The sequence below is a fragment of the Diceros bicornis genome, chromosome 14 (genome assembly GCF_020826845.1).
Source record: "Diceros bicornis minor isolate mBicDic1 chromosome 14, mDicBic1.mat.cur, whole genome shotgun sequence".
Classification (NCBI taxonomy): Eukaryota; Metazoa; Chordata; class Mammalia; order Perissodactyla; family Rhinocerotidae; genus Diceros; species Diceros bicornis.
The window spans coordinates 38,020,526-38,092,614 of NC_080753.1; the positions used below are offsets into that span (position 1 = coordinate 38,020,526).

General features: G+C 39.3%; 12 non-coding genes across 12 annotated transcripts; 6 read left to right on the forward strand and 6 right to left on the reverse strand.

Annotated features, from left to right (window-relative positions):
* The first annotated feature begins 392 nt into the window (after positions 1 to 392).
* On the forward strand, positions 393 to 465 carry TRNAF-GAA (transfer RNA phenylalanine (anticodon GAA)). Its single transcript has one exon. It is a non-coding gene; the product is annotated as a tRNA-Phe (tRNA).
* Positions 466 to 3,873: 3,408 nt separating this feature from the next.
* Positions 3,874 to 3,945, forward strand: TRNAA-UGC (transfer RNA alanine (anticodon UGC)). The gene has a single exon. It is a non-coding gene; the product is annotated as a tRNA-Ala (tRNA).
* Positions 3,946 to 18,449: 14,504 nt separating this feature from the next.
* TRNAK-UUU (transfer RNA lysine (anticodon UUU)) lies at positions 18,450 to 18,522 on the reverse strand. Its single transcript has one exon. It is a non-coding gene; the product is annotated as a tRNA-Lys (tRNA).
* Positions 18,523 to 22,126: 3,604 nt separating this feature from the next.
* TRNAR-CCG (transfer RNA arginine (anticodon CCG)) lies at positions 22,127 to 22,199 on the forward strand. Its single transcript has one exon. It is a non-coding gene; the product is annotated as a tRNA-Arg (tRNA).
* Positions 22,200 to 28,957: 6,758 nt separating this feature from the next.
* On the forward strand, positions 28,958 to 29,029 carry TRNAA-AGC (transfer RNA alanine (anticodon AGC)). The gene has a single exon. It is a non-coding gene; the product is annotated as a tRNA-Ala (tRNA).
* Positions 29,030 to 32,908: 3,879 nt separating this feature from the next.
* TRNAA-CGC (transfer RNA alanine (anticodon CGC)) lies at positions 32,909 to 32,980 on the reverse strand. The gene has a single exon. It is a non-coding gene; the product is annotated as a tRNA-Ala (tRNA).
* Positions 32,981 to 39,553: 6,573 nt separating this feature from the next.
* Positions 39,554 to 39,625, reverse strand: TRNAA-UGC (transfer RNA alanine (anticodon UGC)). Its single transcript has one exon. It is a non-coding gene; the product is annotated as a tRNA-Ala (tRNA).
* A 5,622-nt stretch (positions 39,626 to 45,247) lies between these two features.
* Positions 45,248 to 45,320, forward strand: TRNAF-GAA (transfer RNA phenylalanine (anticodon GAA)). Its single transcript has one exon. It is a non-coding gene; the product is annotated as a tRNA-Phe (tRNA).
* A 991-nt stretch (positions 45,321 to 46,311) lies between these two features.
* Positions 46,312 to 46,385, reverse strand: TRNAT-AGU (transfer RNA threonine (anticodon AGU)). The gene has a single exon. It is a non-coding gene; the product is annotated as a tRNA-Thr (tRNA).
* A 6,807-nt stretch (positions 46,386 to 53,192) lies between these two features.
* Positions 53,193 to 53,264, forward strand: TRNAA-AGC (transfer RNA alanine (anticodon AGC)). The gene has a single exon. It is a non-coding gene; the product is annotated as a tRNA-Ala (tRNA).
* A 529-nt stretch (positions 53,265 to 53,793) lies between these two features.
* On the reverse strand, positions 53,794 to 53,865 carry TRNAA-AGC (transfer RNA alanine (anticodon AGC)). The gene has a single exon. It is a non-coding gene; the product is annotated as a tRNA-Ala (tRNA).
* Positions 53,866 to 69,777: 15,912 nt separating this feature from the next.
* TRNAF-GAA (transfer RNA phenylalanine (anticodon GAA)) lies at positions 69,778 to 69,850 on the reverse strand. Its single transcript has one exon. It is a non-coding gene; the product is annotated as a tRNA-Phe (tRNA).
* Positions 69,851 to 72,089: the final 2,239 nt, after the last annotated feature.

The window sequence follows — 72,089 nt, forward strand, 5'->3', positions numbered from 1 at the left end:
TCACGTGTAGCTGACATTTTAATTTCCACATCGCTTTCTAATTTCTTTCCCGTCTCATATTCTCGGCTCAGCCTTTCTCCAGCATTGGCTGAGGCTTGGTCTGGTGGGGGCGAGATGCACGGCTGGGGTTAACGGTGAGTACATGCATGTTGTTTCCTGCGCGGGGAAGAAAGAATCCGTAGAAGAATCTAAACTATTTTTGGAGGGAATCATCCAAAAACTTACATCCTATTTTCAGATATAGATTTCAGTGGAGCCGATGTCTTCTTGTCTGAATGAATGGGTGATGTTGAACAAAATAAGACTAGACATTGAAGAATACACTACCCCTCGCCTTCCACCTATGAAAACTTTAATGAAAGAATGGCTAAAAAAAAACGTACTGACGGTCAGCCGAAATAGCTCAGTTGGGAGAGCGTTAGACTGAAGATCTAAAGGTCCCTGGTTCAATCCCGGGTTTCGGCAGTTTTCGTCTCGCTTCGGAGTAATTGTCATCTGTTTGTACAACAGTTGCACCCCAATCCGGAAAGTGTATATATAACTACAGCTTCTACTGCTTTTGGCAAATCCGATCAAGGAGTGTACACACATATATAAATAGATTTATTTATTACCCTCTCTTCTGGTTGCATATTCCACTGTCTTCCACAGTGTTAACTGACATAGGGCATATTTTTTAAAGTTTTATAAGCTATGAAATTATTTTCCTAGCGGATAAGAAATTCCAATATGCTAAATGCTGTTGCACTTACGATTCATTTCTGCTTTGATGTTATGTGTGTGTGACATTTTTAATCATAAGAATTGTGGGGGGAAAACTGTAGAAAAAGAGCTACTACACTGTGTAAGTGTATATATGTGGGTGTGGTATATGCAAGGAAAACTTTCTGAAAAGAAAATATGGGTTTGTATCTTGACTTTATTCCATTATTGAACTGCAGGAACAAGGAGCATTGTTGAACATCACTGAACTTTTAAACAATTACAAGAACATCCTGAGTTTTCTTGTTGACAAGACATTACTTCAGGCTTGCATGCCTGTCTAGAATTCGCACATCTTGAGTTCTTTCTGTTTCGGTGTACAGGAAAGAATGAAAATAAGCATTTCTATAAGAATTATTCGTTGAACAGTCACAAGGTGACCTAAAATACTGAAAAATGAAAGTAAATGAATAGTAAAGTCATCAAAACTCAGGTACAAATACCCCTTTTTCTCCTTTAACTTCAACTTCTTTCTTAGGGATAATAGGTCATTCTTGTGTCATTTTGAACTGTTTTCTTCTGTTCCAATTACTGTTTCAGTTTTACAGTGTCTGTTTTCCACTGACAACTCCTGGACACTGTATCAGGAGGAAATAATCTGATACTTCAACATCAGAATTGCATCAAGTTACCAATAGAAAATTGGTACAAAATGAGAAGCAACATCAAGGTAGGGACATTGACTGTACAGGAACTTGGAATTAGACACTTTATCCATTAGCCACCTAGTCTTTCTCAACTCAGGAGCTTGTATTTTATTTCATTATGGAATATTTGATTGGACAAACAGCATTGTTGAGTGTTTTATTGCCTAATACAGCAATGATTCCTTTACAGGCTAATGAGGTGGGAGGTCTAGAGTAATTTCCAAACATAATTAGTCTCCCATTCAATATCTAAAAAATGAGGCCAATGACATCTATGTAAAAAGGGATACTGGAAATATCGAAGGAGATCATGCATATGAATGCATTCTGTCAAGTCCGTGCATGCAAAGAAACTGGCAGACTGTGCTCCATATACTCTGGCTCTGGGAGTCTTCCAGAATAGCACCTAAACAGATAACGTCTTCTGTAGCCAGAGCTGCCCAATAGCAATAAGCCATAAATGAGTCACCTTTGTAATCTTACATTTTCTACTAGTCACATTAAAAAATAAAAATAAAGTGGTATTAATTTAAAAAATATATTTAAATAACTTGGTATATCCAAAACATCATTTCAACAAGTGATCAATATTAAAGTTACTAGTGATATATTTTACCTTTTAGATACCATAATAAGTCTTTGAGATCTGATATATATTCTACACTTAGAGCACATCTCAATTTTTCAAGTGTTCAGTACTCAATGTGGCTAGTGGCTACCATTTTGGACAGTGCAGGGTTAAACACATACTTTATATGTTTTCAGATTTTCTGAATTGAGTGTATACAGCATATGTGTGTTCTTCTCTAAATTTAGATGTTTAATTCTTCAGAAGAATTCTGTATTAAACGAATCCATAATCTGAAGATAGCTATAGATATTTAATTTTTACAAAATTCCCACTTTGTTCATGGGACAAACAGAAAAAAAAGCATACCTTCTTATTATGAATTCCTGAAAATCCAATAGACATCCATTTTTCTCCTGGTGCAACACGACATTATGATCAAGCAGTGTTTCTGCACACTTTCCTAAAATTGGGCAGTATCATAAACCTAATATTTTACAGCATCAAACAGTCAAGAGAATCGTCAGTATTTACATACACATTCAAGCAAACACACACACACCAGTTTTGAGCATTACCCTTCTGTAGTCCCTTCTTCAGTGAAACCTCTCACTGATTGTTTCCTATTGTATTCTAAAAATTTCATGAGCCAACTGAAAGAACAAGTCTGCCAGACAAATCACATTTTCCTAATTTCAAAAGGGATTCAATGTTATTTTATGAATATTGGCAAAAGCTCATATATGGGCAAACTGGAATAAGAAAGAGTAAACCACTAGAAATCTGGTGCCAGGATATTGGTTTGCCTGCAGTCTTCTTATGTAGTTCAAAGAACACAGTCTTAACCAAGATAAATCCCAGGGTTCAAGAAATGTCTAGGAGTAAACTTATTTTCCTATGAATTTCTTTAATGAGCACACTTTTCAGTCTTTATCCACCCACACACATACTTGTGTCTACTGATTACTCACAAATCCAAGGCTGGAGACGAAGGTAATTGTCTGAGTTCACTGTGTATATATCCTTACAAGTGTGCTCCACATATATCCTGAATTTAACACGAGCTCATCTCCATCTTCCTATCTTCCTCCCGTTTCCAAAAAAAATTCAAAAAGCTCCCCTTTTTCTGCACTTCCTTCTGTTTGGTAACCGCATGGCTTGTTTTTTTCCCTCTCTGAGTAAATGAATGAATGAAGGAACCAACGAACGAAGAAACAAACAAATAAATAAAAATTTTCTTTATTCCTTAAATCTTGTGGTTATTTATCTTTGGTCTCACTCTTATAATTCAACACTTCTCTCCGTCCCTGAAGCTGTTGTTTCATTCGTGCTTTAAGAAAAAGAGATTTTGGACTATTAGAGGGGTCTCCTAAGCTACCTCGGTGCCTAGATTAGAAAAAATCCTTACAATGCAATGCTGAATGCATCGCTCTAGGGTTTTCTTCTAGTCGTGGCTTTTCTCCATCAAATCTGGCCCTTAATATTCCGATGGAACAAACAATAAATATCATGAAGCGTTTTAGGCAGGAAAAAGCTGAAATTCAATAGCCTTGTCTCTCAAGTTAAGACATCTGAAGGAAATCAGAAGAGCCGAAAACTGAGACTTGATTGATCCCTTACCCAGCATAACAGAAGGAGATCCTAAACGCGTTTTAAAGCCAGGATGGAAACTTCTGGTGGTTAATATATGACACATGTTTCCAATCTTTTATCTTCCATTTCAAGTCCTATACTTTACAGAATCTGCATCCTTCTTTGGTTCCTGAGGGTCTCCTGCCCAAAGCAGCTGCTGATGCCCCTTAACGCGGAAGACTACTACCACGACGTTCCGAGATCAAGAGCATCAGAAAGTAAAATTTATTTCCAGATAAGCATTAGCAGGGAGGTTGTCACAGTGGGGGTGTAGCTCAGTGGTAGAGCGCATGCTTTGCATGTATGAGGCCCCGGGTTCGATCCCCGGCACCTCCAGGTACTACGTCTTTTTTAAACTCTGACCGAACACTCTTCAAACTTGTTCCTCAAGGAATACAGATTTAGCTCTACCAACCTTTTTCTGTTCTATTACTGTACATATAGAAAGTAAGGATATAACCTAGTGGATTACCTTGAATTCTCTCTCATCTCTTGCTGTAAGCCTCGACCTCACCAAAGACAACTGCAACAGACGAAGGAAGACAAAAAGGGATTTCCAATAAGATCGAACAAAAACGTGCTCATTAACAAGTGGTTCACTTTGGCTCCCATTTTGTACTATTATTAAAGAGACGGAAAGAGGAGGACGATGGAGTAGTAGCAGCAGCAGCGCCCTACGTACATTTTCCTTTAGTTCTTTTTGTTTTCTGGGCCAAAGTGAAAGCATCCACTGATTTCTCTATCAGTATCCCACAACGACGTGCGCAGATACCGCCGCCAAAAGTTGGTCCAATAATGGGATATGGAGCCATGTGGATCTCGAGTCTTTTTAGGTGAGCGAGTGGCAGGATGCTGGACAGCAGAAGGAAGACTGTCAGGGAATTAGAGGCCTTCCAAACACAAAACGAATAAATATGGATCAACACATTCCCAATTGGTATTCCATAATATCTACTTCCCTATATTTTCCCACTCATCCCGTTTTCCCTGTTGTTTTAAATATTTACATAAAACATTGCCTGGAAACCTCAGTTAACATCAAATGAAGGTCCTCATATGAAGAAGTAGGAAAAGATCCTTTTCTGTCACAATGGAAAAGTGATGCAAAGTAAAAGGTGAAGAGAACACAGGTGTGTTGGACTCTTCTACCGGTAAAGGACAGCCGCTTCCTCTGTGCTTTGTAGGTCAATCCGATCACATCTGTTTTGTATGACCAGGGAACTCCCAGGAATTTTGATCCACTGATGGCGTCTGTTTAGGCTGCTAGGGCTGTCATAACAGAATACCACAGACTGGGTGGCTTAAACAACAGAAATTTATTTTCTCACAGTTCTGGAAGCTAGAAGTCCAAGATCAAGACACCAGCAGTGTTGGTTTCTGGTAAGACCTCTCCTCCTGGCTTCCAGACAGCCACCTTCTCCCTGCTTGCTGTATTCTCACATGACTCTTCCTTTGTGTGCACACTCCTGGTGTCTCTTCCTCTTCTTATAAGGAGGGCCCCACCCTTATGACCTCATTTAACCTTAATTACCTCCTTAAAGGCCCTATCTTCAAATAGTCACATTGGGGGTTAGGGCATCAACATATGGATTTTGGGGGTTGGGTGGGGAAACACACATAATTAGTCCATAAGAGCACCTTTTAAGGAATTCCAGTGCTTCATGGTTTCAAAACTGCTGCTATCTGTGTAGTTATTTCCTGTTAAATCAAAGCGTCTTTCGTAGGTAATGAAATTTGTTTCCAACTCACCACTCTAACACTCTTTATCCGGTGGAGATGTCCTTATTTCTTGATTCTCTTCTCCAACCAAATATCTATAGCAAGCACTCAGGAGAGAGACTGGCTTCAGAAATCTGCTTGGCTGCTGATTGATCGTGTGCCCTGGGGCCAATTATTTGTTTTAGAATGCATTTTTTTTTTGAGGGAGGTAATGTGGTCATCCCATGTATTTTTTATTATCTACTTGCTTTCTCTAGGCACTTAAGGAAACAGTGAGTGGCACTGAACAGGAGACCATGGTAGGGAGGGGAGAATAAGAGTGCTGTGAGCAGACTTCCAAATTCAAGGTCCAACCCCAGATCAATATTTTACACAACTTTGGAGGTCACACAGAAGAGCCCCTGATTTTTCTGTGGATGAACACAAAATGGGCGTCAGGAGACTTATTATACCAAAATACCTGTGGTCCTATCAAGCTATTTGGGTCTTTCAATTAAATCCACACTTGGAAGTCTCCAACCCTATGACAAAGGCTGTACCATTCTCTCCACCTTCATAGTCTGGACGCTTTGACCTCAGCTGCCTCTCCAGCACTACCAATTTGGCCTATTCTCTGGTCTAGGATCAAGTTGTTAAAACCTATAATATGCATAAATTGTAATTAAAATATCTTCTCAGGTTAAGTCAGGCTCGTGCTGCTGCCAGAGACTTCTTTGTTGCCAGCAGACGGACTCTCCCTCTCCTTGGAAGAAATCTCGCGTCTCCCCTATTTCTCCTGCTCTCACATTTGTAGCCTCCTCTCCAAGCCTAAGCCACTGCTTTATTTCCCCTTAACTCTTACGAGCGCCTTCTACTGTATGGTAATCTTGGCTTTTCCCGCTTTTCATGCTGCCAAGAATCGGATGTGGGCAATATAGGAGCCCACTGCAAAAGTGCTCATGAAATTCTCCGGAAAAAACCCTGAATTTCAGAGGCTTGCTTATATTGGAGAAAGTCTGATATTACAGCTCACATAAAGTCTCAAGCTCTTGGCTTTTAAGATTGAAGTCCTGACACGCTACACACTAAACTATTTAGAGACAAGGTTAACTGCATTTCTGAAAACCACTTCAAGTTACAATTTTCAGTTACTGCCTTACCTTTGCTATTTTTCATGTCGCCTATTCCAAGCTCAATTGGCTAAAAACCACTCGCTCCTGCCTATACCTGAGGTGCTGACGCCCAAAGACGCAGGTGGATCTTGTTTCCACCTTGAACGCTTCTCCTACCGCAACCACGTGGGGATCGGAACAATGTGGCTGCCCCGTGGCTCCCTCGGAAGCCATCAATAACACCCGAAGGCACCGAAACAGAAACTCAACCACACGCGTTCTCTCAAGCGACAGAAAGAGCAGCGAGGGGCTCTGAAAGCCGCGACAGTCTTGGGCAAAACTAAGGGGATCTTCCTGCCGGAAAGCGCTTTCAGCTCACTTCGGTTACCGGGAACCGCCCTTCTTGCTTCCCGCTGACGCAGAGGAAGCGCCGCAGGGATGGGCAGCCGGGATGCTCACCGCCTCTCTGCCCATCCAAACCTTACGCCAGCCTTAAGCACTGGTTCATTATCTTTCTCCTCGACTTCTCGGGGCCGCTACAGCCGCGCACCCCACTGCGTCTCAGCCTCTGTTTTCTTATCACGTCCTGCCTCACGCTCCCATTCGTTCCTCTTTCCCCACGAACTCTCTCCTCGTATTAACTTTCCCAAGTAGCTCAGCTCTTGCCTTGGAGTCTCTGAGGCCAAGGGATGCCAAATCTGGTTGATTTGCAGAAGTAACGGGGGGTATCTCTTACCTATCAGAGGTGATTTAGGATTTCCTCCTAACCTAGTACCTGAGTGGACTGTTGCACCGAATTTTGGCTGAAGGCGGGAAGCGCCTGCTGTTCCCTCAGGGACAATGGGATCTGAAGAACCGACTGGGCAAACAGCGAGTTCGTTTTGCGGGTCAGGCCCGGCCGCTGAAACACCTCTCTGGTGTTCTCGCTCAGAAGACGATTCCGTATATACCAAGAGGCTCCATAACCGATGCAGCATCCTCCTCTCTGTTCTCTTCCCCATCTTGGTCCCTGTGCGTCTCATAACCAGAGCCGGAGGGACCCCGAAACGAAACCAACGCCGAATTTCCTGACCACGGTGCTGGCCTAGGCGTTGGCGAGGGTAGTGACCATCAGTGACCCACACTTATGGGCCTTCATTTAGCGCCAAGTACTGTGAATTCCGTTCTTTCTCATTTCTTCAGCTGGAGCAAAATTCCAGCACTCACGCAGCACTTAGGCTTCTATTTTTGTATTCACCCGCACTACTTTTGTATGGTCCTGACAGCCTTTGTGGGCACAGGGAAAGGAAGTTGTAAGATGAGAGAATTAAATTAAAAAAAAAAAAAACTTTTAAATTTGAAATTATTTTAAGCCTGTAGAAAAGTTGCAAAAATAGTACAAAGAACTGCTATACATACATAATCCAGATTTATCAATTGAAAACCAGCCATTTGTGACAACATGGATGGACATTTCGGGTATTATGCAAAGCGAAATAAGTCAGAGGGAGAAGGTCAAATACCGTATGATTTCCTTCATTAAGTAGTAGATAATAACAACAATAAACAAACACATAGGGACAGAGATTGGATTGGTAGTTACCAGAGGGGAAGGGGGGAGGGTGGAGGGCGAAAGGGATAATTCGGCACATGTGTGTGGTGATGGGTTGTAATTAGTATTTGGGTGGTGAACATGATGTAATCTGTGCAGAAATAGAAGTATAATGATGTACACCTGAAATTTAACCAATGTTACTGCAATAAATAAAAAATTTTAAAAAATTTCAAATGTTTTGCCACATTTGTTTTCCTTTCTCTCTCCAAACATAAATGCACACAAATTATTATTTTTTCTAACCAATTTCAGAGTAACTTGCATACTGTTAAAATCAAATACAAATGGAGACCAGATTTGAAAATTTCCTGAGCAAACAAAACCAGTTAGTCACACAACCAAAGCTAAATTTAGCTTGTTTTGCAAGACAAGCAATACTAACTTGGCCTGGGTCACTTGTTGATTATGCCTCTGAAAATGACAAGCAAAACTTAAACTGTCCCGGAAAATGATATGAGGTACCCACTAGTCAACTTCCTGCCATTCAAGAAAATTCTAATATTGTAACCAATCACTGTGAAGAATAAACAGTGCCTGCCTCTTCACTATGTAAGCTACTTTATAACAATCTACCCCTGAGCCTCATTCTGTGGTCGGTTTGAGTGATCCTGGCTCACGAACTGTCTTTTTGGTGTGTGCACAATAAACTTTCTCTAATTACTACTTTGCTGATTCAGTGCTTTTACTTCTGCTATTTCTGAACTTTTGACAATACCATCATGTCTTACCTCTAATAGTTCAGTGTGTACTTCTTAAGAGAAAGGACATTCTGTTATGAACCACAGAACAATTTTTGAATTCTGAAATTGTATCATTAATAGTATACAATTACCTAATATACAGTCCATATTCAAATTTCACCAATCATTCAAATAATGTCGTTCAGAGTAACTTTTTTCCAACCCGGGATCTAGTATGAGTATACCCATTGCATTTGTCTTTCTCGTTTCTTTAGTGCTCTTTAATCTGGAATGGTTTCTCAACCTTTTATGACATTGATAGATTTTGAAGAATTCAAGTCAGTTGTTGAGTAGAATGCCATTAAATTTGGATTTATCTGATGTTTCTTTGTGATTAGATTGAGGTTATGCACTTTTGGCAAAAATACAACATAAGTGATGTTGTGTTCTCAGTGTATCGCATAAGGTTTTTTCCTTTATTGGTGGTGTTAAATAAATGTAAGTTTCCCCTCATTCAATTAGTTTGTAATCTGTGGGGAAATATTTAAGGCCATACAAATATCTCATTCCTCACCAAAATTTTACCCATAGTTTTAGAATTGATTGAGGAATTTTTCCTCAATCAATTATTCCCATGATAGTGGAACAATGGTGTTGTTTTAAATCTATTCTTTAAATTCTTTAAATCTTTTCTTTCACATTTATTAGTTGGTATACTACTGTTAAAGAAAAACCAAAATGGAGGCTACAGTTTAAATATACCCCTAGACCAAACACTCACAGTCATGTAACCAAAACTTAAAACTGTCTTGATTTCTCCAAAATGCTGACTCTGAACTTAAATAAAACTTAAGCTTTCTTTATGTCAGTGTGACCTTATACCTCCTAGCCAATCGATTATAAGTAAGTTTTGTGGTGATACTGTCCTGAAAGGAATGTAAGTTTCTAGAAACTGATCACAATAGAAAAAATGTACTTCCTCATTCATGCTTATATACTGAGCTGTCACTGCTGAGAGCCAAGCTTCTACCACTTTTGGTTTTGAAGTCTTCTTGTTTGCAAACAGTTTGTTTCTTGCCCAATTCATATCAAGTAAAGATCTTTGAATTTTCTTTTGAGGCTGCTGTAAATTAAAGTGTTCCCTCTTCTACTTATTTACTTACTTGCAATTGGTATGACATCAAAGAATCTTATTTTATTCAATGAGATAAATCCTTTTTTCATTATTAATTTAAATACTCAGTATGTCCCAGATTTTGCTAGAGAGAGCCCATTTAGGCTGGCTCATGTGTCCATTTAAGACATGACCACATCTTTTGATCATTTACTTATCTTCTGGCGCAGCAAGATATTCCAGACTCACCTTGTACTTTCGCTAGCTCACCCCTGGAACCAATGATAACTCCAAAAAGCTCTAATTCCTTTTAGTGAAAAATCATACTAAGAAATCAAGATACAGGACTAACGTTGCTCATTGCAACTGGGATATCATTGCTTCTAGGAAAAAATGGCAAAAATGACAATTTCATATTTTTTAATCATGAATTTATACTGATACTTCTAATCGGTATGTTTCAGACTAGATGAGGTTAACTCCTTACTGCTGTGTTGCTGTCAGTTCATACATCCATGTGACGGGCATAAAATGTAAAAAAAAAAAAAATTCTAACACATCTTTTTAATTATGATGAAAATCTAGTGAAATCAAATGATTTAAATGATAATTCTTTGGCTAAAGTGGTAAGAGCCTGACAGAGTGAATCTCCACGTCCACCAAAACACAATCAAAATCAGAATCTGGTAGCTAGTTACCCAGCTTGGGTATGCCTAGAACTGAAAAAGTTTTAGGGGATAATTAAATAGCAAGACTTGGAGATCGGCCCATTGGAGTTTGAGCTCTTAGTCAATTCTTGCAGATTTTCATGGAAAGCAATAATACCAGGGACAAATGATGGCCATATTTCTCCCTTGCCCCCAATTTATACTTCTTATTTCTTTCTTTTGTCTCACTGCTGTCATTCCTTGGGTAATTTTAGGTAAAGGAGAGGTGATCTTTACCAAAGAAATGAGCTATTTCTTTGTTTTCTTGCCTTTTCTTCCTCTAGTCCTAAAATGTTAAGAAGTGGATGTTCATGGTTAAATTTGAGCTGAGGATGCTGTAGCAACTCTCAGGCTGGTGCACATTCACCTCAAAGATGTGCTGCTCTGTCCTTTTTCTTATTCATTGGGCATGGACTCTAAACCAATAGAAGCAATTGGAGCACCCAGCAACTTCTTTGTTCTATTTGTCCTGAACTCAGTCTCTGGTTGCTCCTAGGTATCCCTCTACAATAATTACTCCCAGGAGGGAGTAAAGGTTACCAGGAGCTCTGATAAAAGTTCAGTCTCTTAGTTTCAGAGTTCCTCTCCTGTTGTGCAGCCCAATGCATGTGAAAGTAAATATATGGGCCTCCTATTTTGCCTTGTGGGAATTGAGCATGAGGAAACAACACAAAGTATTTCTCTGATTGCTGCTTTTTGCTGTCAGTAATACACCATCTGTGAGTCTTGTATTCTTCGGTTATTATATAAAACTGTGGTAGGCAAACTTGTTAGCTTTCCAGTAGGAAAGCTTTCTGACTTAATAGGGAAATACAGCAATTCCTAAAACGTAAATGAACCATCTTTTCCAAATGCACAAATTAGGCCAAAACTGACTATTTAAAATGGTGTGTTGCAAAGATCAAATGAAATAGTCAGATCAATACATTTCGAAAACTCCAGAGCATAACATAAAAGCTAATTACTGACAAACCATGACCCAAACATTCTGGCTCTGAGAATTCTTTCAAAACAACACCTAACCAGATACTATCGTTCTCAGATTCTAGAAAGGTTAAACATACAATTGATATATCTGCAGGTTTTCTGAATTAAGAATAATAGGGCATGAGTGTGTTCTGTATCTTGGGTATAATGTTCAAATCCTGAAAATATTCTATATTGAAAAGCTATCCGATACCTTCTACACGAATGGATATTCCAATAGTGCTGTAGGTGGACAGACTAGCTATTGTCTGAGACAGTTAATAAACAATTTCTGTGGTGTTCATGAGAAAAACAGGAGAAAAAAATCCAACTACTTAATATGAATGTCCATGAATCCAACAGATACCCAGATTCTTTCAGGTATAATATAAAGAAATGTCACCCAGTGACTCCGGAATCTTTCCTCATTGTGCTTTTACATGATCAAACAGCTAAGTACGTTTTTCCTCCACCCATCATCATTTTTACACACATACCAATACATTAGAACTTGAAAGTCTTTGTGTTTGATATTTTTCCAGTCTCTCCTTCAGTGAAGCCCATCCCTTCTTTCTTATTATCCCATTCTACAAATCCTATAAATCAACTGAGATAAATTCTGCCAGACTAATCAGTTTCTGTCATTTTCAAAATAGACTCAATGGTGTTTTTACAAATATAGATAAGAGCTCACAGTTAGGCAAAGTAGGATGAAAAAGGACAAACAGCCACTAGAAATGTGGTACCATGAAACGAAACTTCTCTTGGTCTTCTTCAGAAGTTCCAAGGAGCATAAGATTAAATAGTATAAACACCAGGGCTCAAGGATAGTCTAGCCATGAGCTCATTTCTTTATTTTCCACAAGTATCATTAATGAGTTAACCCCCAAACTTGAAAGGATACTTGAATTCCTCACTCCCTCCTCTTCCTATAAGCATATGCCTACTGATCACGCACTAATCCAAGTCTCCAGGCCAGCATACTCCACTGAGTTCATTGTGTCAGTGTTTACCAGACACGTGCAAGGTGTTCCACAAATATCTTGAATTGAACGTGTCCAAAACCAAACTCATCTATTCTCCCCCACCCCCAAAAGATATAAATATATTACCTTTCAGCTTCTCCTGTTTGCTAAATAACATTATTGTACTTTGTTTCTCCAAATTTCACTTTTTTTCTTCCTAACTATGTGTCTGTTTACCTTCTGGCTCATTCTCACAATTCTCCTATTCTCTGGATCTTTCAGGCTGCTGTTAAGTTCATGTCTTAAGCATTCATCCTCTAGACTAATGACAGAGCTGCCTAAATTGCCTCTGTGCTTAGAGTGGAACAAGAATACCCTCTTTAGTAAAATGCTAAATGAATTGTTCTCTTTCTGTCCTGACTCCAGCTGTCTGCACAAGTCCTGCTCTATTCTTGTTGAGCAAACAGGAACTTTTTCCTATGTTAGCCAGGGAAATGCTTAATTTCAATATCCTTTCATCTTAGGGTAAGACATTTCTGGAAGAAATCAGAAAATTTGCAAACCAAGACTTGATTCTTACCAACCACAAGAGAAGATTGAAGCTTTTGAAACACAATTGAATTCTGAATTGAAGCACAATTCAGCTGCTTAGAATTGTGAGGTAAACTGCAAGCAGCTATTATCTGATGCTTATTGCCAATACTTTTCCTCCATTGCAAGCCCTACACACTAAAGAATGATATCCCATTCACCCACTCCCTCCTCCAATTCCTGAACTCCTCTTGTCCAAAGCAACCATAGATTGATCTTTTGTAGTTAACACTACTAACAAAACATGCAGGAATCAAGAGCTTCAGAAAATTAGAGATATGTTAGAGAAGAGTAAGGGGGTATAGCACAGTGGTTATCAAGTGTTTACAGTTGCCTATTTCTTGCTCTCTGCTTCGTCCTGAACAAACTTTTGTCAGGCTTCTCTTTTCCCTACTGCTTCTGACTGTTTGCCTCCAAGCCTGAGAGCAAGCACTGAAAAGCAGAACATGCCCACTTATCAGATTTGCTGATTATAGAGAGACACTTTTGCTGTCAGACCCTGCTGGTCATTGCCACTTACTTGCCCAATTTCTCTTGAAAGATCCTGCTAAAGCTTTGTCTACTCTACCGCACTCCCCCCCCCCAAAAGAAAAGTATTCTCTGTTTGATTTTGAGGTACTTAAAGATTTCTGAGATTGGAGCATTGTCCCTATTGCAATAGTCTTATTTTTGAATAAAGTTTCTCCTTATTTAGGTCCAGATTCATTTTTATTTGACAATTAGAACTTGCGTTTTGCATGTTTCAGGTCCTGGGCTCAACTCCCTATACTTTAAGTTTTTCCTTTTCTCTGACCCAACACTGCTCAAACCTACTTCTCAAGGAACTTAGAAGGTAGGCCTTCCTACTCTCTTTCTTATTCTCTTTTTTTCCTTTTCCTTTCCTTTCCTTTCCCATTTCTCTCTCTCTTCCTTTCTATGCCCTCATTTCCTGATGACACTAAAAGTAAAAACATGACCCGATGAATTGCCTTTAACGTTCTCCTGTTTCTTTTTCTATTCTGTAAGACTCAAAATCACTCAAGGCAACTGAAGCAGCAGGAAAGGGAAGGGAGGAAAGAAGAATGGGCTTTCACAGGATCTCTGGGTCATGTTTCAGTGTCAATTCTAAAAATTCTTTGTCTAGCCCTAGATCCCAAAGATTTTCCCTTACGTTCTTTTTCTGAAAGTTTTACAGCTTTACATTTATATCCATGATCCATTTTGAGTTAATTTTTGTATAAGTTATGAGATTAGGTTGAGATTATTTTTATTTATTTTTTGCCTATAGATGGCCAATTGCTCCAGCACCATTTGCTGAAAAATCTATTTTTCCTCTATTGAATTACTTCTGCAACTTTGTCAAAAAACAGCTGGGAACATTTGTTTGGGTGTATTTATTTATTCTACTCTATTAACCTATGTGTCTATCGCTCCACCCATACCACACAGTCTTAACTACTATAGTTATACAGTAATTTTGAAATCAGGTAGACTGATTCTTTCTCCTCTATTTTTATTTTTTAAGATTGTTTTAGGTATTCTAATTTCTTTGACTTTGCATATAAATTTTAAAATAATCGTGTCTATATTTACAAAAAATCTTGCTGTGATTTTGATAGGAATTTCATTAAATCTGTTATCAATTTGGAGACAATTGGCATCTTTACCATGTTGAATCTTGTAAACCATGAATACAGTATGTCTCTCCATTTATTTAGTTTCTTTGACTTCCTTTACTATCATTGTGTAGTGTTCAGCATACAAGTCCTGTACAGGTTTTGTTAGATTTACATCTAAGTATTTCTTTTTTATCAGAGATTATATATGTACTGTATTTTTTCCTCCCAAACACAGAAAAAATACATTCTGGACAGGTATTGTATTTTTAACTTCACTGTCCACATTTTCATTGCCAATATGTAGAAATTCAATTTGTTTTTGTACATTTTTCTTTTACCTTGTGACCTTGTCCAATAAATTTTTAATTCTAAGAGGGGTTCTGTCCACCCTCCCCACCCCACCATGGATTCCTTAGATTTTCTGTAGATTAATATGTCATTTGCAGATAGGGCAGTTTTATTTTTTCTTTTCCTATCTATATGCTTTTAAATTTCCTTTTCCTGCCTTATTGCACTGGCTAGAACTTCCAGCACTATGCTCAATACGAGTAATGAGAGTGGACAACCTAGCATTTTTCCCTCTTTTAGGGAGAAAACATTCTGCCTTTCACCATTAAGGCTAATGGTGAAAGTAGGGTTATCTGTAGGGTTTCTTTTTTTTTTTTTTGTATATGTCCTTAATCAAATTGAGGAAGTTCCTCTCTATTCCTATTTTTTTTTTGAGAGTTTTTATCATGAATGGGTGTAGAATTTTGTCAAGTGCTTTTTCTACTTCAGTTGATATAATGTGATTTTTTTTCTTTAGCTTGTTAATATGATGGATTACACTGATTGATTTAAAATATTTACCCAACCTTTCACCCCTAGAATAAACCCTACTTGGTCATGGTGTATAATTATTTTTATATATTGATGAATTCTATTTGCTAACATTTTGTTAAGGATTTTTTCATATATATTCATTTTTTTGCACTATCTTTGCCTGGTTTTGGTATCAGAATAATACCAGTTTCATAAAATGAATTGGGAAGTGTTTCTTCCTCTTCTGTTTTCTAGAAGAGATTGTGTCGAGTTTGTGTTAACTTTTTAAACATTTGTTAGAATTCTCCAGTGAAACCTTCTTGGACCTGGAAATTCCAGTTTGGAGAGTTTTTAAATTACAACTTTAATTTCATTAATAGTTACAGGGCTATATAATAATATGTTTCATATTGGCTAAGTTGTGGTAGTTTGTGTTTTTCAAGGAATTAGTCCATTTCACATAAGTTGTCACATATTTTTTTTTTTTGGTAAGGAAGATTAGCCCTGAGCTAACATCTGTTGCCGATCCTCTTCTTTTTGCTGAGGAAAAGTGGCCCTGGGATAACATTCGTGCCCATCTTCCTCTGCTTTATATGGGATGCCACCACAGCATGGCTTGACAAGCAGTGCGGCCGTGCATGCCCGGGATCTGAACCCCGGGCCACCGCGCCACTGAAGAGGAGTGCGTGCACTTAACCGCTATGCCACCGGGTGGCCCCCTAAGTTGTCACATTTATATGTGTAGAGCTATTCATAGTACTCCTTTATTATCTTTTTGATGTTTGCAACGTGTATAGTGGTGTCCTCTTTCCATTCCTGATATTGGTAATTTGTGTCTTTTCTCTCTTTGTGAGTCTTGCTAGAGGTTTTATTTTATTAATCTTAAAGAACTAGCTTTTTGCTTCATTGATTTTTTTCTATTTTTTTGGTTTTCAATTTCATTCATTTCTGCTCTTATTTTTATTATTTTCTTCCTTTTGCTTATCTTGGGTTTCTTTTGCTCTTTTTTCCCTAGGTTCTTCAAGCGAAAACTTAGGTGATTGATTTGAGACTTTGTTCTTTTCTTGTACGCATTGAGTGTTGTAAATTTCCTTCTCAGTGCTGTTTTAGTGTGTATCAGAAATTTTGACACATTGTATCTTCATTTTTATTCAATTCTATTTATATTTTAATTTCCATTGAGACTTCCTTTTTGTTCCGTGGATTATTTAGAACTGTGTTGTTTAGCCTCCAAGTGTTTGAATATTTTCCTGTTATCTTTCTGTGACTGATTTTTATTTTGATTTCATTGTGTTCAGAGAATACACTGTATGAATCAATTCTTTTAAATTTGTTGAGGTTTGTTTTATGGCCCAGGGTATGTTCTATCGTGGTATGTGTTCCAGTGGATTTGAAAAGAATGTGTATTCTGCTTTTGGTGAACTGTTCTATGTTGATTGGATTCTGTTGGCTGGTGGTATTTTTTGTATCCCTGATCATTTTCCATTTAGTTGTTCTATCAATTATTCTGAGAGAGGTGTTGAAGTTTCCAGCTGTAATTGTGGATTTGCCTATTTTTCCTTTGTTTTTTTTTCTTGACATATTTTGCAGCTGTATTGTTTGGTGAGTACATATTTTGGTTTGCTATGGTTTCTTGGTGGATGGACACTTTTATCATTATATAATGTCCTTCTCTGTCTTAATTTTCTTTGTTCTGAAGTTTACTTTACCCAATATTAATATAGCTACTCCTGCTTTATTTTGAGTAATGTTTGCATCACTTACCTTTTTTTTTATCCTCAATTTTAGCCTGCCTACATAGTTATATTTGAAGTGAGTTTTTCGTAGACAGCATATAGTTATGTCATGTTTTCTAGTCCCCCCTGTCGATATCTTTTAATTGGTGCACTTAGACTATTCACATATAATGTAATTGTTGGTATGTTAAGGTTTAAGTCTGGCATTTTATTTTTTGTTTTTTGTTTGTTCTCTATTGTTTTCATTTTTTGTTCTCTTCTTGCTTTTTTATGGACTACTTGTACATTTTTTAGAATTCTGTATTCAATTATCTATAGCATTTTTTACTATATCTCTTTGTATAGATTTTTTAGTGGTTGCTCTGGGAATTACATTATATGTATTTAACTTATCACAGTGTACTGTTGTGATCATTTTACCAGTTCAAGTGAAGTATAGCAACCTTACCTCCATTTATGTCACTTACTCTTTCTCATTTGTAATACAATCGTCTTAACTATTTCTTTTACATACATTTAGAACCACATCAGACAGTGTTATACTTTTTGCTTCAACTGTCAAACATAACACAGAATGTTCAAGAGAAGGAAAGTTTATTGTATTTACTGTCTTTTTTGCTTACTGTGTCCTTTCTTCCTTCCTGATGTCTGAGATTGCTTCTTTTATAATTTCCTTTCTGTTTGGAGAACTTAGCCATTCTTTCAGGGTAGTTCTGCTGGCAGCAAATTATCTTAGTTTTTCTTCATCTGAGAATATCTTGATTTCCTCTTTATTCCTGAAGGATATTTTCTCTGGATATAGTATTCTGGATTGACAATTCTTTTCTTTCAGCATGTGAAAAAATGTTGTGCTACTCTTTCTGACCTCTATGGTTTCTGATGAGCTAGCCACTGTCATTTGAATTGTTTTTCTATAATATAGGTAAAGTGTCATATCTTTCTGGTTTCAAGATTTTTTCTTTATTTTTAGAGTTCAGAAGTATTGGTTGGGTTTTTTCCCCCAACTAGTGAAAGAGACTTGTCTCTAAAACCGCATAAAACCCAAATCTCTACATCAGCAATCTCTGTAGAGTTCCAGCCATTGGTATTTCTGTGTTTGGGAAACAACTTCACAAAACTGTCCCTTAGGGTTGGTAAATTTATCTTATAATCATTGCACACCTGTAAAGCAAAGCGTAAACAAAGTTTCCATCAATGTACAAGCAGAACTGTACTATCCCAATCTCTTCCTGTGCTTACTCAGAGGATATTATCCAGAATGAAAACAGAAGGGCCGAGCGCCTGAACAGGGACTTGAACCCTGGACCCTCAGATTAAAAGTCTGATGCTCTGCCAACTGAGCTATCCAGGCTCTCGTATCCTTATTTTCAATGAGTATCTAATCTAGGTTTGCACCTTTGGCCAATTCATTTTATGTTTCACGGTTTGGTTCTCAAGTCATATCCCTTGAATTCTCACTGTGAAGAAGATTCTGTTTGAGAGGGATGTTATAATCCCTGGGAGCATTTTCCTTCCTTCTCTCTTCTTTGTTTTCCTCCTTTAGGTTTCCAGAACTAGGGATGCAGCATCCCCCAGACAAAGCACTTCGAGGTTTCAGACAGTATTGTTAGACACATGGGTTTTGATATCTTGCCAAGTACCTGCACTTAAGTTTCTCAAGGCAACATTCACACTACTTCTGTTCATGTCCCTCTGCATTGTCTGGTACATGTTTCTTGGAGCCTTTGGAGGCACAGGGGAAGAGAGCTGACAGAGGAAGAATTTGAAGACACAAGAGAATGTTCCTTAATGGGCCCCTTTCTATTGGTGGATGGAACTACCCGCAAGCATTTCTTTGGCAAATGAGATCTCAGAGCTGACTGAGGGAAGGGACAGAACCACACAGACTAGTGTTTTTTGGTCTAGTATTCAATACCACTTCTCCTGGAGTAGTCTCAGTCTACGTGTTTTAGAAATAGCAGTGCTAAACACAGCAAGCCTTGTTCTGCCAACTATTCGTTCTCCAAACACCTACAGACAAAGGCGATAATTAATCACTGAGGTTTTGTTAATATCTAAGTGTCCAAGCGGGTATACCTGAGTAGAAGAGAGTATTTAGCATGCAGAAGGGCCAAGGTTTAATTTTCTGCATCTACATGCTTTTCCTTCAAGCTTTCTTCCACATTTTCCCTCATGTCTGAGCCATTTCTCCTTCCTTTAATACCCTTCCTTCCTTCCGCCTCCTCCTTCCAAATTCACCTTCTCTTCCTTCTCCTCCTCCTCCGTGTCTTTATTCACTGTTGGCTGCTTGGATCCAAAGGAAAAGTGTTTTTAATATGCAACCATTTCGATTCCATGGGCCTTGATATCACTCAACATGATTATGCCAGCATAAGGAATATTAGATTGAGTGAGACAACAAAGACGTAGTTTACTCAAGACCTCTCCAACCAGAGGCAATAAACATGCCAACTCCATATTAACCAGGACATGCTCCTTTGGTTCCATTCACAGTACTGTTAAGGAGCAAGAAAGAAAAAATGACAAAAGGAAACAACAGAAAGATGACTACAGATCATTTCCTGTCTCTATTTTCTCAGCTGTGCCTGTATCAATGAGCAAGTAGGCAGTAGGTTGAGTAGAAAATCTACACCCACTGATTTTTCTGTATTCCTTGTTTCCATTGTAGCCCCATCCACACACACACAAGTTGGGTCGATAATCAGACCCTGAGACCTGCAGATGTCAGTTATTTCTTCATAAGTAAGTGAATTGTTCATTGCACAACAGAATCACACCTCACAGGAAACACTGTGCTTTCCAAATCCCAAAGAAATTATTAGGGTTGTGGATTATGGGTTTTTGTAGGGTGGCTGAAATAACAAAATTGGGAGATTCTTAGTCTGAAGATCTAAAGCATTCTTCAATTTGATCCAGGGTTTGGCAGATCATCTGATTTAGTAAAAAAAAAAAAAAATAATAACAACAAAAAAATCCAAACACCTTTTTTTGAAGCTCAAGTACAGAAGCCTTCTAACTATGGACATCCTCCTCCATCTGTTTCCTAAAGTGAAATATCTATACAGATTGATGTAGTGAGCATAAGAATTCCATGCTTTCAAATCTTCCTTAGATTCTCCACAAAATACTTCAGTTCACAATATATAAAAATTTAAAAAATTTTAAAATCTGGAGCACATCAGATAAAAATCCCAGAGAAGGCACCAGAGAAAGAAGCACTGAATGGCTTTGGAGGGAAATAGTACCATCCATATAAACAAAAGTTTATATGCTTTTCGAAAGCTATTTAGTATCATTTTTCAAATTTCTGTGGCAACCTTTCCTGTAGTGCCATAGCATACTCTGGAAGAAATTTTGATGGCTTTGCTCAGTCTGCCAACCTTATTCTGCTGCCGATGTCGGCTGGTGAATCCCCCCCCACCCCGACAGAACGAAAAATATCAGTTTTTAAAAATTTGGTGGTATTTTGTGGTTTTCGTCTGCTACTCTTTGGGCACAAAATCCACAAGTGAGGAGATTGTGGGCAGAAAATCCACAAGTGAGGAGATTGTGAGGCAACTGAGAAGAATCTCAAAACATTTCAATGAGCCTGAGAGTCCGTTGGAACTTCTGAGCTGGCTGGGCATCCTGCCCAATGGGTGTGGAAATTCCATTCTTCAGCTTCTACTGGCGCCAATAGCCTCCCCAAACAGGGATACAACAAGGGAATGCTATCCAATCTAACGTTTCTCATTGAACTCATTTTGAGAAAGAAAGGGATTTAACTAAATCAATTTCATAAGAAACAACAGAAGACATTTCCTTGGTCTAACCAGACCCATTTATGTCCAGGCCCTAGCACTTAGCCTCTGCTGCTTTCAAAAATGGATAATTATCATGGTAAATTAGTGTACATGAGGACATATTATCCAGAATATGACCTAAAATAGTTCTTCAGTTTTAACCTAAATCTGTACATGGGATCTAGCCACAAACAGAGAAGTTTGGAGGTGAGGGAAATACTAATCTCTCTAGGGAGAAAAGACAGTGCTGGGCACAGGAAAAGAGAAGTATTTGTTTCTTCCAAATAACTCCACACTTCCAGGAAACCAAGACGATGGGAAAACGGAGAGAATCTGCAATTGCTTTCCCTTAGGAATTTGTGGATTTCTCGTCTTTCCTACCCTACCAGCGTACTTAGTTGAGGGGAGTGGTCACACGAAATCGGCCTGGATTGTTTTGTGGATCAATCCAAAGGGGAACTTAGAGCAGACGACCTTTAGGCAAAATACTTGGGGCGTTATGATTTCAAGAAGACAACGATTCTCCAAGGTCCTTTGGCCCTCTGCTCTCTATTCGAAGTAGTTTGGAAGTCACAAAACCGCCCCTCAGACATCGAGACAATTTACTCTATCTCCCCAGGAGATTTAGGACCCATTATCCCACCCCACAACAATACGAGGTGATTCGTCTAATTGTCCGTTGGAGAATCAAGTTGTTAAAACCTATGCTATGAACGAATTATAACAAAATATTTTCATGGCGTTAAATCATGTTTTTCCGAGAAGGGGTGCTCTTGTTGGAGCCTACAGACCTTCCGTCCTGGAGGAAGCGCCGTTGTATATTTGAGACAGAAAAGGTAAGAATATATCAAACTCTGATCCTCCCTTTTCTTATGCTGTCATCACCCCTTCATTGCAGACTAGTTCTTGGTTCACATTTCTCCAACCGAACTTGCGTCATCATTATCAGTGACTTAGGAGAGGCTTCGAAGAGTTACGTCACTTTCTGATCATCTCACGGCTTATTGATTCTAAGTAATTCTTGTCGGTGATTTCAGATAAAGTTTTGTTTCTTTGAGGGTGGGGTGTGGGGAGATGTTAATGAAATCTTCCTCCAATTGCAAAGTTAAAATTTTGAAAGTAGAAACCTACTACATTTCAGTTTCCAGGTTTGGACGTTTTCTCTCAGCAACCGGCCGCGTGGCCTAATGGATAAGGCGTCTGATTCCGGATCAGAAGATTGAGGGTTCGAGTCCCTTCGTGGTCGCTTTTGTCTTGTTGGAAAGGCAACGAACACTCTCATTTGACTTCCAATGGCTGACTCTTGAGAAGGAAAGCTGAAATGACTCAAGAGTCTTAAAACAAAAAAACAACAAAAAAAAAAAACCTGTTCCCCGACTAATTGCCAATAACTTGCATTTTGTCTTTGGCATCTAATCACTAAACAATAGTAGTAGAGTACTAATGCATAAACAATTGTTATTGGCATTGTAGTGAGCCTGGATTTTCTGGCTCACAGTCCTTCCCTAGAACTGGTAGATAGTGGCCAATAAAAGGATGTGAGGAATAAGAAAAGACCTCTGTAATGTTTCTCTAGAGAAAGCTGGGTTTCAAACACCTTCTAAGAGTTAGAAATACGCATTTGAAGGGGTGGGAAAGATACTGAACCCTGAGCAGGCCGTTGAAATCTATACCCTCATAGTGAGATTCTGATGCTTATCAACTCAACTATCCCAGCCCAGGGAGCCAACTTTTCCTGAGAATTTACTCAAAGCTGATAAGTTGGTTATTCTCTAACCTTTCTACTATTTGCCTTCATTGTAAGCACAGACCCCAGTATTTGGGAAGCTCAGGCCAAAGCTGGTGGACAGATCCCCCTTCTACATTCAGCATAACTTCCTACTTAGAAAATCTGAGCAAACCTATAACAAGTAAAGAGATTGAATCAGTAATCAAAAATCTCTCAACAACAACAAAAAAACCCAGTACCACACACAAATTCAGGTAAGTTGCAGAATATAAGATCAACACATGAAAATAAAGTTTTTTCTATACACTAGCAATGAACAATCTGAAAAGGAAATTAAGAAAATTCCATTTTCGATAGCATCTAAAAGAAAAAAAATACCAACAAAAAATTTAAGCGGGGGGTCAAAGACTTGTACACCGAAAACTGTAAAACATTGCTGAAAGAAATTGGAGATGCAAATAAATAGAAATATACCCCATGATCACAGACTGGGAGACTTAATATGTTAAAATGATAATACTACCCAAAGTAATCTACAGATTCAATGCAATCCCTACCAATCTTCCAATGGCTTTTTTTCCCTGTAGAAATAGAAAAGCCAATTCCCAATTTCATATGGAATTTCAAGAGGCTTCAAATAGCCAAAATGATTTTGAAAAAGAAAAATAAAGTTGGAGGATTCAAACTTTTCTATTTCAACACTTACTAAAATCTACAGTAATGAAGACTCTGGGGTACTGGCATAAGGACAAACATATAAATCAATGGAATAGAACTTAGAGTCCAGAAATAAATGTTTACATTTATAGCCAATTGATTTTTGATGAGAGTACCAAGACCACTCAATGAGGGAAAGATTAGTCTCTTTAATAAGTGGTGCTAGAACAACTGGATATCCAAATGCAAAAAAATAAAACAGGACCCCTATCTCATACCATATACAAAGTTAATCCAAAATGGATCAATGGCCTTAATATAAGAGCTAAAACTATAAAACTCTTAGAAGATAGCATAGGGGTAAATGTTTATGACCTTAGATTTGGCAGTGGATTCTTAGATATGACACAAAAAGTATGAGCAACAAAATAAAATAGATAAATTGAATTTCATAAAAATTAAAAACTTTTGTGCATCAATGGACATTGTTAAGAAAGTGAAAGACAACCCATAGAATGGAAGAAAATATTTGCAAACTATATATCTCATAAAAGTCTAATATCCAGAAGATATGAAGAACTCTTACAAATCAACAACAACAACAAAACCAAACCAATCAATTTTAAAATTGGTCAAAGGACTTGAATAGACATTTCTCCAAAGAAGATATACAAATGGCCAAGAAGCACATCATTAATCATTGGAAAATGCAAGTCAAAACCACAATGAGATACTACTTCATGTCCACTAGGATGGTTATTACCAAAAGGAAAAAAAAATAATAGAAAATAACAAGGGTTGGTGTGGATGCGGAAAAATTGGAATCCTTGTACATTGCTGGTGAGATTGTAAAATGGTCCAGTCACTGTGGAAAAGTCTGATGGCTCCTCAAAAAGCTAAACACAGAATTACCATATGACTCAGCAATTCACTTCTAGGTATACACCCAAAAGAATTAAAAACAGGTACTCTGAAACAAATTCTTGTGCACAAATGTTCATAGCTGCACTATTCACAATAGCCAAAAGAAGAAAACACCCAAATATCTATTAATGGGTGAATGGATAAACAAATGTGGTATATACGTACAATGAATATTATTCAGCCATAAAAAGGAATAAAGAATGGATACATGCTACAATATGGACAAAACTTGAAAATATTATGCTAAATGAAAGAAGTCACACACAAAAGATCGCTGTATTAGTTTGCTAGGGCTGCTGTAATAAAGTACCAACAACTGGGTGACTTAAATTTCAGAAATTTATTGTCTCACAGTTCTGGAGGCCAGAAGTCTGAAATCAAGGTGTCTGCAGTGTTGATTCCTTCTGAACGCTGTGAGGGAAGGACCTGCCTCTCTCCTTGGCGCATAGATGGCCATCTTCTTGTACACCTGGCATTTTCCCTGGATACGTCTCTCTGTGTCCAAATTTCTCCTTTTTATAAGGACAAGAGTCATATTGGATTAGGGCCCACCCTAAAGAGCTCATCTTAACTAATTGCATCTGCAACAACCCTATTTCCAAATAAGATCTTATTCTGAGGTCCTGTGGATTAGGATTCCAACACATAAATTTTGGGGAGACCCAATTCAATCCATAACAGTCACATAGTTTATGATTCTTTTTATATGAAATATCCAAGATACATGAGTCCATAGAAATAGAAGGCAGATTAGCGGCTGCCAGGTGGATTGGGTGGAGAGAAGATTGGAGAGTAACTATTTAAGGGTACAGTTTTTTTTTTTTTCGAATGATGGAAATGTTTTAGAACTAGATAGTGGTGACGGTTGCACAACATTGTCAATGTCCTGAATGTCACTGAATTGTTCACTTTAAAATGGTTAACTTTTTGGTATATGAATTTCACCTCATTAATAATTTAAAAAGCTAAGGGAAGAGGGGCCAGCCCGGTGGTGCAAGCAGTTAAGTGTGCGCACTCCGCTGTGGCCGCCCAGGTTTCACCAGCTGGGATCCTGGGCACGTACACACGCACCGCTTGTCAAGCCATGCTGTGGCAGCATCCCATGTAAAGTGGAGCAAGAGGAAGATGGGCACAGATGTTAGATCAGGGCCAGTCTTCCTCAGCAAAAAGAGGAGAATTAGCAGATGTTAGCTGGGGGCTGATCTTCCTCACAAAAAAAAAGCTAAGGGAAGAGAATCCAGGAGAGGAACAACTTACTTCTTCATGAAAGAAGGAAGGTGCAATCTTTGTCTTAGGTTGTGCTTTGGAGGAATTTAGACACTAGCATGGCAAAAGCATTTCCTTATACAGTGAAACCAAGCATCTGTTGTACGCTGGACTCCTTGGCTTAGCTGGGTAAGCTGCCTGACTGTTAAACAGACATTGGTCTCGACGGGGCTTGCTTTTTGTCTTAGGACATCATTTGTCTCCTCTGTTGTCTTTTTGGGAAAAAAAAGGAAGGAACAGGTCAAATAGAGAGGGCCTCTGTTTTTTTACCTGAACATCTGCAGTTTTTCTCCCTCTCTTAAAATTTGACTCTCTCAGATTTTTCTACTCCCCCTCCCTTGAATTTGAAAGGTAGTATCCAAATACTTTGGAAACAAAATAAAACTGATTTTGGTTTATCCATCCAATGCAAGACTATGCGTAGAAAGCAGAGCTCAGTGTAGTGTTTATATTACATTGCAATTGTTTACTCACTTCTTGTTTATACCTGCAGTGTTTCTTTTTGGAAATACGTGTACGAACAATTTTTGTATTTACTTTATCGCCCCCATTTCCCTTGGGTGCATCTTCTGGATGGTGTTTTGCCAGACGTATGTAGAGGTTAGGAAATTTTAGAGGTTTTGCAATTGTATTTCAGAGGTTTTGCAATTGTATTTCAACCAGGTGTATGTGTCTATGTTGTGGGGGGTGGGGAGGGGTGTTTTTGATCATATGATTTGTAGAAACGTTCTGTGAATGACAATTTGATGTTGACCAAAATAGCAAGTCATCTCACCAAAATTTTGAGGTTGAACCAGGGATCTAATCAGCCTTATGGTATGCCATTTGAACTATTTTGGGCTACTCAGAGGGGTTAATATTTCAATTGCTTCTTCAATCATTCAAATGATTTTTAATTTTCACTTTTGGAAAATTTCGTGAAAAATAGAACTCAAGGTGAACTTCCCCTTACTGCTGTCGTAGCCCTCTTTTTCTTGGTGAAGGTTTAGGTTTAGGGTGAACTGGTTTTTTTTTTTCTTTTTTTTCCTCTGTCATCTTGTCTTCCTTTTGCCAAAACAGCCACCCCGTGTGGTACCAAGGTCTGTGGAGTAGAACTGGGACAGCTGCAAAGGCAATGCATTGGGTCATTGGTTTTCTTGTTACGTGAGCAGGGAAATCATGAGAAAATAAATGAAAAGTGCAAGAAGGGTTTAGTTACAGGGTAAAAGACACACATGGAGATAAAGGGGATTGTACTCAAGACCTTTTATGTGGAAGGCACCTTCTCAACGTTGAAGTACAACCAATAAAAGTCAGTTCGCCCTAGAAATTCTCATAAAATATCAGTGCCCTTTTTTAATGGTTTTGATAAACCTAAAAGTTGGAGAGAGAAAGTCCACTAACTTTGAAATCATTAAATTAGATCCCCTCTAGCATTTCTGGTTCAAGAACCTTCCCACTCCAATCTGAAATTTGTACATAGTTGCTGAAATATATTTAAATTAATTACATTTTACCCATTATATGTAAAACTAATTAATATATATATTATTTAACGTAGGTAGGTAAAGTTTCTCTTTTTTGAATTGTGGAATTTATAGCAGAAAGCACCACAATTGTTTTTGAGCTAATTAAAGATGTGAAACACAGTAAATGTAGCTAATAACTTTTGGTATCCTTTTTTCTACAGAGTGTTGGCAAAATATTTGGTGTAGTCCAGCAGTTTCTTGCCAGACCTCAAAGACGGTTTTTTAGGGGCGGCCGGGTGGCGCAAGCGGTTAAGTGTGCACGCTTCGCTGTGGCGGCCCAGGGTTCGCCGGTTCGGATCCTGGGCGCGCACGATGCAGCAAGCCATGCTGTGTTGGCCTCCCGTATAAAGTGGAGAAAGATGGGCACGAGTGTTAGCCCAGGGCCAGTCTTCCTCAGCAGAAAAAGAGGAGGATTGGCAGATGTTAGTTCAGGGCTGATCTCCTCACACACACAAAAAAGACAATTTTTAAAAAAGTTATCTCTTAACATCAACAGTGATAAGTCATGCTGATGGTATGCACACTTAATATGTGATGAAAATGGCACTGTACCTCTGTGGTCTTCCTTCCCAAAATGCGTAGCCCCAGTCTAATAATGACAAAGACAGCAGAGAAATTCCAATAGAGGGGCATTTTACAACATACCTGACCAATATTCCTCCAAACTATCATGGTCATTGCGATGGTTAATTTTATGTGTCGATTTGACTGGGCTAAGGGATGCCCACATTGCTGGTAAAACATCATTGCTCGATGTGTCTGTAAAGGTGTTTCTGGAAGGGATTAGCGTTTGATTCAGCAGGCTAAGTAAAGGGATTCACCTTCACCAGTGTGGGTGGGCATCATGCAAACCATTGAGGGCCCAAAAGAACAAAAAAGGCAAAGGAAAGGGGAATTCCTTCTCTCTTCTTCAGCTGGGAAGTCCATCTTTTCTTACCCTCAGACATCTTGGAACTCCTGGTTATCGAGCCTTCCAACAGGGACTGAATTATGCCACCAGCTTTCCTGCTTTTCCAGCTTGCAGATGGCAGCTGATAGGACTACTCAGCCTCCACAACTGCATGAATCAATTCTTGTAATAAATCTCTTCTTATATATGTATATCTTGTTAAAATAAAATAAAATGGATACCGGATTTGAAAATCTCCCAAGCAGACAAAACCATTTAAACCACATAGGCAAAACTAAATTTAGCTTATTTCATGAACATAAGTGAAACTTAACTTAGGTTATTTCTTGTAAATGCCTCTGATAATCATAAAAGAAACTTAAGTCGTCTTCCTAAAATGGTATAAGATGATCACTTTTAACCAATCCCCTGCTCTCTTGAAGCCCCCACTTTAATAACCAATCTTTGTAAAGGTTAAACAACTTCCTCATTTTCACTTTATAAGCCATCTTGTAATGTCATGCCTCTGAGCTTCATATCAGTTCTGGATTTGAATACTCCCAGTTCAAGAACTGTTCTTTTGTGTACAATAAACTCTTACTAAATACTGTTTTACTGATCTGGCTTTAATTTTTACTCAATTCTGAATTTTTGATCCCCGAGTACGTCTTTGTATTCCTTGGCACTACCTTTTGCGTCTTTTTGGCAAATTGGTAGGACTTTTAAAGAAGGGAGAATCTGAAGAGACAACAGAAGGCTCAATCTTGGGACTCTCCTCGTGGTGGACTGGAACTGACACAACAGGCAGTTGGCTAAAAGCAGTCCTTGAAGGGGGCGAGGACTGTGGGAAAATCCAAGTGTCTTTCGGTCCAGAAGGCATTTCTCCATCTCTCGGCATAGCTGTAAGACAGGATTCAGTCTGGCGGTTTCAGAAACAGAGGAGCTAAATACAATGGACTTGGACTTGCCAACACCTTCAGACAATGCTATAAATAAATAATATAGGATATTCTGCAATTGGAATCGTTTAAGGGGGTGTAGCTCAGTGGTAGAGCGCGTGCTTAGCATGCACGAGGCCCTGGGTTCAATCCCCAGCACCTCCATCAGCTCTTACCTGTCTCACGGCGAGATATTAGCGATTCTGTCCCACATCTTCTTCTTTGCGCATATTTTAACTTGTGCAGTGTTTGGTGCTTAATCATTTATACTATGGGCCCTGACACTCCTTGGACCTCCCAAACTGACTGCCTCAGCGCAATAAAGCCAGGAACCAAATGAAGTACAGAAGCTGCTTGGTCAGAATCACTCTGAAGGGGAAGCACCAAGCACGACACCACGCCGTAGACGGTGTACTCTCCTTTGCCGCAATTTTTCAATATTATTAAAAAGCAGGGAAGAAAAAGACAGACAGAAAGAGAAGGGGGGGGGAGGAAAGGGGGCGCTTGGAAAAATACCTTTAGATTCCTCCCCCCTCCTCATTTTTTCCCTCAGCTGTGCCTGTTTCAATGGACAAACCGCAGGCTCCGGAGAAAAATTTTCCTTCTCGTTTTCCTTTCCCCGCTCGCCCCTACACTTCTACTACACACCGAATCTTGGTTGGGCAGCAAAAGGTCTGTCCAATCATCAGTCATGGAGTGCTGTGATCCCAGCTTTTTCTCGGTGAGGGAGTATTTAGGATACTGTCCAAGGGAAAGACGCTTCTCGTGAAATTTGAAGGTTTCCAAAATCCATAGTTGAAAAAAATTATTTCCAGAAGTAAAAAGATCAGCTAGTGGCTCTCAATGCCATGCCAGTATTGGACAAAAAGGGCTACGCCTTCCCGTGGGACAAATGCTTTTAAGTCCGCTTCTCTTAGAATGAAAACAACCTTCTGGTTTCCTGTATCCCTAGAGGGAACAGAGGAGACAGAGGCAACACCGGTACAAATTACCTCCCGGGCCATCCCAATCTACGCATGCGTAAAGACCTAGCCCCAGCCCTCTGTCGCCCCTTCCTCTTCTAGTTCCTCCTCCGCAATCGCAGCCACCTGCCTCCACCTATCAGCCCCCCACCTTTTTCTTAGCCGCCTACTGTGTCACCTTCTTCTCCACTCCCCCCCCCCCCTTCATCCCATTCCACCGCTTCCTCTCAAATTTTTTCCCAGCAGCTCACTTTAGTTCCCGAAGCTCCACTTTCTAGGTTGGCAGTTCTCAAACCTGGGTGATAAAGAAAACCATTTAGGGAGGAGTTTCGATTATACAGATCCGCATCCTCCCCACCCCCCATCCTGTGATTCTTAGTGCACTCAGGAGCTATAAGGTGGAAATGGGAATACATCTATTTATAAAGTTCTCAGACGGTTCCCCAGGTTCAGGAAACACTGCATTCTGGTCTAAAACCTTTTATCTCAGTGTTAGAGGGTCGCGTCTGGCGTACTAGGTTATTCGCCAAGTTACTTTAAACATCATCTGGCCTCTACTCACCCATCTTAGCGACTCTCCAGCGCCAACTGAGCCTCGCTCCGTTATTCGAGGGAGAGGAGGAGGCAACTGGAGCGGGGAGGAAGCGAAGAGCTGATATATGATTTATTCCCATATTCAGGAAGGTACAGATTTCGCACAGGTGAGAAAAACATCAGAGTGAAAATCAAAAGTCAAAGAGAAGACACAATGATCTAGGAGTACTCCTAAAACTCATACTTGGTCACCACAAATTTTGGCAACAAGTGGGAAGGGTCTATTCTTTGCGCCTCCATGATGGCTGAGGTTAGGGTGTCTGTCTAGGAGCGCTGGGTTGGGGTGGGAAGGTTGTTGTAAAAGTTTAATTAACCTAGCAGTTCTTGCTCAGCCTCCGAAATGCCTACCTTGTGCTTCTTTGTGGGTCTCAGAAACAGAACCGCAGAGTCTCAGAGAAAACCATTGCCCAGTTTCCTGACCATGATGCTGGGCTCGAGAGATTGCTACAGCAGTGACTGTCTGGGACAACATACATTTATTGTTTTTCATTTGGGACCTATTTTCTCCTTCCATCTGGATCTAAATTTCCCAAGGCAACTTTTCAAGTCCTGCTCTTTTGCACCCTTTTTTATCATTTGCTGCTGGGATCGACAGCCAGAAACATTGGAGGTGCAGGGACCCTGGTATGATGATTTGGGAAATCCGTGATACTGCGGAGACTACCCGGAGAAGGAGTAACGCATTCGGAGTTCCAACTTGAAAGCACTGGAGTTAACGTGGGCCTATACATGTCCGTGGCTGAGGCTTCCACATCCTAGGGTTTAGCTACTCCCTTCCCTTGGAAAAACGTGTCCAAAATATGGATTCCCCCGTGGATTACGTGGCCAGAGTTCCCTTGCTGTGTGGGGACTTCTTATCGCTCATGGCGTTTGACAGCTGCCTGACTGATTCCCTGAGGCAGTATCAGGGTTCCACCAAAATACAGTGAGGTCATAAGAAGCAAAAGGAAAAAGGTGCCCCTAGAATCCCTGCTTGGCACAATGGAAGAAGGTGATCCACGCTGTTTTTCACTTCTTTGTCTACTCTGTGCCCCAGTCAGGAGTCAAGAGAATGAGGATCAAAGAGAAGGAAAGCTCATTCACTTAGTCTTTACCCTGAAATAATTTAGACAGCAGTATGACAACAACATACCCGGAAGGAGACAGCCCAGAGATGGCCCTGGTAGGGGGCTTTGTGGCTTAGCTGGTTAAAGCGTCTGTCCTGGGTTTAAGTCCTGGAGGAAACTGAGCTTGTGACCGATCCCGGCTCCCTCTTGCGATCTTGGAGGAACTAGGAGGATCACGCTTCTAATTTCTCCAAATGAGGGAAATTCGGCATCATCTTTTAAATTTTGACTTCACGTTTTAAAATATCCTCTTCTAATACAAAAGGTAGCCTTCAAAGGCTTTGGCAAAGAAAAATGGAACGGTTTGCGTACATTCACCCAACACGTGACTTGCACAGAAAACAAAGGGCAGAGCAATGATATTCCGTAGTTTGTGCTGAGTCCTTAAGAAGCAGTTTTGTTTTGTTTTCTTTTTTGAAATACAAGCAACTTGTTTATCTGTTCTTATTCCGGTCCAAACACCTTTGGCCACATCTTCCTCTGGGACATTGGGCGTGGTGTTACATGAGGTGTTATTAATTCTTTAAAGATTTAAGAAAAAAAAAAACCCTGAAGTTCATTGAGGAAATGTAGAAGGTAAGGAATTTAAATCTGCTGTTTGCCAGTGTCCCTGAGATTTTATTTCAGCTAGGTGTTTTGGTTGAGAGGATAGTGGTTGTCTTCTAGTACACATTTTGTGTAAGCTTCCTGTGAAAGTCGATTTAATACGGAATAAAAATAACTGTGCTGCTAAAACCGTTGGCCTTTAAAATCCGTTGGTCGCTCGCTCATCTAAAGCATCCGGCGAGCGTGAGCTAGCTCTCTTCAGTATTCCAAATTATGTTGAAACGTTCGCGTGGCACAAGTTTTGTTAAATGCCATCTTACGTTTGTCCTCACTCACCAAGAAAAACTGGCGACTTGCCGTCCGGTGCCTCTGCGGCTTACGTCTCATTCTCGACTCTCGGCGGCGGAGGCGGCGCTGGAGGAGCAGGAAGACAGGGCCTTAAGGAAACTAGTGGGAAGCTTTTCTACTCCTCGACCTTAGACGACTCAGTGCTCATAAAACAACGGAAACTTCGCTGAATTGCTTATTTTTGGTTTTTTTCTGTCCTACGCTTTAGGTTTACTGCCAAATGAAACCCAAAATGAATGGATTCGTGGCTGGAGACTTCGTGCTTCGGTCGGAGGAGATGCTGATGAGCGTAGTTCCGTTTCTTCTCTTTCTTCCTTATTCCCTCTGTGAATGCCCGAGTCTCGGGTGGCAACAAGGCTCACGGAGTAGAAATGGTATAATGCTGAAGGGAAGCCAGCAGACTGTATATATTTTTTTAATAGGAGCAGGAGAAACGCGGCAAAATGTATGACGAAAAATGAGAGGAGCAAAGGAAGGAAAACGACGGGTGGAGGAGCCGGGGGTCGAACCCGGGGCCTCGTACATGCGAAGCACGCGCTCTACCACTGAGCTACACCCCCAGCCGCTGGGGGCCCTCAGGGAATCATTTATAAGATATCAGCTTTGTTTTGAAAGTGTTCGTTTTATTTTCTGATAGTTGGAGAAATTTGAATTAAATTCTACCACTTTTGAAATTACTGAACTGGATATTGTATAGTAGTTGCACTAGGATTATAGTGCAACTGACACAGTTTTTGATCCTAGGACTTGCCCACGTCTGTTAGCCTGCTCCAAGAGCCACTTACAAGCAAACTGCGTGAAAATTACTTTCTTTCACCAGGAAAAGGCCCAGGAAAAATCACAAATTTCCAACACAAACCTCCAGCAGTACTGGCTCAAATGAAGTGCTCTTCAGAGTCAGCCACCGGCTTTTGCCGAACTGGAGAATTGAGCTTCACACCGCGTTGCGTAGGATGCTCTGCCAACAGCTATTTTCCAGCTGACTCATTGATGGCTCGCGCATCAACACATGTTCAGAGACTGTCCTCAGTTCTGGTTCCACATCCCGCATCTCGATCCCTCCCTTGAGAATTATATCCACAAAGGATTTGAGAAAAAAAGACCTTTGAAGTTCCATCAATTTTAAACGACTGACATTTTTTTCATACGGGGGGAATGAAAAGGGCAAATGCAGGTTGGCGAAACAAGTTTGGGGAACCCGGTGACTAACCCAGTACCCAGTGGTACTGACTGTTCTCTCACTGGGATGCTTTCAGCTATGTGTGTAAGGCCAATGACATCCCTAACGAGTCTGAAGGCTTATACTGCTTCTTTATCAGGATTTTCTGTATAATATTGACAGAAGTATTCCAGGAAGGTTTTTATTTAATGGCTTGAAATACTGAACATTGTTGGTGAAGGCAGGGAAGATTGAAGGCGTGCAATTCCGATTCTTCTGACCTTAGCCCTCAGGAAGATTGACTTGAGAAAGTGAATTCAGAAGCATTTGTGATAGGGTGACATGATACAGGAGGAGAATTTGTTTTGACATAAACTATGGACTTTTCAAATCATGGGGAGGAATTCCCGATTTTAGTCTAGACATTTTAGTCTAGAGCTCTTCCAACTGAGCTACGTCAGTGATCTCTCTACTTTCATCAACACTAATAATTTTCTCCATTTTCGAGTTTGGAAAGCAGAACATTCTGTGAGAGATGTCGTTCCCTTGTTCCCTCACTTTGAAAAAGTTGGGTTCGATATCCAGTCCCATTTGATGATTGGTTGCAACTACTAGCAGTAGTGGGTGTGGAAAGGAAGTGGGAGGAGAGAAAATCAGTGGGTAGATTTTCTGTTCCTCAGTCTTCAGCCTTTTAATTGACACAGGCACAGCTGAAAATACAAAAGGATCTGTTAACAAAAATTGACTGTAAGCCTCTTTTCTTTTCCTTTCCATCTTTTTCTTTCTTTATCCTCAGTAAACTGTGAAATGGAACGAAAGGAGCCTGGGCTCACTCTTTTATTCCTTCCTGTCTTACTTGTGCTGATGCTGTAAGGTTGGTAGGTGTCAGAGTTGTAGAGTTGAAATAGATCAGTTGAAAGGCAATATGTTGGGTGATGGATTTACTTTGTGAACAGGGGAAAAGAGTGAAAAGAAATTTAAAAAATGGGGAAATTTGGATGTGTTTTTGAAGTGCAGTGTTGATGGGGAAAAGGAAAAGCAAGAAAGGAGTCCAAGATTACCTGGATTCTCCTGCACGTTTAGCCCACGCTGTACCAGTGAGCTACACAACCAGGTAGATCCTATATTTCAGTAAATCTTTATAACTGATGATTGCCCTGATTTCTGGATATTCTAGGACCTAAAAGTTGGTAGGATGAAGTCTACTGTATTAGCTTCACTATTTCAGAAAATCTTTGAATCCTTTTTGGCAGCTGTGCCATGAGAAGGATAATTGAATGCTAGAACAAAAGGTGCCACTCCTCCTTCCTACTTCAGTCAGTCGGCCACTGACTATTCCCACTGAAGTTAGTCCCGCTTCAGTCTATTCACCAACAGGCTACCGGACTGTTAGTCCCATTCCACCATGAGGGAAAGCCTCAAGTTGGAATATGTTCTGTTTCAATCGCTTTTCATTTAACTTTCTTCACCTCTGCCTACAAAACTGTCAGCAAGATACAAAAGATAGTGTAGAAAAATACAAAGAAGAGTTGCAAGCATGCTGCCTATGAGAATTTAGGTCAAAGTGGAGAGAAAAGATAGAAAAGAATCAATTAACAATATTTGAAGGGAAATGAAATTTGACAACAGGAGTAACTCTAGTGCAGGTCTGGAAATTTAAACACAAATTCACAAAACCTGCTGCTAAATGAAGAGCAATAAATGTGCTTCATAGGCACAGGCATCATTTTAGCAACCCTAAACCCCTGTTAGTGGATGTTGAACCTCTGGATCAGGAGACCACATAGGAAGAAGAGGGAGGAGAGAAAAAAAGGAAAAATTTCAATTCAATATAGAAACTCCTTTGGGCAAATTTTTCTCCTGAATGAGGAGAGTGCAAAGGAGGCAATATGTGAGCTGCAAAACCATCTAATTTTTGTTAAACTTCTGTAGACCTAAAGAATTCCTCAAACTTAATTTGTTACCTGAGGCACAAAGGGTAATTGTTTTCTGACTTTTGCCAATATTTTGTGTAATGGTCCATGTGAGTTTTGGGAAGCAGGGGAAGCAGCCGGTAACTTATAGGGTTGAAAAGTCCCCCCCCCTCTCCTGCATGGTTCTGATAATGAGCCATGTTTGGAGTATGTAGTCTAGAAAGTCAAGGTGCTAGAAACTGGGTTGGGCAAATGTATTGGGAAAACTTCAACTAAGAGGAAGTATAGCGTATAGGAGGAAAGGGTTAGTAGGATAATGAAGTGGCTGGTGCTGGGGAACAGAGATGAGGTGAGTTTGGGGGAAGGAAGCAACAATGTAACAAAGGGAGAAAAAGTAGAGGGGAACACGGCTTGAAATTGAGTTTATAAAGATGGATAGGATTTGGATAGGTAGTAGGTAGGATGTGCAACTCTGCATCTTTCTCTTCTTCCTCTAGGTATAAAGGAATAGACAAGCTTGCCTTTCTTCTAAGGGAAGGGGGGCTGAAAGCATTTGTTCCACGTGAAGACCTGGCTCATTTTGCCCAAAACTATCATAGTTTTGAGACCGCTTCACTGCTCTTTCTGTCACTGGATAATCAGGTTGAGTACTCCATAAAAAGTGTCATGAATGCAGTTGACAAAATCATTCAGTACATGCATGCAAATGCTAGGAACCATGGCCAGCGCTTGAATCTATTGAAAGAAATACAAGACAATGAATTTAATGATCTTGTATTATTTGCCAGAGTATACAAAAGAATGAAGTGCCCTTCCATTTTTTTCTGTCATGGAAGAGTTTTGCAAAGATTTACTGTACTATTAATTTCAATGCCAAATTTCCTTGAAACAAAAGGAGTACTTGCCAAATATTCAATATCAAAGAAAAACATGACAGTGTGATTTATTTTCTCACATATATCAAAATGTATTTGAACAAGCTAAAATTGAAGCTCCAAGGAAGGGAAAAACTTGTTTGTGATATAGCTAACCAGATATGAGAATTTACGTGGAAATTGAAACTTTTCATAATACAAATAAACAATAAGGAATTTATAGATTTTCTAACATGAATGAATATGTGAAAGATTTTAATTGTAAATTGGCTGCAAAAACTACAAGAAAAATTTGAAGAACACTTTGTTGATATTGATAAATTTAGGGTTGCTTTTCAATGCATGCAATACCCTCTTTGAATTTGATGTTGATAATACTGACTTGACACAAGAGTTAGTGAATTTACTTAATTCGGATAAAAGTTATTTTGAAAGTGCTTTATTTTTTTTATTTGCTTTAAAGTCAAATCAAGTCTTCTGAAAAGATGAACTACTTTTGTCTTTGTGGATGCAAATATTACAAGAAAACTTTGAGGGATAGTGGATATAGTTATTGCAAAATTTTTAAACATGTTTGAAACAAATTAGGTATGTAAATCTACTTTTACAGCTATAAAATTTATAAAATCTGAATACAGTCCAAGTATTTCTGATGAATGTTTAGCATCTGAATTGAGATATGTTGCAGGTGTAAAATATATACCAAAATTCAAAGACTAGTTATGAAAGAAAGAATGTAAAATATCTCAATAAATTTTAAAATACTGATTACGTGTTGAAATAATATGTTGGATATATTGGTTTAAATAAAATGTTATTACAATTAATTCTAGCTTTTCCTTTTTGATTTCTAAAATGTGGCTAACAGAAAATTTAAATTGCATCTGTGGCTCACATTGTATTTCTATTGGAGAAACCAAATGTATTCAGCTTGACTAGGTAGATTTCAGGAAGCACATTTGTTATGAAGTGGTATCACTCAGTTGGTGGAGTTTCAACCTTTTAATGTGAAATTTAAGAGTTTAAGTTCAAGTCCTGTTGAGGAATCATTTTTCCGTTTCCCCTACATTATTTACAACTTTTATAGGGGAGCTAACTGGAACTTGGCTTTCTTCTAGGAAGGTCTCTAGAGTATATTGGTGTGTTCCTCCACTTCTTACATCCTGCTGTTGGCTCAACTGGCTTCTGAAAAGCAGGACAATGAGGAGGCAAATCCAAGGCTACAATAGAACAAAAAAGCCATAAATCTATACGATCCAGTGATTTTTTATTCTATCCTAATCTAGGCAAGATGGCCACTTTGGAGGTTCTTTAACTAGATAAATAAAAGAGTGAATTTAGCGATGAAAGGCAAGGGAGAAATTTGATGTACAAGGTAGAATGACAGGATTTGAACTCTTACTGAAGAGTCCAATACTCAGTACCTAGGAAGGCCTGCAGGAAGATTGGATTATGCAGATGGTGATACCTTTTACAAAGCTAGTAAATGCAGGAGAAGAGGTGGGAATTCTGTTATTTTTTGTTGCTGTTATTAGTTTGCTTTGAGATCATAAGGTAGGGCAATAAAGGGAAAAAGTTGAGATTGGGTTTGGCTATGACATATTTTAAATGCCTACAGGATAGCCTTTTGATGATGTCTGCCTTAACACATTATAACCTGACTCTGGAATTCTGCAGACATCTCTGAACCTGAATTTTGGACATTCATGTGGCTGGAGGAGAGGGCCTCTGAAGAGTGGGCAGAGTAAAGGCTTAAAGTTATCCAGTAAGACTGGTAAATAAGGAGCTTATTATTGGTATTGGTGAAAAATAAAGAAATGAGATTGCTCCTAGGCTGATTTTATTCTTTTTTTGATTTATACTGGTTATTGTTATAGTCCTAAAATTTCTTTAGAGGACCAAAAACATCCCATTTCCTGTTATCAGCTTCCAGGTAAGGTGATTATCTCTTCTTTGTCCCCCTTTGCCAACCTGTGACTATTTTAGGTAAATAATGCTGTATATCAAACTTCTCAAAATCAACTGACAAAAAAAAAGTGCATCTATTTCATTTGCTTATAATTCTCTGGGTCAGAAATTTTGGCCGGGCATTTTTTCTGCTTTTCAACACCAGCTGGGATTGTTCACTGCTCTGCATTTAGCTGGTAGCAGGGTTGGGCTCAAAGATCCAAGAAGGCTTCATTCTGGTGCATCAGTGCCACAGTGTGTGGTTTTCTGTTGACCTTTCTCTCCACGGTTCTTGCTTGGGTTTTCTCATAGCACGGTGATCCCTTGGTAGCCAGACTCCTTACATGGCAGCTTCCAAGAGGGTTATTTCAAGAGAAGCAAATACAGTAATTGCAGATCTCTTAGGTTATCTGTAAAAGGAAACATCATCAATTCCACCAATCTTCAAAGGGCAACCTTTGAACAGAAATACTGTCCATCCGGGGCTGATTTATTGAAAGGGAATGTCTTCTACCTCCACAGCACACACCTGGTACTGAGCATCTGTTTCTCAACTTTTTCAGATACAGTGGAAGGGAAGGGAAGGGAATGGAAAGAAACAAGCAGATGGTTGACTTACAAGCCATTACTTGAATTTATCTGAAAGCCAAGTGTTCTCTATCGCAGAGAAAGAACACCACTTTGTCTCCAAAATTAAAGCAGGTTGGTGGGGGGGCTTTCCTTACTTTGTCTTTTTTCGGGCTTTTCGTGGAGAAACAAAAGCCCTACTTCTAAGTCATGTGTTCTATTCCAAGTATGTGATAAAAGATCATGAATAGTTGTGTGTCCAACGCATTCGGTTTATGATCCAAAGTGTTCTTCCAGGGACAGTTGGAATCCTACTCACAGCACCCTAATTTTTCCTAGCTAGTGTCTTTAGGATTAGCTATTCTGGCTAAAGAAATTACGCATAGGTTTCTTTTCTTTTTTTCCTCTTACTTTGGATTTTCCTTTCTCTTAAGTACTATTGTAAAACGGTGTCCAGGTGAAAAAAGCTGGTTAAATTGGTGGCATTCGGCGATGCTGAATAAGCCTGATCTTTCCTTTTCTTCTCTTCTATTTTCCTTCCTCTGTCACAGCAATCATGTTTACTTTCCATGTGAGCAGGAAAAAAAAAAGTAACAAAGGATGGAAAAGTAGGAGAGGTGAGGCCACGTAAAACAGCGTATGCACATTGGAGTCCTGAAAAAGAAACACCCATGGAGGTGCTGGGCATCGAACCCAGGACCTCATACATGCAAAGCATGCGCTCTACCACTGAGCTACACCCCCAGGTGACAACTGTGTTTTTTTGCGCTATATTAGGAAATATGCTCATTTTCTGTATTCTTTGGCAAGGCTATTTTCTTTTTTTTGTCAAAAAAATTTATTATATTAGGGGCCCGCCCCGTGGCGTAGCTGTTAAGTGCGCGCACTCTGCTTCTGGTGGCCCGGGTTCGGACCCGGGCGCACACCCACGCACCACTTGTCAGACCATGCTGTGGCGGCGTCACACATAAAGTGGAGGAAGATGGGCACTGATGTTAGCTCAGGGCCAGTCTTCCTCAGCAAAAAGAGGAGGATTGGCACGGATGTTAGCTCAGGGCTGCTCTTCCTCACACACACACACACAAAGTAAATAAAAGAAAATTTATTACATTAATTCCACTATTTCTACAATTTCTAAACTGGATTTTTTTTCCTGGATATCCTCAAGAATAGTAAATTCTAAACCCAAATCGATAACATTCCTGCTCCTAGGTTCTTCCCAACCTGGTCAGTCTTCTCCAAGATTTTCTCATCATCTAAATGCCTTTTTTTTGGGTTTTGTTTTTGTTTTTTTGAACCACTTTTGCGGAAAGTTCCAAGATGGAACTTTCTCTTGTCTCCTCTTTCTCTCTCCGGGTTTCCTTCTCTTATATAGATCACTCTACCTAATCTTCATTGTCTGTCTGGTCCTTACACTCTTCTTCAAATATCTTTGATCTGCAATTAATCTCTTCCTTCACTTTCTACAATGAGTCTTGCCTTTCTCACTAGCAATCTACAAGACCAGAGTATCTTCCCCTATAAAATAGAGGAAGCACTTTGACATCCTATGTCAAAATGAAAATCAATATCTTTCATTTCCAATTGTGTTGCTTCCCTCAATTCCACATCTTGAGAAATGTCTTCACCCTACAACTGGCTGGGAAGTCTAGAAAAGAGAAAGAGAGAGAGAGAGAGAGAGAGAGGAAGACAGAAGAAAATATTTATGGGTTCAACTCCCTTCTTACTACTCCCTGCCTCTCCATCCCAAGCAACCAGTGATCTACTTCTGGTCACTATAGACTAGTTTGCATTTTCTAAAGCTTTATCTAAATGGAATCATATTGTATTTACTTTTTTGGTTTTGCTTCTTTCACTCATCATAATTATATTGAAATTCACCCATGTTGTATGTATCAATAGTTCATTCATTTTTATGCTTAGTAATGTTCCATGGTATGGATATACCACAGTTCGTTTATCCATTCACCAGTTGATAGATATTTGGGTTGTTTCCAGTTATTGGCTATTACAAATACAGCTGATATGAACATTTGTGTAAAAGTCTTTGTATGGACATATAGTTCCTTTTCTCTTGGGTAAATATTTAGGTGTCGAGTGGTTGGTATATATCTACCTTTCTAAGAAACTGCCAAACTGCTTCAAAGTTGTATTGTTTTTCATTACTGCCAGCAGTGTTTGAGAGTTCCATTTCCTCCATATTCTGGCCAACACTTGGTATTATTAGTCTTTTTAAATTTTAGCCACTCTTATAACTGTGTAATGATATATCATTGTGGTTTTAATTTGCATTTCCTTAAAGACTAATGATGTTGAGTGTCTTTTGTTTATTTGCCATCATTATACCTTCTTTGGCGAAGTGTCTGCTTAAATATTTTGCCTATTTTTAAATTGGGTTTTCTTATTGTTTCTTTTGAGAGTTTTTTATATATTCTAGATACAAATCCTTTATCAGATATATGCTTTTCAAAGGTGTCTCCCAGTCTGTGACTTGTCTTTCTGTTCTCTTAAACAAGTTTTGCACAGAGCAGATTTTGAAATTTTTTGATGAGGCCCGATTTATCAGATTTTATGGTTTTGTTGTCATATCTACAAAATCTTTGCCTAACCCAGAGTTAAGACTATTTTCCCCTAGAAGTTTTACAGTTTTTTGTTTTACATTTAGTTCTGTGATCCAATTTTAGTAGATGCTTTAGTCTTTATGGTATACCTTTTTAAAATGATCACACTCTAGCTTCAAATGATATTATTATATTACTTCATATACAGTATATGGTCTTGTCATACATTTAACTTCTCCATATGTTATAACCCCACAGTACAGTGTTATTATCTGTGCTTTAACAATTATCTTTTACAGAGATCTAAACAATAGGGAAAATAATCTCTTATATTTACTACATCATTACAATTTCCAGTGCTCTTCATTTCTCTGTGTAGATACAGATTTTAATCTAGTGTTATTTTCATTCTGTCTAAAGCACTTTCTTTAACATTTCTTATAATGTGGGTTTGCTAGAGATGAATTCTTTTAGTTTTTGTAAGTCTGAAAAATTCTTTTTCTTTTTTTAAGATTTTATTTATTTATTTATTTTCCCCCCAAAGCCCCAGTAGATAGTTGTATGTCATAGCTGCACATCCTTCTAGTTGCTGTATGTGGGACGCAGCCTCAGCATGGCCGGAGAAACAGTGTGTTGGTGCGCGCCTGGGATCCCAACCCGGGCAGCCAGCAGCAGAGTGCGTGCACTTAACCGCTAAGCCACGGGGCCAGCCCTGAAAAACTCTTTAGTTTGCCTTTGTTTTTCAAAAATACTTCCACAAGGTATAAAATTCTAGACTGAATTTTTTTCTTTGGTACTTTGAAGATGTTTCTCCACTGTCTTCTCACTTGCATTGTTTCCAACAAACTGGGGTGACTTGATGGTAAAAAGCTCTTTTTACTCCTGACAAAGGGAAGATAGGTAACCTTTTACAAATGGCTTTAACTCTTTCTGTATTTGTCTTTAGCCATCTTCTTCTCATATTTTCTTTTTCCCTTGGAAAAAATTAGAGATCGATTGATCATAAATTTTTTTTTGTCATTTTGGTGACATGCTGGGGATATCTGGCTTGTAGCAACAAATGTAATATCAAAGAGGCGGGTGACTCTAAAAGAACTCCTCTTGAGTTTTGTAACTTACCCCAGAAAATTGAAAAAAAAACCAAAACCTTCAGTGATATGAATGTAAAATATTTTTCAAGGGAACACTTGAAAATATTTACACAGTAAAATATTTTTCCCAAACTTTTCTTATCTCTAGAAAAAATTAATAAATTAGTCTATAAAGTCTTATATATTCAATGGAATTCCTTTACTGATTTGGCCATAAGGACTACACAAAAATAAAAATTAGAAACATTAGAATTTTCAGAAGACAAAAGGGAATTGAACTTCTAAGACTTTAGTGTGATATTATTATTATCCTAATAATTTCTATAGCTAAGATTTTGTTTTTTACTTTAGACATTTAATATCCTGTTGTAATAAAAATATGTTTTGGTAGTTCTCTTTGATATTGTCTTTTACAAATTTAGGTCCTAAATTCTGACTATTAAAAATTTTAGGATGTTTCTCAAATGGGACTGCATCAGACTAAAAAGCTTCTACCAGGCAAAGGAAATCATGAACAAAACAAAAAGACAACCCACAAACTGGGAGAAAATATTTGCAAATCATATGTCTGACAAGGGTTAATTTCCAAAATATATAAAGAACTTGTACAACTCAACAACAAAAAACAAACAACCTGATCAAAAAATGGACAGAGGATATGAACAGACATTTTTCCAAAGAAGATATACAGAGGGCCAGCAGGCTCTTGAAAAGATGTTCAACATCACTAATTATTAGGGAAACGCAAATCAAAACTACAATGAGATATATCACCTTACACCTATCAGAATGGCTGTAATTAATAAGACAAGAAATAACAAATGTTGGAGAGAATGTGGAGAAAAGAGAACCCTCGTACACTGCTGGTGGGAATGCAAACTGATGCAGCCGTTACGGAAAACAGTATGGAGATTTCTCAAAAAATTAAAAGTAGAAATACCATATGATCCAGCTCTCCCACTACTACCAAAGAACATGAAATCAGCAATTCAAAGAGATTTATGCATCCCTGTGTTCATCACAGCATTGTTCACAATAGCCAAGATGTGGAAGCAACCCAAGTGCCTATCAACGAATGAACGAATAAAGAAGTTGTGGTATATATATACAATGGAATACTACTCAACCATAAAAAAAAGACAAAATAGTGCCATTTTCGACAACATGAATGGACCTTGAGGGTATTATGCTAAGTGAAATAAGACAGACAATGAAAGGCAAACACAGTATGATTTCACTCATACATGAAAGATAAACAAACACATCAATAAGTAGAACAGATTGGTGGTTACCAGAAGAGAAGCGGGCAGGGAGAGGGCAAAAGAAGTAAAGGAGCACAAATGTATGGTGATGGGTAAAAACTAGACTTTTGGTGGTGAACATGATGCAGTTTATACAGAAACCGACATATAATAACATACACCTGAAATTAACACAAGCTTATAAGCCAACATGACTTCAATAAAATAATTATAAAAAAATTTTTAGGATGTCTCTTACATTAAAACTATCTTTGAGTTTTCCAGTTAGCTGTGATCCACAGTAAAGATTTGTTCCAGCTCTTAATAAAAAGGATACTATAAAAAATTAGCTGTAATTTTATGCTCCACACTTTAGTTAGCTCAAAAACAATTGTGATCCTGTTCTGTGACAAATTTTGCAATGTAGTAAACAAAACCCTGTCAAATCAAGAGAGAGAAACTTATCACCCTAGCTTAATTATATACAAGTAAAATGGTATTAGTATAAATATGTTTCGACAATGGTGTACACTTTTCAGGTTGGAATGAGAATGTCCTAGGAGCAGAAACATTGTCATTTTGTTTGCAATTCAGTAACTTTTCTCCTGGTGTAGTGATTAGACAAGATCTAGTTTAGGAATTCCCAAAATAGTGGGATTTATCTCAGTGGACTTTCTCCTGCCAATTATCAAGATTTCAAAAACTAGAGACACTGGCACTAATATTTCAAGATGTATCTCCAAGGGAGCTGGGCTACCAGGAGGGCATTACTAAGTGGTAGAATGCATACTTAAAATGTATGAGTCTCTGTTTCATTTCCTGGAACATTCCTCTCTGTTCTTTAGCTACTTGCCAACACGCATCCCTCATTTTTTCCATTCCTTTTCTCACATTTTCTCTACTTGGATAAATATGATCCAATAGACTCCCTTTATTGCTGCCTCATTTGTACTCCACAGACTTCTACATCACATGGGGCAAAAGACTGTTTTCAACGAGTAGATGGAAGAAGATAAAAGAAAGGAACCAGCTGACTGGAAGTCATCACCATGAAACAGAAAACTGATCCCACATTAACAAAAATTAACCTTGGGTTCCATTTCTCAGCATCTTTGAAGATTATGAAAGATCGAATAAAAAGAAGAGAAAAATAAGGGACCTCACGAGTTTTTTCTTGTTTCCTTAATTTTCTGAGCTGTGTCTGGGTCAATCTATAAGATGGGGAAGAGCAGAAAGGCTTTCCATTGAATCTCTTACCTCTCTTCCCTCTTCCTCCTCCACCTACCATCCAAAGCTGTCAGAAATTGGATACAAGCAGCATAGGTGGAAGACAACAGATTACAAATCTTTCTGAGTGGGTAAACATATTGGACATTTAGACAGCAACACTTGAGGAATCTGAAATCTCCTAAAAACAGTTGAAAACAATCCAAGTATTGAAAAATAAATAGCAGGAGACGACATTCTCACGCAGCCGAAATAGCTCAGTTGGGAGAGCGTTAGACTGAAGATCTAAAGGTCCCTGGTTCAATCCCGGGTTTCGGCACACCGTTTTAGTTAACATTAGGGATGAGCGATTCTGGTAATCCCTCGATCTACCTTTAGCTATCTTGAAACTCCATAATAATTATATCTTTGAATGGAACAACGGACCATAGAATATGAGCAAAGGAAATACGCGCGATGGCTTTCCATATTGTCTGGCTGTCCTTGCTTCTCCTTATGTATACGGCAATCGCGATGCCCCATGAATTTTGATGAGCAAAATAAAGATGAACGGTAAAATTCATGCTAATAATTTACAACTTTAATTCTTCTTGTTTAGAGTGACATTAAATAACAGCAAATAAGAAATATCATAACAACGCCAGAGAGAGAGACCGAGAAAGAAAGGAAAAAGCTTTATATTTTATTACCTTTAATGGCACATTTCCCTGCTTTTTGAATAAAGGACCGACCCCACATTTTCATTTTATACTGGGCGCTTACATTATGTAGCGGGTCCTGATCAGCATTCAATCAACATTCACAGTATGCTTTCACAAATTTCTTGGATTAAATACATCCACCTCGACGCCCACATCCAGTCTCCCCCCACATTTTTAGTTGAATTATAATCTCACCAGCACTGACGATTATTATTAAAATTCATAGTCTATATTCCCTCTCTGAACTTCAATTAGTTGCTCGTAACTCTTATATGAAATCAGGATTGGAATACCTGAGACAACACTGCACAGAAAACCCCAAGGGAAGATGTAGTTTGTATTTCCAAAAAGACACATTAAGAAAATACTTAGTGTTTCTAAGTAAACTAAAATTACCACACTACTCTTTGCTTTCTTAGTATAGTCCTGCGTTTTGTGGCTGTACCAAAATCAATTCCATTTTGTTTCCAAAGTCTTTGCATACTACCTCTTGTGTCCAAAGTCGGGGGCGGAGGGTAGAAATAAAAACTGCAAAAGTCGGATTTTAAGAAAGAGAGCAAGATGCCTGTTCTTTGGAGGAACGAACAAATACTCAAACGGAAACTAAAGAGGCCCCGCTGGGATTCGAACCCAGGATCTCCTGTTTACTAGACAGGCGCTTTAACCAACTAAGCCACGGAGCCCCCGCCAAAGCTCCCCTTGGTTTCTTTTTGTCAGAGAATGCTTTTGTATTGCTGATGTATTTCAGAACAGGGTCTTATTCCTTTTTTGGACTTTTATTATCTTGGCTTTTGACTGGGCTCAGAGCCACTCAGACGGCGAACAGCTTTTACTGAAGCACTGACTCATCAGTGTTCTTTTTCTCTTGCTCTGCATAGCCCTACTATACTTGGCGTGGGGCCTCTACACTACCTTAGGGAAACTCAGGCAGACTGAAAAATTCAAGAAAGACAGAAGGGAAGGGGCTATGTGTAGATTTCCTCAGAAAGCTCTGGGACAATGGCCACGGCAAGCTGCAAGGGAATCAATATTCGGAGTGCACCATTTTCTCCAGGGAACGAGACTTGCAAAATCATAAGGACCTCAAACTCTCTACCTCGTCCACTTGTGGCCAGGGTTACCTTAACCTCTGCACGCTGGCGCCTGATGCTGGGTGGCGAGAGCCTCCAGGCTTCACTGCGGACCCCTGAGTTCATTGCTCCTTCTCTGGAAAAGGCCCTGCGCTACCAGGCGTTTCCCACATCGTTCCACCGGGATCCCTGTCCCTCCACTGCTCCTGACTGTCGGAGCCGCAGCTGACAACGCTGGGAGGGAGCTTCAAAGAGGAGAATCTGAAGAGTTGCCTCAAGAAATATAGGTCCAGATGGAGGGAGAACACAAAACTGCCAGGAGCTAAACGAAGAGAGGCAAATCTTTGGGCCCAGCAATGTGGTTGGGAACCCTGCAGCGGAAATTCTAAGACTTGATTTTGAAAACCCCAAAGAGTAGGCCCTCCCATCGAACACTGCAGCTGTTTTAAGCAGAGTCTTGTACCGAATGAAGACAACAGGAGGGAGATGGTAAATGGTTTGGGGACACAAGTTGAGAAGAAAATTAACTTTTTGTCACACCTTTCATACAACTGGGCGGGTTTCCAAATCTCAAGACCGCTGAGGCTCAAAGTAGTCGCGTTTTGCCTTTAGCCAAATTTTGACCTGTCAGTCCACCCAGACCAGAGTTTAATTTTTTTCTTTTGATTATAAGGTAATCCTAAATCATTTTATCTTCTGTCTTACTTTTCAAGTTTCATTCTCTTACTGGTGAGAGATGCATATCTTACTGAAAAAGGAAATAACATACATTATCTCTCCAGTACCTCTGTAGCACAGGTCAGCTCCCCTCCCAGCCCATTAACATGACAGAAACTCAGCTGGCACTTGGGATGTCACAGAAAAACATATGAAAGTATATCAATATGATGTGGTCGAAATCTTGTTTATGACTCATTTTACAATTTCCAATTCTTTCCATGAGACTTCATTCAGTCTCACATTACTCAGTCGTCTCTGGCTGGGAGCGAAGGAATGTACCTCAGGAGGTGATCAACGACTTTACTCACCTGCCTACCTTTTCCTTGAGGCATATCTGCACCTTGGAATGCAAGGACACATCTCATTCATCCACCCCCATTCCCTAATCTTTGAGGATAACGAGATCACCTAACACTTTCTCTTTTGACATTTCTTTAGAGTGGTAAAAATAGCTAAAAATCGGATATAATGGCCTCGCACAGACACTTCTATGCAGCAGCTCTTTATTGCCCATGGGGCCTGTCCCCATGCTGAACACAAAATAAAGGTGCACAAAAGAGCGGCTTGTGTCTGAAAATTCTTTTTCGAGTCATGACTCAGTGACTCAGACCCACATCAAATATACTAAACTATACTTAAATATATTAAATAAATTTTAATTAATTAATACGTTAACATTAATGTTATAGTAAACAGCAAAGTCAACCACAAGTGACCTTCCAAGATAGAGAGAAAAAGGTACATAAACGCTATAGACAAATGTCAGTAGTACCCAGACCTGGGGGATGGCTTGAGAACTTGATAAAAATATAGATTCAAGGGTTCACCACACAACTCCTGAATGAATTAAAAATAGGTGGGAAGGGCAGGAATCTTTATAATTTAAAATCCTCTTCAGATTATACTGATGGTCAGCCGGGTTAGAGAACCACCTGTCTAGAAAGTCGAATGAATGGAAGTGAGTGAGACAATCTGCTGACAAACTTCACCAGGAAGAGGTGGTTGGAAAGGGAGAGGGGTGGGCAGAAAGATTCCTGGGGTCTTGAGAAAAGGTAGGCAACAGGTGTTGAGTGAGGGCAGTGGCTACCAATGAGGAGGAGGAGAGAGAGGGAAGAGAGCTTGGGTCTGTGATTTTTTAAAATATGTTACAAAAAACAAAATTCAACTGAGTAAATTTGAAGATCTAATTGGCTTTATTCAATGATTCATGAATAGGACAGCATCCCATCTAACAAATAGAAGGATGCTCCAAGGAGTTGTACAAAATGGAAAGTTTTTATAGGCAGAAACCATGTGAGACAAGGAAGTTATTAGCAAAAGAAAAGAAAGGATTGTTTCAGACAAGATCACTTTCCCTTACAGGGAAGGGTAGGGGTCTTATCAGGCAGATTACTTTACTGGTGTTGATCAGGAAATTCCAGACTGATATGTTTTTAAAATTTCACTCCGGGAAGAGGCTGCAATTAAGTCTTGGTTTGCTGTCGTGGAGGCAAGTGACTCCATTTTGGCCTGTCTTATTTTTTCTTAAACAGTGTAGAATTTGGATGTCCAAGCTCCCCACCTCTCCTGTGCTTTTTTTTAAGTGAGTGAGAAGCCAGGCTATCCCCTTACTCCCAAGAAGAGTTGGCTAAAAGAGTTAGTCCTACAAAAAAGTTCTGGCTTGTTTCCCCCAAGACTTTTGTGGGTTTGTAAGGATCTTTCTGATCATTCCATCGTGAATAGAAAAGATGAGCACTTTGAAGGAGGCTTGTGTGACTTAGATTTTCTTTTCTTTCTTTCCTTCCCTTTCCTTTCTTTCTTTTCTTTTTCTTTTTTTGCCTCAGTAGTGGTTGGTTTTAGTGGCTCAAAAAGAGCTGCAGGAGAGAAAGTGATGCACATAGGAAGTTTGCTGGGTAGTATAACCATGGGCCCATTTAGAACTACTTCAAACAGTCCCCATCTCTTCTCAACAGAGTGATTAACAAATTGTCTTTCACAAAGGAAAAAATAAACAGGTAGGACTTCATCAGATTAAAGAGCTTCTATGAGGCAAATGAGACCAGTATCAAAATGAATAGGCAACCCACCACCTGGGAAAAAATATTTGCAAGCCATGTGTCCAACAAGGGACTAATATCCATAATATATAAAGAACTCACACAACTTAACAGCAAAAAAACAAACAAACTGATCAAAAAATGGGCAGAGGAAATGAACAGACACTTCTCCAAGGAAGATATACAGATGGCCAATAGGCACATGAAAAGATGCTCAACATCACTAATCATCAGGGAAATGCAAATCAAAACAACAATAAGATACCACCTCACGCCCGTTAGAATGGCTATAATCACCAAGACAAAAAACAACAAATGTTGGAGAGGATGTGGAGAAACAGGAACCCTCATACATAGCTGGTGGGAATGCAAATTGGTGCAGCCTCTATGGAAAACGGTATGGAGATTCCTCAAAGAATTAAAAATAGAGATGCCCTATGATCCAGCCATCCCACTACTGGGAATCTATCCAACGCACCTGAAATCAACAATCCAAAGAGGCTTATGCACCCCTATGTTCATTGCAGCATTATTCACCATAGCCAAGAAGTGGAAGCAACCTAAGTGTCCCTCGACTGACGATTGGATTAAGAAAATGTGGTATATATATACAATGGAATACTACTCAGCCATAAAAAAAGACAAAATCGTCCCATTTGCAACAACATGGATGGGCCTGGAGCGTATTATGTTAAGTGAAGTAAGCCAGAAAGAGAAAGACAAACACTGTATGATCTCACTCATATGTGGAATATAAACCAACACATGGACAGAGAAAACTGGACTGTGGTTACCCGGGAAGTGGGGGTGGGGGGTGGGCACAAGGGGTGAAGGGAGTCATATATGGGGTAATGGACAAACAAAAATGTACAACCCAAAATTTCACAATGTTAGAAACCATTAAAACATCAATAAAAAAAAATTACTCAACATGCAAAGAACTAGGAGAATATGATCAGTTCTGAAGAGAAAATACAATCAATAGATGGTAACTTCAAGATGACCCAGTACTTGTAATTATCAGATGAGAAATTTAAAACATCTATTATAACTATACTCTATGATAACTCTACTTCAATGAACCTAAATGAAAACATTTTCAGTAAAGAAATAGAAACTATAAAAAGGAACCAAATGGAAACTTTAGATCTGAAAAGTACAATGTCTGAAATTTAAAATTCACTGGCTAGACTAAATGAAGATCCAGGGAAAGAAACAGTTAACTCAAAGATAGATGAATAGAACTTATCCAATTTGATGGAAAGAGAGAGAAAAAAAGACTAAAAACAATAAACAGAGCCTCCAAGTCCTGTAGGAAAATGTTAAGTGCTCAAAAACAGGCATCATCTTAACTTATCAGAATTAGCTTCAGATTTATACCAGCTTAATTCCAGTAATATAGAGAAACATTATTTTTTTATAGTTCTAGTCCTTTTTCTACATTTGTGGATTATTGTTATACACATTACATCTATTAGTGCTATAAACATAACAATACACTGTTATAATTTGGTATTTGAAACAAAATCTCTTTCTTGTTCCCCTCTCCCATCTCAGCAAGGTGGAAAGTCCGCTCCAGACCGGTACAGCCAAGAACATAGAACTCCCTCCCCCTCCCAACTCCTGACAGCAGGATTTTCTTCCCCAAAGGAGCAGGACTTCACTGTTTGTCATCCTGCCTTCAGCTGCCTGTTGCTGAGGCTAAGTCCTGGAAGAATATGGTCTAGAGGTGGAGGCTTCTTTTTTCCATTCAGTGCCCTACTCACAGAATGGAGGCTCTACTTTGGGCATGGTGTACTGAAAATACTGAGGCCCCAATCACCTTGCCCCAGCTTGTGAGGTAGTTTTTTCATGGCAGGAGGGACAAGCCTAGAGGACCACAGGCTGTTGGCCCCTCCACTGAGCACTCACCTCTTAAGGAGGGAGTATTACTCAGAAAGAAGCTGGCCATTGTCTCCAGAGTCCTGGAACAGAGATTGCTTAGGAGTGGGAGCAGGAGGGAGAAGCAGATCAAAAAACAGATCCCAATGTCTTCCTAAAGGAACTGACTTTATTTGCCACAGAGCATGGGGAAATTCATACATAAGGGTGCCCTCAAGAACAGGAGAGGTTATGGTAAAAGAAATTGGGAGGAGATTCTTGCATTTAGTGAAGATATAGCCCAGACTATAAGCTGGTTAGTTTGCAGGGGAGAACCAAGGAATAAGATAGCTGGGAGAAGGCCTCCTGAGGACAGAACAACCATCTACCAAAGAGAGATGCTACAATGCTTGCTTTGAAGATGGAGGAAGGGACCACAAGTCAAGAAACCCAAGGAATGCATCTGTAGAAGGTGGAAAAGACAAGGAAGTGAATTCTTCACTAGAGCTTCTAGAGGGACTGCGGCCCTCCTGACACCTTGACCTCAGCCCAGTGAACCTAATTTCAGACTTCTGACCTGCAGAATAAATGTGTGGTGTTTTAAACCACAAAGTTTGTGCTTATTTGTTACAGCAGCCATTAGAAACTAATACAGGAATAAAGAGGACAAGGGCAGACACAGGAGGAAACACTAAGGACGGCAGATCAAATAAAAATTCCAAACTTACCTTTATCCCCCAACCACATTGACACCACAGAAGAGATTCATAGAGATTTATATATTTGAAAAAATGAAATTAAGGAGCCCTTGGAATGTTTAAAAGGTGCCATTTTTGGACCACAAGTTTGAGGAGTTTCTGGTTAATAAAAAATAGATAGAATCGAGTTGACCTAGAGGGGGGAAAGGCAATGGCTACATCATGGTGTGATGAGTTGCTTTTGGCCCAAGCAACTTATAATTTCCCTTTATGCTCCAAAATTATACCCTGAGGTATTTCAAGCAAGAGCTTATTTAAAGATTTATGAAGGAATGACCAAAAGTATTTTATGGAGAAGCCAGGAATAACGAAGTCACTGAATTCTGTTTCTGCCTGTGTCAGTGCTTAGAGTAGTGACTTTAGGAAGTGGATGCAAGATGGTGTCTGTGGACTTGTGTAAACAACCTGCAAGTCCATAATCCATTTTGACAAAAGCAGATGACTTTTCATGAGCAAGACTGTGAACTAAATGGACCTATTGTTCCTCCATCAAAAGCTCTCCCAACAGAACTATTTTAGCATAACACAACACTTCTACAAATAATTTTCTCAACTGTCCAGATTGAATGCCTCGAGGATATTTAAGAGAAGTTTTATCCAGGAGTGTCTACCCAATCCCTCACTGCCAAAGAGCTAGGGCCACAACTTTCCATGACTGGTGACTGAAATTTCCTGAGCAGCTCTCATGGTACCGATCTTTGTATTCCCCTGCACCACCTTTTATATTTTTCTGAGAGCTCTGTAGGCAGGAAGGAAGGAAGTTGAAGACTCAAGAGAACATTGCATCCTGAGACTTTCCTTGGTGATGGACAGGAACTGCCACTCGGGAAGTCTGCTAGGAGCAGTCCTTGGAGGGTCAGATGTTTATGAAAGCTTCTAGTTGTATTAAGGGACCTTTCATTTCAGAATGCAACGTCTCTTCTCCTGAGGGTTTCAGAAACAGCGGAACTGCACAGAGTAGACCCTGACTTTTTAGCCTAAATCTTGGAACACCTGCAGATAATAGCGCTAACCAGATATACAGAATATTTGGGGTTCACTCAGCAGGGGGTGTAGCTCAGTGGTAGAGCGTGTGCTTAGCATGCACGAGGCCCTGGGTTCAATCCCCAGCACCTCCATGTGTCTCCCTTCTCCAACCCTTTTAAACTCCATGGATTGACTCCTTCCAACCTGGCTGATTTAGCAACAACAAAGACAGGACGTAATTCGAGTAAAAGAAACTGTTCTGAGTGCTAAGCAATGAGCATGTCACCAACACAAAAATAACCTGTTCTCTATTCGTGGTTTGTCAAGTATTAGTGCAGTGTTGAGGCAGGCAAGTTGAAGGAGTCAAGGCCCTAGAAATTGAAGTGAATTAGTATTAAAGTATCAGTTGCAAAAGGGAAAGAAAATAGACCAACAGAAAGAGGAAAAATCAAGAAGCCCTTGGACATTTCCCTTTACATCTCTTCTCTTTCTCTGTCTCTCTCTCTCTCTCTCTTAGTATTCTTGTGTCAATAGGCAGACAGAGAAGGACAAAACTCTTACTTTCTTTTTCCTGCTGTTCCCTATCCTTCCGCATATGCCTGGCGTGAAAAAGCCACCACGAAAAGGGAACACATATTCTGTGTGTTGGTGACACGCTTGTAAGGAACTACTGAAGAGACGTGGAGGTGCTGGGGATTGAACCCAGGGCCTCGTGCATGCTAAGCACGCGCTCTACCACTGAGCTACACCCCCTGCTGAGGAAGGCCCCAAATATTGTTTATATCTGGTTAGTGTTATTATCTGCAGGTGTCCTGAGATTTAAGCTAAAAGGCCAGGGTCTACCCCGTTCAACTCTACTGTTTCTGAAACCCTCAAGAGAAGAGACATTGCATTCTGAAATGAAAGGTCCGTTAATACAACTAGGATCGTTCATAACCGTTAGACCCTCCAACGACAGGTCCCAGCAGACTTCCTGCGTGGCAGTTCCCGTCCACCACGGAAGAGAGTCTCAGAATGCAGTGTTCTCTTGAGTCTTCAACTTTCTTCCTTTCTGCCTACTGCGCTCTCAGAAAAATATAAAAGGTGGTGCAGGGGAGTACAAAGATCAGTACCATGAGAGCTGCTCAGGAAATTTAGATCTAGGTGGGATAAGACTGAAGTGTAATTGATTCACAATATTGGCATGAAATGAAGAGCGAAGAGTGTGTCAGTCACTACTTTCTTAAATCTCTGAGCGCAGCATCTTTTTGTCCGGAAACGTGGAAGCGGCATTCTGTCCAGGACGCTGCATCTGTGCTTCTGAGACCCTTAAGGACAGAAGACAGGAAAGAAGATTAGAAAAGAGGCTCCTGTGGATATACCGCCTCTTTCAGACAGAATGCTTCCCACAATGACGCGAACAGGAAGGAAGCAAAAGAAACAAATTAGTTTTTCCTCAGACCTCCCTACCCCTGGACAGGTCCTCAAACCCTGTTTGTCCCTGGGACACAAAAAGTAACGTTTCCTGCCTGTATTCAAATTCTGTGCCACAGTCAACCCAGACACGTGTTTTGGAAGAAATCCTGTCATGGGTGGAGGAAGGGGAGGACAGGAATGTATATAATTTTAAAACTCCTCCAGATAACTCTAAATTTCAGCAAGACTTGATTACTACTAGACTAATGTGTGAGAACTAGAGAGAGTTGAGGAGGAATGGAAAGGAGAGGGGAGCTAGAGAGTATCACAGCGAGAGAATGGGGAGAGGAAGACAGGTGAGGAGAGAGAAGCCGCCGCCTAGGAAGAGCAGGAGAATGAGAAGGAGACAAGAAGATGATTTGGGAATGGGACTATAAACACCAATAGCATTGGGATAGAGGAGGATGTTGGATGTATCCAAGGTCCTTATCTCTCCTGCATTTTCACCAGGTCCACTAGGAAAGAAGCCTCCGTCACTCTAAGCAAAGTCAAGTGAAACGTGATGTCCAGCAAGAATCCAGTTTGTCTTCTTCCAGATTATCGTTGTTTCAGAGTTGTTCTTTTCCTCGCTGGATAAACAGGTTGAGCACTTTGTAGAGTGCTCGTGTGGTTGAAGTTTGGTTTGCGGTGCATAGCGCTGGAACCGATAGCTTTCTAAAGAGCAGCGGGACAGCCTCGCCCAGATCCCCAAGTAACTGTAGTGGGAGCGATGTTGAGCGTAGAATCAGAATCCGCCGGTGGCTTTGGGTGTACGTATCTGAGGCAGCAACTGATTTTTAGCGCATTTTGCTTGGAATGTGACAGAGAAATGAGAAAGAAAGGTAAGATGGATAATAAACGAATCCTTTTGACCTCAGTAGGTTTCAAGAATACTCATGTCAGCACTTCGGATAGCGCATCAAACTTTTAACCTGAGGATCTAGCGTGTAAGTCTCTGAGCACACATTCTCTAATTCTTCCATTGTTTCTTACTCATATGCAGAAGTCCTCTGAAACCCAGTTTTCTTCTAGAGATCTTTTGGGACATTTTCAGTGCTCTCTTTTACTGCTTATATCCTACACTTGTCTCAGCGAGAGTCTGAGGAGCAATAGTTTGAACAGAAAAAGTCTGGTTTACAATACATTGCAGAACCACATTATAGTCTGTCCCCCTCTCATATGAATTAATTGACGGGATGAAGAGGAGATAGACAGGGTTGAGAGAACAATGTAACTGACATATAATTAAGATTTGAGGGTTTGGGGAGAAAAGAAAAGGAAGGGGTGCTTTCAAGACTTACAGGTATTTTGTGTTGTGTTGATGAGACACCTTTCACCAAGCTACAGAAGGAGGAGCAGACTTTTCTGCTTGTGGTTGATGAGGATGTTATATTTTGTGGGGAGTGTTAGATGGTGGCATAAGGAAGGAGACCCATTTGGGTATGAACTTGATGACCTTATGAAGCCTGCAAATTGAAGTTGCAACTTTGGGATGATGTCTGGTAAGCATGGTGATCCACCAGGAAAAACATTGCAGAAAAGGCCAATCTGATGATTTAGATTCATTATGTGGTTACGGAAGAGAGGGCCCCTGGACAGTGGGTAGAGTGAGAACTGAAAAGGGTCTATTGTGACTTGAAGATGAGGAACTCGTCAATGGTATTTATTGACAACAAAGGGATAAGTTTTCAGATTCAAACTTGTTAACATTAAGTTCCATGAACTCCCTCAGAAGACTCTAGAATAATAAATTTCAAGCTACCAGCTTCTAGGTGACGTCATTGTTACCTCTTTTGTGTCTTCTCTGCCCATGTGGAGTCTTTTCCTCATTCACAGGAATCCCAAGGAATTCTCTTTGAACTAGGAACTTGTACTTCCACATCCGGCAGAACTTGTACTCCCACACCTGGCTCAGAAAAATTCTTATCAGTCCAATGGAATGTGAGAATAAGAAAGAGAGGAGCAACAGATCTCACTAAGGAAAACATTAGACAAATGTCACAGCCAAAGACATATGGCAAGGATCAGCAAACTTTATCGGAGAACCAGAGAGTAAATATTTTAGGCTTTGAGAGCCATAGGTCTCTGTTGAAACTATTCCATTCTGATGTTGTAGCAGGAAAGTAGCCATAGACAGTCAGTACAAAAATGAATGAATGTGGCTGTGGTTATGGACACTGAAATTTGAATGTCATATAATTTTCACGTCATGAGATATTATTCTTGTTTTTATTTTCTGTCAATCATTTAAAAATGTAAAAGGCATTTTTACTTGGTAGGTGTCTTAGTTATGCCATCATAACAAAATACCACAGGCTGCATAGCTTATAAACAACAGAAATTTACTTCTCACAGTTCTAGAGGCTGGAAGTCTGAGATCAGAGGGCCAGTATTGTGGAGCGAGAACTTTCTTCCAGATCACAGGCTTGGGATAAGACAGATCTCTCAAGGCTCTCTTTTGTAAGGAGATTCGTCTCACTCGTGAAGACTCCACGCTCATGATCTAATCACCTCCCAAAGGCCCACCTCCTAATACCACCGTATTGGGCCTTAGGGTTTCAACACATGAATTTTGGAGGGATACGAACATTGAGACCAAGCAGTGGGCCTATACAGAAACAGAGAGCAAGTGGAATTTGGTCCACAGGCCATGGTTTGCTGACCACTGCTGTAAAGAATCTTAAAAAAAAAATTTGATTTAAACATATAGAGATTTATACATTATATGAGAAAAATCAGATGTTATTTTTAATTCATGTGAAACTTAAGAAAAATTAGACTGCTTTGGTAATTTGGGGTTAAAAATAGCCATTTGCTTTTTACCCTACCACACAATGTGAAATGTGATATGAAATATATTTTGACTTACATTAGATTTGCGATTTATTTACTTATTAACTCCTAACTTAAACTCTCTAAATTTGGTTTAAAAGGTTTATGAGTCATGCATTAGTTCAAATCGTGAGGAGGCACCAGTGAGCGAAAAGGGGAGGAAGCCAGAGGAAACCGTGAAAGCCATCAGACTTGGATGCAGATATGACTCCTTTGAAGGGGAAATTGAAAGAAAGGGGATTGGACAGGCAGAATCTCACCGGTGGTGAGTCTTTTAGCCGAACTGGCAGGTCTGAGCAGTCTGGCAAGAGTGAACCCGCCTTAGCATCCCTTGGCTGTGAGCAGCTAGTGGAAAGCGGAGCGCTGTGCCAAGACAGTGGTGGATTCAGAGAGCAGGAACTAGGACCACCTGCCCACTAAGCATTTCGAGGTTGGAGCTATGAGTGGCTCATTTCCACTCATCACCACACATCAAATAAGTTAATTTTTTCTCCCACAATATATTCAAGTCGTTGAACTGTAATGTATTTAACTGAATTACATTGTAAAGACAGATGTCTGTTAAAAGTTTTTTTCAGTCCCCTCCCTTTTGAATTCCAGACTATACTGCAAATTATTTTTGCTTCTATTATAGTTCTTTCTCTTCTGCCATTTGCAGAAGAGAAATTTCTGCCATTCTCTTCTGCCATTTGCAGAAAAAAATTTAAATGTCATCTCTCTGACTTTTAACATCAAAAGTGTTCTATTACTCTGTAATGTATCAAATTGAATATAATTACCAACATCTATAATTCACTTAAAGATCTTGAACTGATATCAAATTAAATTAAATATGGCTACATTTGTTACCGGGAAAATTTCAAAATAGATCAAACTTCATAAAGATAGAGATTAATAAATATATATAAATATACATTTAAACATACATATATGAAAGCTTCTTAAATTGTTCAACTAAGAAAGCTTATGAATAATAGAAAGAAAAGATTAATAGTTTAGTAAAATTTATTTTTCAATAGTCTGCTTTTAAAAAAAGAAAAAATATTCTGTCTTCTTTAAGAATAGAACTTTCTCATCTCACAAAGTTAATTTTCTGAGAAGCTTTTGTGTTTTACTCTTATTTCTTGAGTTATTTTTAAACAGAATTTCCTCATTAACAATTTTTTTAAAAAACTATATTTCCTAATACTTTCTGTTGTACCTAGTTTAAATATTATCTATTTTATAGATGACAAATATTTTTCTTTAGATACATGTAACTATGCTCATATCTACATATATAAAATATTTCTTGAGAATTCTTTCTGACACCCTTTTCCAAATCTAGCCGACAAATTCTGAATAATATAAGTTTTATCACATTATTTCCATTAAAGCTGCTTTGGGTGTTTCTGAAGCAGCTGGTGGTGCACACTGAGTGTATATTTCAGCTCAATAAAAAGAGAGATACTACAAATTGCCATATTTTTAATTACCCTTTTAATTTTGATATGAGTGTACATTCACTTACAGTTTTGAGGAATGATATAAAGAGATGTCAAGTATCCTTTACCAAGTTTCCCCAAGTGATAACATGCATTTAGTTTGGTGACTCATTTTAGTTTGGTATATCCATATGGACAGGCTAAGAACCCACTTCTTGACTCTGACATCACCCGCCAGGTTGCTGCAGCTCCTCCCTTCTAGTCCATGAAAATGCATGCCTTATGGCTCCTGACTTGTTAGAAAAGGGGAAAAACATGAAAAGAAAAGTGGAAGGAATGAGAATGAATAAGAGGAAGGGCACCTGAATTTCTAAAAATAACATAGGTATCATATGAGTCTCACATATTCTTTTATCAAATCCTGTCATCATTTCAGAGCACCATGTTGCCTCTACCTCAGCAACCACCTGCCAAGTCTTCATGCAACCTTTGATTAGACCTGCACTGAGTTGCAGGTCCTCTGCCAGCTATTGAGTTCCAAAGAACCTATAAGACTCTTCAACATAGTTGACTGAGGGATTGGACGAGACTTTCCCAGGCTCTGTGGAAAAATATTCTCAGTATGTATTAATTTTATATTACTGTATAACAAATTACCACAAACTTAGTGACTTAACACAAATTTATTATCTCTGTCTCTACAGGTCAGAGGTTTGGGCACAGCATTCCTGGATTCTCTACTCAAAGTCTCACCTGCTGAAATCAAAGAGTCAGCCAGAGCTGTGGTTCGCATCAGGATCCTCTTCCAAGCTGTTTGGCTGTTGGCAGAATTCGTTCTCTTGAAGCTGTGTAACTGAGGTCCTCATTTTCCTGCTAGCTGTCAACCACATGGCCCCCACAGATAATTCACAACATCTACGTTTTCTTTCATCTAGGTCTGCCACTGCGTGTCTCTCTGACGTCCTCTTCTGTGACCAGCTGAAGAAAATGATTTGCTTTTAAAGGGCTCACACGATTAGGTCAGGCTTCCCAAGGATACTTTCCCCTTTCCCGCATAAGGTAACATAACCATTGGAGTGACATCTCATCACATTTACAGGTTCTAGGGATGTTCAAATGAGGGAAGGTTATACAAGGATAAAGGGCATTGTGAGTCATCTTAGAATTCTGCCTACTATACCCTATGAAGTGGCTATGACAAATTCAAAGGAGAAAAATGAGTTTTCTCAGGGTAAAGTGTCTTCACTTTAGAACTATTTTCTCCATTGAAAAGTTTCACAGCAATCCCTGTCTTCATAACTTTGTTCCTCCGTGACTTGACCGTGTGCTCTTGGGCCACATACTTTTCTTCTTTGTGTCTCACTTCATCAAAGAGTTAATTCACCCATGGCTTTGTTCAATTTTATCGTTGCAATTTCTATTATCCACCTCTACCTCTTCTTTCCACATGCTTGACTCAATCAGGGAAACATTGATCACAGGCTGTACTCAGCAACAATTTAGGCAGTGGGAAATAATTAGGGTGCTATGTGCAATCAAATCACCTGGATTATAAGGTCTCCACTGTAGACTCTGAAGCAGCCCTGCAAATAGAACTAAATATGCCTCTTCTATCATATACCTGGAATCAATTTAACACCGCTTATCCCTGAAGTTAAGAAAACATTTAAAGTTGAGTCTGGAGAATTTGAAAAAAAAAATTAGGAGACCCCTTGATCACCATCGTCCAACACTAGGGAACAAATCAATGTTTACCCCCAGAGATGGAGAGCAGTGAGCTTATAGGTGATTCCAGCAAATGGAGAGGCCATTCTTACTAAAGGAGGAAGCCACTTCCTGTTTTCTCCACTTTTCCTTTATCATGGAAAAGGTTGGGAGGAAGATGGTCAGTGTCAGATGTGTGCTAAGTAGGTGTTCAGTCCTTGAGTCATTCTTCACAAAGATGGGCTGTGTAGTCCTATCCATGTGTCCTTCAAGGGACCCAGATTCCGAATTGAGAACAGCAGACTAACTAAGACCAATGTATTGTCCAAACTGTCCTGAAGGCTATATCTGTGTGACTGCAACATCTCCAAGTCTTGAACAGATAGCAAAAGAAGAAAATACTCAAGTCCTCAATGTTTGTGGAAGGTTCAAAGAGGATAAGAGAATGGACATGATGAACTGCAGATTTGAGGATAGTAACCATACTGTTTCATGACAACTTCCACATACTTGTCTTACATTTCTCAACTATTTTAAATTCTTGATCATAAAAAGTTTTATGGTTTAATGATGTAGTATGCATTGGAACATATTGTTCAGAATATAAACTTATGTTTTTCTATACGTGGCAAAAAAATGTAGGAGATGACTTGGGAGGAATTGATGTGGTTGAGGAAGAAGGAAAGGCTGGGAGAGGGAAAGCAATGTGAGAAAGAGGACATGGGGCACAGGAGAAATGATATATGGTGTGTGTCTGTGTGTGTGTGTGACTGTGTGTGTTGTAAATATCTTGACACTTCCAAGAAAAGAAGCCATCTGGTAAAGTGAGAGATGGCTGCAATTGCTTTACTTCCGTGGGTTGGGGATTTTTCCTTTCCCCTACCCAATTAATACTACCCCAGAGCATGTCATCTAGCCAAAATATCTGAGTGATTTGCTCTTCAATGAGACAAGCACCCCTCCAAGCTTTTCTGTCCACTCAAGGCATCACAGACAACATGATCAATTACCACACCCTACCAGAGAGGGACCTCCACCCACTGGCATATCTGGTGATTCTTCTAATTGTCCAGTCAAGGATCAAGTTGTTCATGCCTACACTATGATAGATTTTTTTCATTAGTGTTAAACCAGGCTTGCCCATCTAGGAAACACTTTCTCTGTTGCTTACAGACCATTATTTGCCCATTCTGGAGCAAGCACCATGGTTTTTTGGAAACACATGGGATAGGAACATACAACCCTCTCTTTCTTGTCTTCATTTCCTGTTCTCACCTCCTCTTTTTCATTGCAGACTTGAGCTCCAGGTTTCTCCTTCCTTATTCCTATTATCGTTCCCAATAACAGAGAAAAGAGTAACTTTGATAAATGATCACACTACCCACCTTCCTATAGTTCATCAATTGTAAGTAATAGTTTTCAGAAAGTGTATTATTTCCTTTGGAATGTTGATAAAATTTAATTTAATTGCAATAGACTCTTGAAATTGCTGGCTCTTTAAAGCAAGAAACCTAAATTTATGGCTACTATACGTCTGCTTTCAGCTGTACATGGGAAGTGAATATGGTGGTCTTGTGGCCTAATGATAAGACATTTGAGTCCAAATCACAAGAGTAAGCGTTCATGGTCATTTTTCTCCCTTATTTTTTTCAACTAACTTAGGCAAGTAGAAGGAACTTGAACTTACTTCTGGTCATCGACCACTAAGTTGCGGTTGGCTGCTCGTTGGTCACAGATCCTCACCAGCGCTTCAATAATTTTAAATGCCTACATTGGGAAGAACCCACAAAGACTTGGAAGCAAGCTTGAATAGCAACTAATGATGGTCACAGTGCTTTAAATCACTGTCTATTGAATTTCTTTTAGGTATGTAACACAAAGACTGGCATGGAAAAAAACACTGAAGTATCTATCTGTGAGCACCATAGGGTTACAAGAAAATAACCCAAGACTTGCAATTATAAAATCAGGGTTGGTATTTTCAGTCAATTCCTTTGTTAAATTAGTGATGTAGAGCAATTTTCTGATTTTGAACCACTGAACCTCCAATTCCTTAGATGTGCAAGGGGCTGACAGTCACTATTTTAAAGGGTTGTGGCAAAGACAAAAGGAGATGATACATAAGAATGTACTCCACAAACTTTGGAGTATGATATAAAATCAATTTTCTAGCAAACCATATTCCAAATGTAGAAGAGATAACAGACTCTTGACCTGGAAGCTGGTACAGAGAAATAAGAGTTTTATGGATCGTCTCAGAAGGTTCCATGATTGTAAGGGTAACTAGTCATGAATTCTGGAATCTAACATCAGGTCGAAGCCAGGTTTTCCAAATGTACCATTAGTGAGCTCTTACTACTCAGTGAATAAGTAATCAGTGTAGCTCAGAATCAGACACCTTATCCAGCAGGCTCTGAGGCCAGTCCAAAACAAATTTCTTTCTTTCCATGTGAAGATGAAAGTGGAGTGTGGTGGCAGGGAACATCAGATTTCTTTTTTTCAAAGATTCAAATTTATCAAAAGCTCATCACTATTGGAGTAAAAAAAAAAGGAAGAAGCACCATTACTTAGAATTAGTGAACTGTTAGCTGATGAGAAGTGACATAGGTCTTTGAGAGGATGTTGTCTCTGATAAAGATGGAGAAGTTGGGAAGGAGGAGAATATTAAATCAGGTTTTAAAGTGTATAATGAAAGAGGGGGAAGGTGACAATGGGAGATGACAGTGATGAGAAGGGAGAGCACCAGAGATTTGTCTGTTCAGATCATTTCCATCATTTACTTAGTGAGTAAGGAATGATAGCACTTGCCCCAGAGGAGGAGAGAAATGGTCTCTAAGTGGCAAAGGACATCTCTTCCAGGACAACAGATTTAACATTGGGCAAAATCTTATAATTCATTGATACTACATGTTTGAATAAATTGATCCTTGACCAGATGATTAGATGAATCACCAAGTATTTGAGTAGGGCCAAGACAGTGGCCCCAAATCTATTTGGAAAGCTGTACTAAGTGATTGTGATGTCTGATGTGCAGCTTGGTCAATTCCAACTACTTCTAGAGGGGGCTGTATGTAGAGAAGTCCAAATATCTTGGAGGGGACTTGTCACATGAAGGTGCAAACTCCTGGGAATTTTGGCTGGCAGTTGAATTTTAGTGTTTATGTGTTAACCCACAAAACAAATTAAGTGAATTTTTTGTGACCTCTCAAATTCACCCAAATGTTAGTGAGGTAAGAGAAACGAGGAAGCTCTAAAACTCTGAAGTAAAGAAATTACAGCCATCTCTCACTTTATGTTTTGCTGGCTCTTGGAAGTGGTGAGTTATTTGTAATGAACAAATAAACACATAAAAATAAACCAAACCTTACATCTCTTCTCCCATACCCAGGCTCCTCTTTCCCACATAAAAAACAGCCTTTTCTTACCCCCAAACCTCTTGGACTCCCTGCACCCCATTACAGTATTTTTTCCACATTTAAGCGAAATATAAAATATATTTTAATTTATATTCTGGATAGTATGTTTTAATACACACTGATTCATAAATACAATAATCATTTTTAAGATCAGCTATTTAAGATACACTAAGAAAATGTACAATTGTTTTTTAAGTTTCATTTTTTTGCAAATTAGTTGCAGCATTACTTGTCTGATTGTAAATGCATGGTACTCTGGGTTCTTTTTAGCCAGTTGTAACATCTTACTCATTAAATAAATGAGTTAATTAATTATTAAGTTAATAATCACTCATTAATTGTTAACTCATTGACTAATTAGTTAAATAAAATCTTTGGCATTCATTCATTTTATATTTGTATGACAGTAATGATTTTATCATTTTTGGAAAATTATCCTTAAACAATGACATGATATAGAGATGTATTGGCAACTGCACGCAGGAATGATTGAGTGTCAATGTGTGGTCTCATAATGAAGGTGGTTTTCCTTCACAGGGTGGTATTTTATTAACAGCACCATAATATTTCTTGCTTCTTAAGGTGTTGTTAAAAGTATTCTTTGGCCAATCTGTTACTGTTTGCTTAAAGTGCTTGGGGAAAAAATGGATATATAATAAGAACAGAAATAAATAAATTTGATTGAAGTCATAATTTAAATACTTGTCACTAAATGCTGGATCCCAAAAATGTTCAAGTAACTGGCACTAGGGCTCACATCTGATATGCAGCAGAGCCAGGATTTGAAGTCAGGCGGTTAGGCTTCTTGGTAAATACTTTACATATTTTCATTGGAGAAAAGATTCCCAGGGCCAAGACACTCCACCCTGAGGAAAATATCCTTTGGAATACTTTTCTTTCCTTTGATATTGTCATAATTCCCTAAGAGGGAGAAATTATTCATTTCTAGAGAACTTAGGTGTCTTTTATCAAATCCTTCAGTCAACAATTTTGGCATCTTTCAGGGGCTTTGGAGGCTTATCATCTGGACCAGTACCTGGAACTCTATGGTGGTCCCATAAAAGTTTTTCAAAAGGTTTGGTAAGTGGTTGATGAGGTAGAGTCAGCAGGTGTCCTGAAATGATCACAGGACTGGGAATATGAATATGTGTTCATCCTACTTTATGCTGATGTTTAAAATTTCGCAAAGCAGAGACAAAGGCAAAAAGAAAATCCAGTTCAGTTTTAGAAAGCTTGCATAATCTCGATTGCAAGACTTTCAAGAAAGACATTTAAAAGGAAAGAAAAACTCACCAATGTATACATATTCTAAAATTATTACTAAATTCAATTTTACCTTTGAGATACAGACTCCATTACAGTAACAGAAAAATGGATTATTATTAGGTAAATGGATTTTTACTGCTCAAAAATGGGTTGAAAGTGGAAAATCATATGATCTCAATAAATGATGGTAGGGCTTTGGTAAAATATATAATTCAGTCTATATCTTTAAACTACAGACTGCATTTTAGCAGTCTTTATTCAATTGCACTTAACCAGCTCGCCTTATTAACCAACCCATCCATTCTGTCTGTCAGTTCTATGGTTGGAGTGCCTAAGGCTATCTGGCTACCTTCTAGTATTGGCTTGCCACAGACTCACACTTTTGTTTGCATGAGTTAGACTGCATGCTAGCAATGAGTCTATTTTTGTTCCCATTTCTGATTATGTTCCAGTGATTAATTTTTCAACGTTACAATTGACGAGTATTAGATATTCTGATGTCATATGCTGGGAGGAGGAAGATGCTTTGGAATAAGTCTACAAAATCCACTCAGTTAAAAGAAAAAAATGCTTTCAAATTTGGTACAAGTGAGAAAAAAAGGGTAAGTTATCCAGAATATACAAGATTGAAAAGATTTTGCATTTTCTGTATTTTCATGGCTTTAATCTCTTTAAGTTAAAATTTAGTTGAAACTACGGAATATAAGATACAGGTTTCCTTGTGTAAGAAACACAGACAGAATAATAGCCCAAGGACTCAAACTTATGGAAACCGGTAATAGGAGGAAGTAGAATAAAATATTTGAAGCAAGTGATATCACTGCTTTGATTTACCACAGTAACTCACTCTTTTGAATAACCACATTTGGGTTAGAAACAACAATAATGAGACAGTTTAAAAAAGAGAATTATAAAATATCGGAAGGGGAAAAATGATGATTATTTGCACATAAAATAAAAAAGAAAGAAAGAAAGAAAATCGAATACAGAGCTCTGATTCCAGAAGTTTAGTGCTAACTTTTTTTGGAAAGTCACATCAGTCTTCAAAGCTTGTTGATTGCCTCATAAAACTCTTTTTATCTTGGGTCTATTAAGATACTATATAAGACTCAGATATTAGATTCTAAAGTTGTCAGTAGGGTGTTACCATTCCTTCTGTTGGCATCTTCTCAAAATGGCCAAAGGATTGTCAATTAAAAAGCTGGACACTAGCTGATTGGTTGTCTTAAAATTTCGTGATAGAAAGGTTAGTTTCCCACAATTTAGTGCCCAGACATGAGTGAATGAACTCAAAGCCACAGAGCAGCCTGGAGCCCACCCATCTGCGCTGAATCGACAGTTCCCGCTGACGCGCATGCTCCAGCGCTCGTTCCGAGATGGTTCTCCACTCTTGTTCCACACTTCCATCTTGCGAGTTTTATGCCAAAGAGCATCAGAACAAAACTCAGAACTGCACCTACTCTTAAAAAACATATATTTCAGTTTGAAGGAGGGAACATTTCAAGGGCACACAGCAGGCGGCGGAGTAAGTTTAGCGGTCCCAACAAATCATCAAATTTCTTTCCCTCCGAGAATGCAACGATTCTCCAGGAGAGATTGGCACAGAAATTCGAAAGAATAAAATTAAATACCTAAAACCTCTGAGATGGGTTCACTTTTGTCTATGCGGTTGATAACGGCCATACTTCTCCACAGTCTGTCGCCGCTGGTTTCGCCAACGTTTTCCGAGTGTACCAGACGAGTTGTTTAAAAATGGTGACAAAAAGATTTGAGAGCATGGAATTCCGATTCTCCCCATTTCAGCCCTCTAGACAATTCGCTTCAAGCATTGGATGCAAGAGAGCGTCTGTGGTCAGGAAGCCTCTGTATGTGAACTGCTACAGGATTATTATTATTATTATTTTTGGCTTTATAATTGTTTTTCTTTTTTTTTTAATTTTTTGTTTATTGCAGTAACATTGGTTTATAACATTGTAAAAATTTCAGGTGTACATCATTATACTTCTATTTCTGCATAGATTACATCATCTTCACCACCAAAATACTAATTACAACCCATCACCACACACGTACCGAATTATCCCTTTCACCCTCCTCCCTCCCACCTTCCCCTCTAAAGGATTATTTTTGACTAAAGCTGACGACCGCCAAATCTGGGAGCAGATCCGGGCACTCGGTCTAAAGCATCACTCAATCGAGCTACTTCAGTCCCACTAGAAAACTCTACACTCGCTGACCCAAATCATTATTTTCACGTTGGAGTTTGGATCGCCCAGTCTTCTTGTGAAAAGTGGCCTTGGCGTGCAGCGCCCATCCACGCAGAAGAACTGAGATCTACTGACTTCAACGTCTAGTGACTGCGCTGAGTTGCCCTCAGTGGAGCCTGGAAGGTAAGAAGGGGCAGGAAGAAAATTAGTGGCAGCCGTTTTGCTCCTTGGCCTGCAATCCCTCTCTTGAAAAAGGCACAGCTGAGAAAATAGGAGTAGGAAATTGTCGGTGGTCCTCTTATTTTTTCTCTTTCTGCTCCTCACTCATTTTGCCAATGAACAATTATGGGCTGGTTCATGTGGAGCTGGCACGTTTGCTGCCCTGGGTGAACCGTACCTTTGTGTGTTGTCCCACTCAACCCAGCCTTCCTTGTTCTGACACAATCACTAGGCCATAGACACCAAAGCCCTAGGAGTAGAAATGCTTGAGTACTAAAAGCAACGAATTAGATAACTAGTTTCCCTCGAGTGTGAGCAGGAAAAGATGAGTAAAGAAACGCAAAAACAAAAGTAAGAAAAAATGATTTTTCATTTTTTCTTTCTTTTGAAAGAGAAAAAGAGGAGAGGCTCAGACATGGCCAGGGAGCTGGGGCTGTGGAAGACTGCAAGGGCGGAGATAAGGAAAATTACACCTTGCACTTCTTCCGTGCTCAGTAATCTCTCCACAACTCAACCACATCCACCCAGACAGTCAGCTACTGAGAAAAAGTTCGTGACTAATAATCATCCTCTCCCGGTGTCTTCGAGGACCTAATAGTTGGCAGAACGGGGGTTAGCCTGTTCAGTTCCTTTATTTCAAATGGTTGGCAGAACGGGGGTTAACCTGATCAGTTCCTTTATTTCTGAAGCTCCTACCCTGAATCTAGTCTTGTGACTCCATCAGAGAAGAGGCACTGCAGGCTAGACAAAAGACACTCTTCCTCATGGTCTTCCCACGGTTGGCCTGTTCCCAGGTCTCCTTGCCAAGGGATTGCGTGAGTTGCAGTTAACCTCCACCAACAGAGAGAGGCCCATTATGGAACAGTCTCTTGTGTCTTCAACTCTTTCTCCTTCGTTTTTCTTCCCCTCTGTCTACAAATGCTGCAAGATAAATGGAAAACAGAATGCAGACGGATACGCAGAAGAATGGCATGCTTCCTCGAGAGTTTAACTCCGTGTAGGGAAACGAAGAAGAGAGAAAGGGATAAATGCACAATACTCATCATGAAATGAAAACACCTTGAGTCTAGCAATACGGTCTGCAAACACTGCGGTGACATGTTCTAGGGGACGCTACAGCTCTGGTTCTGGGCGCCTAAAGGAATGGAAGACAGAGAGAGAGGAGAAGGGTGTGGAGAGAGCTAGCTAGCGATTATACCACCTGTTACAAATGGAATTTTCTCTGCAATGAAGACAATGCTAGAGATTTACAAACTAGGACAAGATCTACCAAATGTGTTAGGGAATATATGAGCAGAAACTAGGTCTGTGGATTTGGTTAGCTCACTTGTTAAACTTTCACCTTTTAATCCAGGGAAACAAAGTTCGAATCCCTAGAATCCCTAGGGGTTCAGGTTCCCTACGTTCACATTTATTCTCCAGTTATTTCTGACTCGTAGAAGGCTACGGAAATTTTGCCTGCTCTTAAAGTTCTGAGTTTTTGCAGTGGGATCCACTACCCTAGGGTTGGTAAATTATTGCCTTAGAGCTTGGTTTTTTTTACATTAAAAAAAATGAACGTGCCATGAATTTGCGTATCATCCTTGCATCATGGGCCCGGCTAATGAACATATCGTTCCCATTCTAGTATATGTGCTGCCAAAACGAGCACTGTTTTTTATTTTAAAAGATTGAAAAAATAAAACGAAGAATAGTGTTTCGTAACACACGAAATTTGTATAAAATTTGAATTTCACTGGCCGTATGTAAAGTGCTTTTCGAGCACAGCCACTTCATTACTGACACACGGACTGTGGCTGCTCTCGGGCTACAACGAGTGTAGCTGCGGCAGAGCCGACAGACGGCTGTCTTTCCCTTCCCGCTGCTGCTGGGCGCACCACAAATCGCAGAGACTCGGTGACGGTCCCACAGCTTTTTCATGTCGTGTGCGTCTCAGTATATTATTTTATTATTGTCTTTTTATTACCAGTGCTTACAGATCATGTGAAAACGGTAAAGAAAAGTGGGCTTCGATCGTCGACTCCTTTTTCATGGAATTCCGAGACAGTTTTCTGTTTATTACGCAATTACAATATGCGAGAATATCCTCAGAGTAAGAACACAGCACATTTCCTGACTCACAAGAAAGCAAATCCGCCTTGACGTTGACTAAAACGTTCAGTGTGCCGAAACCCGGGATTGAACCAGGGACCTTTAGATCTTCAGTCTAACGCTCTCCCAACTGAGCTATTTCGGCCCCCTGTCGGAAACACTTTCTTGCCTTTCTTTTTCAATACTTGATTGTGTGCAACTTTCGCTTTCAGGTTTCACACTCTACGTGTGCCTGGCAGTCTTATTGTACAATATACTTGCCCACCCGGAAAGACTTGGAATCTATTGTCTTCCACCTACACCGCCTGGATCCAATTCCCGGCAGCGGAGGATGGACGGGTGGAGGAGGGAGACTGAAGAGAGCTGATAGCGAGGGAGTCAATGGAAAGCCTTTCTGCTCCTCTGCATCCTGTCCCTTGACCCAGACACAGCTCAAAAAATAAGGAAAACTAAAGTAAATATTTTCCGGGGTCCTTTATTTCTCTTTTCTTTTCATCCTTTCCTCTCTCTTAATCTCCAAAAATGCTGAGCACTGGAATCCAATGAGGGCTATAAATTTGCTAAAAGAGTACAATATACATGAACATGACCAGACTAAATACTCATCACAACATTCTCAACTTACAGGAAAGGAAGTGTCACAAAAATTAGAAAATTTAAAATGGCATAACCCATCACAACATAATTTCTTCACAAAAATTTGGACTGAGGCCAGTCCAAAGCAAGATTCTTTCTTTCCATATAGAGATGAAAGTGGAGGTGTGGTGGCAGGAACAATAAATTTCTTTTTTCAAGGATTCAAATTTCTCAAAAGCTCATCACAATTGGAGCAAAAAAGAAAAAAAAACCAGAAAGAAAAAAAAAAAGGAATAAGCACCATTACTTAGGATTAGTAAACTGTTAGCTGATGAGAAGTGACATAGGTCTTTGGGAGGATGTTGTCTCTGATGAAGAGGTGTGAACTTAGGGAGGAAGAGAATATTAAATCAGGTTTTCAAGTGTATAATGAAAGAGGGGGAAGGTGACAATGGGAGATGGCAGTGATGAGAAGGGAGAGCACCAGAGGTTTGTCTGTTCAGATCATTTCCATCATTTACTTAATGAGTAAGAAAGGACAGCACTTGCCCCAGAGAAGGAGAGAAATGGTCTCTAAGTGGCAAAGGACATCTCTTCCAAGACAACAAGTTTAACCTTGGGGAAAATCTTATCATTCATTAATACCATAGGTTTGAATAACTTGATCCTTGACCAGATGATTAGATGAATCACTAAGTATTGGAGTCGGGCGAGGACAGTGGCCCCAAATCTCTTTGGAAAGCTGTGCTAAGTGATCCTGATGTCTGCTGTGCAGCTTGGTCAATTCCAAACTGCTTCTGCTGAGGGCTGTATGTAGAGAGTCCAAATGTCTTGGAGGGGGCTTGTCACGTGAAGGTGCAAACTCCTGAGTGTTGGGGTTGGCAGTTGCCCTTTAGTGTTATGTGGTAATCCACAAAACAATTTAGGTGACTTTGTGTGACCTCCCAAAATTCACACAAATGTTGGTGAGGTGGGAGAAATGATGGACCTCCAAAACTCTGAAGTAAAGAAATTACAGCCACCTCTCACCTCCTGTTTTGCTGGCTCTTGGAAGTGGTAAGTTATTTGTAATGAACAAATAAACACGCAAAAAAATAAATCAAACCTTACGTCTCTTCTCCCATACCCAGGCTCCTCTTTCCTACATAAAAAACAGCCTTTTCTTACCCCCAAACCTCTTTGGCTCCTTGTAGACTGTTACAGTATTTTCTCCACATTTAGGCAAAATACAAAATGTGTTTTAATTTATATTCTGCATAGTATGTTTTAATACACTCTTATTCATAAATATAATAATGATTTTTAAGATCAGAAATCTAAAATACATTAAGAAAAATGTGCAATTGTTTTTCTAAGTTTCCATCTTTTGGTAAATTCAGTTAAGCATTCCCTATCTGACTCTAAATGCATGGTACTTTGGGTTCTTTTTAGCCACTTGCAACATCTTGCTTATTAAGTGAATGACTTAATGATTAGGTTACTAATTAATTGTTAACTCATTGAATAATTAGTTAAATAAAATCTTTGGCACATGTTCATTTTATATTTGTATGACAGTCATGATTTTATCATTCTTGGAAAATTATCCTTTAGCAATGATGTGATATAGAGATGTACTGACAACTGCATGCAGGAATAATTGAGTATCAATGTGTGGTCTTATATTCAAGGTGATTTTCCTTCACAGAGTGGTATCTGATTAACAGCACCCTAATATTTCCTGCTTCTTAGGGTGTTGCTAAAAGTATTCTTTGGCCAATCTGTTACTATTTGCTAAAAGTGCTTGGAAAAAAATGGATATATAATAA